This window comes from Grampus griseus (genome assembly GCF_964374135.1).
Source record: "Grampus griseus genome assembly, chromosome: 4".
Taxonomy (NCBI): domain Eukaryota; kingdom Metazoa; phylum Chordata; class Mammalia; order Artiodactyla; family Delphinidae; genus Grampus; species Grampus griseus.
In genome coordinates, this window is record NC_138997.1 from 76,267,689 (window position 1) to 76,338,964 (window position 71,276).

General features: G+C 35.3%; 2 protein-coding genes across 7 annotated transcripts; one reads left to right on the plus strand and one right to left on the minus strand.

Moving 5' to 3' along the window:
* Positions 1 to 2,404: 2,404 nt before the first annotated feature.
* GNPDA2 (glucosamine-6-phosphate deaminase 2) lies at positions 2,405 to 29,417 on the plus strand. Of its 4 annotated transcripts, XR_014296613.1 has the most exons (8): positions 2,405 to 2,525; positions 5,495 to 5,656; positions 9,771 to 9,872; positions 10,932 to 11,114; positions 16,927 to 17,111; positions 22,748 to 22,922; positions 24,553 to 25,351; positions 29,285 to 29,406. XR_014296613.1 is itself a non-coding variant. In XM_082652717.1 (7 exons), exons 2-7 carry the CDS (start codon positions 5,533 to 5,535, stop codon positions 29,344 to 29,346), a joined length of 831 nt encoding a protein of 276 aa, XP_082508843.1. In that variant the 5' UTR covers positions 2,405 to 2,525; positions 5,495 to 5,532; the 3' UTR covers positions 29,347 to 29,417. The 4 variants fall into 4 exon arrangements, 3 of the variants coding, with proteins under 3 accessions (XP_082508843.1, XP_082508842.1, XP_082508844.1); XM_082652717.1 differs by lacking the exon at positions 24,553 to 25,351 and having other exon boundaries at positions 29,285 to 29,417; XM_082652716.1 differs by lacking the exon at positions 29,285 to 29,406 and having other exon boundaries at positions 24,553 to 27,782.
* On the minus strand, positions 21,831 to 54,306 carry GUF1 (GTP binding elongation factor GUF1). Of its 3 annotated transcripts, XM_082652713.1 has the most exons (17): positions 53,972 to 54,306; positions 51,800 to 51,911; positions 51,503 to 51,651; positions 51,141 to 51,221; positions 50,158 to 50,235; positions 48,444 to 48,527; positions 45,015 to 45,079; positions 44,298 to 44,501; positions 42,684 to 42,823; positions 41,437 to 41,560; positions 40,954 to 41,086; positions 39,994 to 40,137; positions 38,923 to 39,056; positions 36,061 to 36,162; positions 35,072 to 35,191; positions 33,730 to 33,766; positions 32,734 to 32,895 (listed from the first exon to the last, which is right to left on the minus strand). In XM_082652713.1, the coding sequence occupies exons 1-17, from the start codon at positions 54,134 to 54,136 to the stop codon at positions 32,758 to 32,760; spliced, it is 2,010 nt and encodes a 669-aa protein (XP_082508839.1). In that variant the 5' UTR covers positions 54,137 to 54,306; the 3' UTR covers positions 32,734 to 32,757. The 3 variants fall into 3 exon arrangements, with proteins under 3 accessions (XP_082508840.1, XP_082508841.1, XP_082508839.1); XM_082652714.1 differs by lacking the exons at positions 32,734 to 32,895; positions 33,730 to 33,766 and adding an exon at positions 21,831 to 22,788; XM_082652715.1 differs by lacking the exon at positions 33,730 to 33,766 and having other exon boundaries at positions 32,730 to 32,895.
* Positions 54,307 to 71,276: the final 16,970 nt, after the last annotated feature.

Consider the following 71,276-nt stretch of genomic DNA (forward strand, 5'->3'; position numbering starts at 1 on the left):
AACTTCAGTCTATTCTTTACAGGCACACAGGGTAATTTTTGTTTCACATACAAATCTGATCATGGTATACCCTGCTAAAACCTTTTGTAGCATATAGAAATTGCATAGGCCATAAATTCCAATGTGCCATTTCTTATTTTTCTGTAATATCTCTATATAATATACAGCTTTAATGTAACTTTTACTTAAATCTCTCCCTCAAGCCCCATTCTCATGAGAGCAGGAAACAAAAGTTATCTTTCAGGTTCATTTAATTGTTTTAGTGTTTCCTTAGTCATTTCAAATGTAAATTCTGTCATTTCTATCCCTCTTCCCCACCTTTGACTTAGGATGGCATCTAAGGTGGGGAGGCTACTGGCATCTACATCGGTGGAGGCATCTGTTCTGGGGCCATTTTCTCTTCTCTGACATCCACTTAATGTATAGGTATCTCTTCCTCTGCATTTTGGTCTTCAGTATATATCCCCATTGGTGTCTGCTGAAACATCTTTTGTCCATCGGCCTCCATTTGCATGATACATGTTGACTGAAGCACTATTTCAGGCTCTGTATCAGCTAACTTCAGCTCCGTGCCAGCTATCAGGATGACAGGGTATGACTGCTGTTTGATGCTTCTCTTTGTGACCTGTAGTAGACCAGGGCTGTCATCAGGCATATTTTCCTGTCACCTATCTAACTACCTCTACTGTACTGCTCTTATGCCACTGTAAATCTATCACCTTCCCTGGGTGATAGCCTGTTAAAATTTTCCTACCAAACTCTTCATCTAAAACCTTGGTTCAGAGGATCTTTCTGTTAATCTTATCATTCCTTGGGGCTTTATCTGGAGGACAAGACACAGGTTCTTTCTATGCTCAGGTCATCCCCAAACATAAAGGAATGTCTCAATTAGAGTCTCATGACTGAGACTACTTTCCTTTATTAGGATTTTCTGGGTAATGTCTGTATCCCCACAAGACTCTTAGTTCACTGACAACAAAGGCTGTGTGTCTGTTTTCCTCATGTTGGTGTCTGACACATAATCACTAAATATTTATTGAATGGAAAAATGAGTGACTCAGCATACTTGTCCCTGTCCTTGTCAAAAACAAGTTTTTTCTGTTTAGTATTAAATACTTTGCTTTTGATGGCAGTAATTTCTTGCTTTAATCTTATACAAAGCATGGCATATGGGCTGCAAGAGGTGAGAAACACCAACTTGGGAGAAAAGGAAGACAGGACATGAAACAGTGCAATCAAAGCAGAATTAACCATTGTCAGCACTTACAGCAGGGACAGAACTTATTTTTCTAGTGTCAGAAACACATGAAGAAGTAAAACCATTGAGAAAGAATACATTTCACAAATATCACTCTATGCTCCAATAATATTCCCTGCAAGGCTCTTTTTATTATTTGTCAGTCTTTTTGACTACAGTAGATGCACACTAGATTTTTGTTAGATGATAAATTATAGTACTGGGGTGGTATTTGAAACTGTCTTTGTAAACTAACTCAAAGCTATAGTGCCAAAAAACTCTGTCCCCTAGTACCAGTTTGTGAGAAATTTTGCTGTTTGAAGTTTTATCTGAGAATGGAACATTCTACTCTTGCCTTAAAAATGTGAGCCAGGGGGGTTCATTTGATCCAGAGAAGCAGGGTGGATTTACAACCCAGGTGCAGAACTTCAGATAAGGAATTTGGGATTGTAGCATTACACATTTATCTTAACTTTGCAGTGTCCAAGGAAACTTGAGTCTGCCTGTCACCCCAGAACTCTAAACAGCGTTTCTAATGGGACCTGGTGAGGCCACAAGACCCTTCCTTTGAGTGACTGCTGCTTTCTTAACAATAACTTCCCCAGCCCTGCTTCCTTCCATCCACCTCATGAACAAAGATACTCAGTACAAAGCAGATTCTGCTTCCTCTACCCCTTTCCTAGAATCTCAGCACAAATTCGTATCTCATCAGAATTTCCTTCTAGAGTTTACGCTTATTGAGCCACTCCAAGATTTGCCTTTCTGCAGCATGTTAAATTTAACTTTGATGAGCTTATTGATAAAAAGCGCTTAGTTGTCATTGTGCTTGCAAAGTAGACATTCAATAGCTTGGGGTAGAGAGACAAGAATTCATATTGCTATTATAAGCAGCAACTAAAGTAATGCTTATGTATGAGCACTGTAGTCCTACATGCTAAATCTCATAAACCCAAAGAATCTACCGCCATTCAACCTATGAGAGATGAAAAACGAACAACGTCGAGGTGATGACCCAACAACTTGAGACTCACGTTAAGTAAAGACTTCCGGTCTCGCGCAACTCAAAGACCTCTTTGCAGCTCACCCTGGGCGAGCCGCAGGCGCGCGCATGCGCAGCACCAGCGCGCATGCGCAGCACCCGCAGGCCGCTCCGCCTTCTCCTCGGCGCCTAGATTTACATCCGGGTCCTTAGGCTTTACGCTCCTCGCGCCGGCTGGTGTTTCTCCGGGCTGACTGCCTGCTGGTTGTTTTCGCTGTTCCAGCCTCGGAAGAGCCGGTGGGTCGGCGGGTGAGTACACGGGAAGGGCCTGGAAGGGGAGTCGGGCGGGGGCCCGGCTGTTTGTTGCACCCACCGGTGGGCTCTATGCGGAGACGGGGACGCCGGGCGGATGGGGGTCCCGGGAGCCTCCAACTTGACTGGTCGTCCTCTTCGGGACGGGGCTTTCCTGGCCCCTGCTCTTTGGCAGTCTTCTCCTGACACTTGTTACAAATTCGTAATAGTCATCCTCATTTGCATTCGTTAGGGTTTAAGGAGAGACGGGCCCAGCGGCCTGGCAGGTGAGGTGAGTTTGCAGCCCTCGCCTTCCGGGCAGGGACCACAGCCTTCTCTGCTGCTTCTCGCCTCTCGTCGGGACCCTGACCTGGATCCCTGCTCTGAGAGCCCCCTTCCTGGTCGGGCTTCAGGAATCTTTTGAGGTCAGGTGTAGTGTGTTTTAGGGAAAAAGCGCAGAGCAGGGATTCTGTAAGCCTAGATTCCAGATTCTAGTACAGATTCTAAAATAGCTGTGTAACCCAAGTCGTCTAGAAGTTCCCATCCAGCTTTAAAGTTCAGGTTTGTGTTTGGCAGCTCTTTGTCCAAGGGACGCACACCCAAAATGAATCAGCACCAGAGGAAGATGAGGGCAGGGGTGGTGCTGTGTCATTTTTTGAGTGCTGTCGGGTCAAGATGTCAGAGAATGGTCGACTGCAGCAGCAATTCAGATGTGTGAGGATTGGCAAAAACTGGAAAAAGACACATTTAAAAATCTGAACACATGTGGCATTCTACTTTTCTCTGGGTGAGGTGATTCATTTGGGACTTTTAGAACTGAACTGTAGACTCGCGGAAGAGTTTAAGAAAGCAAACCGTGCCTGTGTTTGGTCTGAGAGGCTTACTTGAACCTCTGTGCAACGCAGTCGTCTTGTATGATGTTATTTTCCAAATGTATCCTGATTGTAAGAATCACCTGTGATATTTGTGCAGATTCCGTGGACCCATTGCATATCTTTTGAAACACCATGTCCAGGGAAAGGTCCGGGGAATCTTTTTAACAGGCATCCTAAGTGATTCTTCCTTATAAGGCACTTTTGGGAAGCAGGTATCTTTCAGTCAGATAGGCCCTCCACCACTTAATAGCTTTATAACTTAAGTAATAAACTTGTGAGTTGCACTTTTCTTTATCTGAAAAATGAGGATAAGTTCTTCCCCAGAGACTATTGAGTCTAAGCCCTTTGATAGTAGGATCCTTATCTTTGTCATTTTTGTGTCTACAGAGCTTAGTGCTTGGCATTTAATAGGCCCTCCCTCACAAGTGTGTTGAACTGAGAAAAGAAATAGCATGCCCCAAAACACAGAAGACACTTGGAAAGCTCTAATGCCATTCCTCCTCCTCACCTTACAGGGTTTTTTTTTTTTTTCTCTTTTTATCAGTAGTCATTTTGCTGAATATCCTTATTAGAGATAAGTATATCTCTTGATGGTTAAAACAGCCAGGAAGTGTTTCTGATTCTTTGGTGTAACTTTGAAATTGTTTCTGCCATTAGATTATTAATGAATTTAAATGGAGGCCAAGTCCATCTGTTGGACTGAATTCATGACTTAACTGTAAATTATTGTCTGTAAATGATATTTATCTCTTGTTATTGTGCCATAACTCTAGATCATGGTGATCGTAAGTTGTTGTTATGCCAGAATCTAAATCATCATGTTCTTAAGGACATATTTAGATTCAGTGTTTTCCTTGTAATAAGACCTCCTACTCCCACTAATGTAAAGATTTTGACTTCTGTATGTATGGTTTGTGGGTACAGAATTCAGGACTGCTGAAGCCATTTGTGAAAAGATTGGTGTGGGTAACAAATCCATTTAAGTATAATAAAACTAAGAATTAAAATCTGGGAATTATAGTTGTAGAACACATTGATTGTAAATGTTATAAATCTTGGCAGTATAAAATAATACATCTTACAGAAATCGGGGTGGGAGGAAGTGTAAGAATGCAATTTTCACATCTTTCATGGTAGTAGGTCAATCCATGTTGTCTAAAATGGAATCATATAGTTTTTAAATGATGCTGATCTCTTAATATTTGTATAATATTTTTTCTTAACCTTAGAATACTTCTAGGAACTGAAATTGCTTTTTGTGAATAATTTTTTCCCCCAGAGATCAGCAGTTTCTTTAGTTCACTTTATTTTCTTTTGCTTCTGTTTAATGCAGAAAGAATTCAATTCGTTATGCTTTTTGTTAAAAATAGCATGTCTAGTATGATCCCATTGTTAGAAATTATTTCTATACATCCTATTTATATGTGTGCATTAGATAGATACCTGGAATCATGTATACCAAATAGTAATGAGCATTATTTCGGAGTGGCAGGATTTGGGTCGATTTTTTTTTTTTAACTTCTTTTTATCTTTCTGTATTGATTGAAATTTTTTTAAGTGCAGGTATCACTTTTATACAGAAGGGAGGTTTGGTTATTACATCATTCATAGGGAGAGTTCTGGATTTTAGTAAGTAACCCAAAAGGTGCTGAGTAATCATTACTACCATGAATTTGCAATCAATAAATGAGTGCTGCTCTGTTTGCCTTTAGATTTGTTTTATGTTGCTTTATATAGTATACCTGTAGAGATAGTGCAGTGTGATGTCTTTATGGTAAATTTGCCTTGATATAAATTTCAGCTTTGTCACTTAGTAACTGTGTGAACTCAGTCAAATTGTGTCAGTCCCTCTACTCATCTATAACTGGATGTTGTATGTACTTCAGAAGGTTGTTGTAAGAATTAATATTTGTACTTAAATGACCTAGCCCACTGCCCAGAACTCAAAGTTCGTCCAAAAGAGAACAGCCATTATTACTATTTTAAAAGTACAGATTGTATTTGTATACATGCATGTCTTTCTTAAGTACTGTCCTTTTAAAAGTCATCAATGTATTTTACTTCTGTTTGACTGTAAATTACTTAAAGTGCTCTACAATGGAATTTTCTCAGGTTTGAACTTCTTGTCCTGGAAGCTGTGCATCACCATAATGAGGCTTGTAATTCTTGATAACTATGACTTGGCTAGTGAATGGGCAGCCAAATACATCTGTAATCGCATCATTCAATTCAGACCTGGACAGGACAGATATTTTACACTGGGTTTGCCAACAGGTAATGCACCATTTTTTCCCATATTAGGTACTCAAGGTTGTGGGATTGAAGGCTTTTTCTTAGTAAAATATGTTTCCTGTTTATTTCTTGTCATATCACTGATTTAACATATTAGGATATCAAGTCTAATGTATAGATACAGACATATCTGGTATCTAAGTTTCATTACTATTTGTTAAAATTCTGTCTCACCTACCACTCCAGAATTGAAAAGGAAATATAGCTTAGGTCATGGTCATGATATTTTTTGTACCTTTTTCTAGTAGTCTTTTGTTTGTATTTAGGGATGTTGCTTTCACTATTCATGTAGTTTCTTGGGAGATTAGCCTTCTCATTGATCATTAAGAGGTACCTACAATATGTACTACTGCCTCTTAATTTTACCTCATATGCCTTATATTATCTTATTAGCCCTTTGCTATTTCTGTGATTATTTTCTATTTTAGAAGTATTACAGGTGAAAAATTGAAGACAGGTATGTCTTCATGACAGAATGAACATAAGCATTAATTATACACTTTATTGGATTTAGTTCTCGGTTAAGGTTTTTCTTAAAAAATAACCAAGTAGTGTCACTGATACATGGTACTTTATTTGATATTGTTGACTTACATAGGAAAGAGTATTGGACCTGGAATCAGAGCTGCTACTTTCTTGGTGACTGAAGGGCACTTATTCTACACCATAATATTGTTTTCCTTACTTTTAAGGAAGATAAGGAAATTAATAGCTTACAGTGCTGTTTTGAAGCTCAAATAAGAGCAAGTCCCTTGTATACTGTAAACACTATGTAAATTTAAGGTTCTCTTAAGTGTGTTTTATTTAAACAGTATTTTTTCCTCTTGCTCCTCCCCCCATACATGTCAACTATAGAAAAGCTACAATCATAATTGTTTTTCACTTGCATAATTTCCATGAAAGATACTGTTAGCTCACCAAGTTGATTTTTTGTTTGTTGTTTTGCTTTTTGTTTTTCGGTCCATGGCAGTAGGTGTTGGTAAGAACGGCAAAGAGGAATTTTTTTTAATTGTGCACACCAGAAATGGGCCCCCTCAGCACCCACAGTTTTGATATGTGAGCCCCAGTGGTTGAACATGCCCTCTGTATCAGTTTGCCTTCTGTAAACCTGGGCCATGCTCAGACTAGCTGCCTTAATCACTTTGTCTTAATTATGAAGAAATAAGCAGTAATTTGAGTATGGGAGCAGAAAGGCTTCAGAGCCATAAACGCCAGCAGTGCTAAACATGTTTTTGTGTATTTTGATATACAATTCTTCTGCTTTATTTTGGATAGTATTACTGCCTAATAATACATCTGCCAAGGGTATATCTCTGGAAAACCTTTGTTAACATATTCTACTTCTCTCCTTCATTGACCAATGACAGTGTTAATCATGCCCCATCCTTACCTCCCCCCACCCCATGCTTTTGAAATTTGAACATACATTTCTGTAAACAACATGCTATGTTGTAATTACGCCCCACCAAGCACAATTCTGGGGAATATCTGTTCAGTATATATCTTTTTTTTTTAATTTTATTTATTTTTGGCTGTGTTGGGTCTTCGCTGCTGTGTGTGGGCTTTCTCTAGTCGTGGCGAGCGGGGGCTACTCTTGGTTGTGGTGTGCAGGCTTATCACTGCGGTGGCTTCTGTTGTTGCAGAGCATGGGTTCTAGGCGCGCAGGCTTCAGTAGTTGTGGCTCACAGGCTCTAGAGCGCAGGCTCAGTAGTTGTGGCGCACAGGCTTAGTTGTTCCGCGGCATGTGGGATCTTCCTGGACCAGGGCTTGAACCCGTGTCCCCTGCATCGGCAGGCAGATTCTTAACCACTGCACCACCAGGGAAGCCCTGTTCAGTAATACATTTATTGAAGTGATGTTGACAAACTTGATATTTAAGGGCCTGCATGCTGTGGGCCCAACCTGCCTCCCAGACTTATTCCCACTATTCCTCTACACTGAATCAGGGTAGGCAGGTTACACGGCTTGTAGTTCAAAGAAAAGACCTGAATTTGCTGGCTTTACTTTCATTCATGTTGCTAGCATACTGTGTAATAAGAACTTTATGAGAATCTCTTGAATATCTGGCTTCACTGCCGTGTGTGTGATATTTGGCACATTCCTTAATTTTTTTACCCCAATTCTTCCACCTTCACAATGGGAAAGATAATGCCAATTTCCCAAACTTGTGAGATTTACATTAGCTAATGTATGAAACACCAGCATAGCATCTAGCACATGGTAGGCATACAAGTGTCATCTCTGAACCTCCTCCCCCATCTTTTTTCTATTTTCAATTACAACTTAACCCATTCTTTGATTGTGGGAGTTTCACTTCTTCAAAGACTCAGTTGAAATGTCATCTTTCATCCTTTCTCCCACAAGCAAGACTATAGTGTTTTCTTCTTTGATTCACTATACTGCCCCAGACTTCTTATAGGTTATTTATATTTTTCCTTGTGTTATAGTTACTTTGTACTTGTCTATCCGTATTCTGTGAGTTCTTTTAGGGTAGAAACAGTCATAATCTTTGTTTTATCTGAATCATAGTAAGCACTTGCTAAATTAGTTATGTTAGTAAATGAGTATTGCAAAGCAAATATATTAAAATGAAGTTTCTTTTACCAGTTCACCGTGTACCATATCTTCCATTGATTTTTTTCTATTCAGCCACTTTGATTAAAAAGTAGAAAATGAATGTGATTTTTATCACTATTGTGACAACTTCTTTTTATATTCATATGTCCTTAAATTACGGAGGGAGTCCTATAACTATTCTCTTGACACTGAAAGATACACACAGAAAATTTGTTATGCTTCTAGAAAAGGAGAAAGAAGAGCATACTTATCCATCTTTTATCCAGGTTTCATGTTAGTGGGCTGTAGTTCTTTGAGAATTGTAAAGTTTGACCACATAAATTTTAAATTATTAATGACAATTTAAAACAATATGTGTGCTTAACTTTAAGAAAACCTATTAGTCTTCTGTTCTGTGAACCTGTCTGTGTGATATTTAGCCACTTCTATTATTCTGTCATCTTAAATGAGAGTCAGTTTTTTTTACTACTCTGGATTTTTTTTGTATTAGTTGTTTTTTTGTTTTTCTGGTGGTTTTTTTTTTTTTGCCAGAGACTGCTTAGTTCTGCCATACTTCTCCCTGCCTCTTGAGTAGAAATTTTGTGTTTGGGTGTTTTATTTTGTTTTGTGATGGTGGGCGGACTAGAAACCAATACTCTGACCAGGATTGTGTGGGCCAGGTTGCTTGTTGTAAGAATGTAGTCAATCTAGTCTTCGAATTTGTAGTTAAAATGAAAAAATACAGCAGATTTAAAAAACAAAGGGAGGCCATCCTCAAGTGGCTAAATTCATTTATCTTTATTGTGTCGTTTCATGGAGCACTATCAAGCAGATCTTAATTTCATAAAACATAAAAGAATCACATTTATAAAACAATAACATTAAGAACTCAGATGAAGTATCCAAAGCCAAGATCCCATTTCCTAGAAATCATTTTACTTTATACATTTTAGCTGATATATGCTGAAAATAACACAAAATGAGAAACAGGAGCTCCAGTTAAAAACTTAAAGGATAAGCCTCCTCACTCGATCCTTGCCACTTTCTATTTTGAAAGTAGAGGCAGTGTTTAAATTCAGCTCTGGTTTCACTTTTGATTTCATTGAATGGTCAATACTTGACCTATTTATGTATCATTTATGCTGCAAATCCCTCTCTAAATAGTTTTTTCTCTAAAGGTGGGACGTTTGTTTTTCTTCTAATTCACATGTGCTCTCTAGAAGTTTCTAATCCTGGAATATACACCATTAATTCCAAATATCCAGCGACACAAGAATAATTTTCCAAGCTATAATTTCTGTTGACAGATTCCCAGCTTTATTCAGCAAATTCCAGTTTACTAAAATTTTAGGTTACCTTGTAGAGAGACTAATTCAACATATATTTGTTAACTGAATGTGTATTTAAATTAATAATTGTTTGCCTAATAAATTAGAAATATAAAATACTATTAAGTAAGAAGAGAATAAGGTTAATATAAACTTTTTTTTAAATTAGATTTTCAAGTTATGTTAGAAAATGGAATGTTTATCTGTTTTAGGGAGTACACCTTTAGGATGTTATAAAAAACTAATAGAATATCATAAGAATGGAGACCTTTCTTTTAAATATGTGAAGACCTTTAACATGGATGAATATGTAGGTAAGCTATATTATTTGAATATATTATTTGGACATGTTATATTTTTAAAAAATTAATATATTGAGAATATTAACATTATTTAAATTTGTTTTGAATGTAATATGAATATATTTCTAGAGTATAATGTATTACCTTGTAGTGGGGTTGGGAGTTTATATAAAAAAAACTATTTTTGTAATGACAGCATGACGTAGTAGAAGGACCGTGAGACTAGAAATGAGAAGATTTGCATTCGTCTTCAGCTATGCCACTTACCAGTCCTGGCTCCATCGACTTTGAGCCAATTCATTCACATGTCTCATTCTCTCTTTTTCTCTTTTTCTTTTTTTCTTAAGGCAAAGTTAAAACCAGTGTTGTTGTGGGGATAAATGAATTAATATGTATGTAAAAGTAATTAGTAAAATATTTTTTAAATATAAGGCTATTTGTAGCCTTGAAGCTTTTATAATTTATTGATTGTGACCTTGCTTAACTAGAAAGATCAGTGATATATATAAACTCTGTGTTAAAATTTAAATTTTATAGGTACACATTTTTAACAGTAGCCTGAGTCATTGTCAAAGAACTGTCGTAATTTAGTATACCTTGCATGTAAATAGGAATAACAGAGGAAGAACGTAGATCAAGATTTCAGTTGTGTGGCCATTTAATTTATGTTGAATTTAACACATAAATCAGTTTTATTGGTTAAAATTTTGTATTTGAGAAGGGGAATATAGTGATTACATGCACATGAACTAGACTTCTGTGCTCCAGCCCCTTTGTGAGCTCTGTGACCCTGGGAAAGTTACTTTTCTGTGTTTCTGTTCATCTATAAAGTGAGATTGATAATAGTTATTTCCATAGACATTGTACACATTAATTAATACATACATGTACAGTGATTAAAATAATGCCTGGCACATAATAAGCATATATTCCGTATAAAAATGCTTTTAAATTGAATATGGTATAGAAATGTTACATATTTTAAGTAGCATTTATGGCTTAATCAGAAAAGTAAACTTTAGATTTATTTCTGGAAATAGTTACATTTTTATTTATTAACTTTGTATTTAGGACTTCCCAGAAATCATCCCGAAAGCTACCATTCTTATATGTGGAATAACTTTTTTAAGCATATTGATATAGATCCTAATAATGCTCATATCCTTGATGGGAATGCTACAGACTTACAAGCAGAATGTGATGCATTTGAAAAGAAAATAAAAGAAGCTGGAGGAATTGATCTTTTTGTTGGAGGTACGTAAAACATTTTGTCGTTAATCATTTATTAATATTTGAACTAGGTGCTTTAAAAAAAAAACTTACCTTCGTGTAATGTAAAGAACATCTGTGACTGTAATACCCATTTATTCAGCTATTGATTTCTATTTTACTTTATTTTCATCAAAAAATAATCTTAATGTTGCAAGTGGGGATTGTTTAAATTATGGCTTGAGAAATAGGTCCTAATCCCTGCCTAATTACCTCTTTAGAACTGATAGTTTACCACATCTTAGAAAACGAGTGATGTTTCTTTTCCTCAGTGATACTCTTATTCTTCTACTGTTTCTTTAAAACCCCAACCCAGCTTTCTTATCAAATTACGGCGTTAAATCTCTGAAAGTCTGCATGTGGAACAGGTGGATTTTAACATTTCTCTACTGATCATTCAAATTGCTTCATTTCACTAAGAAATCAGTTAAGAATGTAAAATTTTTATCATCAGCCTTTAGTTAATATGAATTAAGCTGTATAGTTGTCTTAATAAACTCTAAAGTAAATGTTTAATTAACTAAATTCCACTTGAAATTTATATATATACGTGCACACACAAACATACATATGTGTATGTATATTGTGTGTTCATGATCTACCATTGAAGAGGTGAAAGAATCTCTTCCTTTGTAATGACAATACGGTTTTCTGCTATCAGTATGGAGCATATGAATAGTATATCATCTAAACTGAAACCAAAATTGTTTTTCGCCAGATTCTTTAGTATTCAACTAAACATACTAAAGCTCTAAATTAACATTAGATATATAGAGATAGATATATCCATTAGATCCAGGTATATCTTACAATTAATTTATTGGAAGACTGCTCAAAACTATATGAATTAGATCTTCAATAGACCTGTACTAAGGTTAATTTATGGTTGAGGTGGCCAGGTATTGTAGAGGTGTTTGGTTGCCTTTGGAGAAAATTGGGTTTTATCGTCAGACAAAAATTAGCATCCTGTTTTGGCCACTTACAATCTGTAAGATCTTAGGAAATTTATTGATTTCAGTAAACTAGTTCAGTATACTAATTCAATATAATTAAGTTATTTGTAAAACAAGATTATATTAACCATTTCAGAATTGATGAGAATTAACCACATTATAACATGTATAAAATGCCTTGTGCATTGCTTGGTATGTAGTTGGTAATCCATTAAGTGTTACTCCACTCTGTCTCTGAGATGTAGTTTCTGAAGTAATTTTTCCTTAGTTCATTGAATGTCCTGCTCTTTTACTGATTTACCTCTAAGGGTATCCAGCAAGACTGAAGTTTTTCTCTTTGAGGAAATTGTTATCTCTACCTAGCAGAACTAATATCAATTACTTTCTTAAATAGACAGTCTAGGATGGTTTTTTTATCTGAGCAAGAATCCAAGTTAGACTAGTTTGCTTTTCAAAATAGACAGTATCTATTTTTTAAATAAAACTTGCTAATATTACTTCACTATTCCTGGAAAACATTTGCATTCCAGTTTTGTCCGTATTGCTCAATTCTGAGATAATTACCGTTTGCGCCTACCAATATCAAGGCCAAGGCAGTAGATATTTGAAAATGTTTAAGGAGTGCGCTACCCACGCATTCTTTAGATTTTCTAAACTCTACCAAAATCAAGTAGAATTACTGTAAAATAATATACCTAAACTGTTTATCTTAGTTATATCAAGAAATATTTTCACTCATTTACCATTATACAAAAAGATATGCAACTATTAAAACTTCAGTATTAAAAATGGCTGAATGGATAACATAAATAGTATTTTTTTACTTCTTTATTTGAGGACTTATTTTTTCCTGTTAATTTATTGACCTTACATAAGGATTCTTGTGACAAATCCCTTGGGGTCTCAATGCCAGGAAGTAGAATTTACTTGGGGGAAAAAAAACTGATAAGAGCTCTTTAACTCCATTTTGTCCTTTTGCCTACTTTCCGGAAAATATTTTAGCTTAATGTAATGTTTAAGGTTTAATCTCCCTTTTCAGAGATTTATAGTAAACTTTCTTCTTTCCCCATAGCTTTAAGCCACTTCTTGTTTCTTTATAGCTAAAGTTTTTCAGTGCATTTCCTCACAATAACTCACCTTAGTTCTACCTTTGAAACTAATGGAGCATAATCATAATTATTTATGTTTATCACTGACTCTTACTACTAAAAAGAACTTTATTTTGTTTTTTAACCAATTTTTGTCTTAAACTTCCTGTAGTTCTCCCCTTGCAAAAAAATTTAACAGGATTTCCTTTCCTCTTCCATTAACACCTTCATTGTAGTCGTGGGCTAATCCAGGGTCTGACAGTTTATATTTATTATCGAAGGGACATATAATTGTGTATAGGGAACGGAGGGTTGGCTTATTACATTTTCTTTGAACTTTCCCCTGTTTGGGATACCCTATTATTGGATCTGTCTCATGAAGGAATCTCATTTGATTCTTCACCTTTGTTGATCTAGGTTGTTATCATTGGATATTCAAGATGAGGCTTGGTATCTGGGTCTTACCACTTACCCTTCTTTTGTTCCAGGGTTTGGTTAATAAAAACACTAAGAACTGAGCCAAATGGGATCAAAATATCAGCTTTATTAAAGGTAAAGTTGGATTAGAGATTGCAGGTTGGGCTTGAGGCCAGAATGGGGTTTCCTACTCCTCCCCTCTGAATTTGGAAATAGTAAGACCAGAGAAGAGCTCCAGAGTATTAATCCACCATTGCTCACTCCTGGGAAATGGAGCAAGAGTTCCCTTCCCTCTATAGAAAGGAGAAAGGAGGAAATACATACTCAGAAGTTCTTCATCTGATGACAGAATTGTTGGGAGAAAGAATAAGGTGTATCATGCAATTCCTGATCCATACCCAGCAATAAAGTACACAAACATGGAAATCTATAAATGGACTCTAAAAGCATTATTAACTTTAAAATTATCTTAAGATAATTTGTGTTTAAAAGGTAAAAATAAGACACTGGGGAAATTTTTAACCCTTTACTTTGGTTACACGATTAGATTCTTTGATTTGCAAGTAAATGTAGTCTACTAATGAGACTAAAAGTGATTTTATTGGAATAATTCTGGGGTAACTCACAGAACTGACATCAGAGTTGGAAAAAACAAGTCTTTAAAAGAACAAGAACCAGGAGCCTCAGATGAACTGAAGCAGGGACTCACCTGATCCTCTCCTGCAGTGCTGTCATCAAATGCCTCAGCTCTAGATGCCTTCTTTCTTTCTGTGTTCCTGGTCAAGTTTCAGATTTATAGAGAGAAATTCTGATTGTTTCAGCTTGGCCTAAGTACTTGTCCTTAGATCACAACAGTTCTGTCTAAACAATATGAGATATAGGGTGTTATGATTGGTCTAGCCCCTGTTGTGAGGGGAGCAGAGCAGGGTAGAAGGGGGCAAAAACTGTACTGAACATTCTGAACAATACCAACCATCCATTCATTTATTCAACCATTATTTATTGAGGGCCTCCTGTGTGTCATGTGTTCTAAATAGTAAGGATACAGTTATGAAGAAGAGAAAGTCTACTCTCATGAAGTTTACTTTCTAGCCCATAGAACTATAGACACAGGAAAGACACACAATCCAGACTCAGAGGTTTTAGAGATGTTTCATAAAGGTGTTGATTATCTCGGGCTTCCCTGGGGCGCAGTGGTTAAGAATCCACCTGCCAATGCAGGGGACATGGGTTCGAGCCCTGGTCCAGGAAGATGCCACAGAGCAAGTAAGCCCGTGTGCCACAACTACTGAGCCTGTGCTCTGGAACCTGCATGCCACAACTACTGAGCCCGCGCACCACAACTACTGAAGCCCTCACACCTAGAGCCTGTGCTCAGCAACAAGAGAAGCCACCGCAGTGAGAAGCCTGCGCACCGCAATGAAGAGAGCCCCCGCTCGCCGCAACTAGAGAAAGCCCGTGCACAGCAATGAAGACCCAACACAGCCAAAAATAAAATAAATTAAAAAAAAAAAAGGTGTTGATATCTTAGTCTACACTTAAAGACTGAATAAGAATTAACCATGGTGTTTAGAGTTCATGATTATTTTTAAGAAAATTTTATAAGGCTTTGTAAAACATTCTGAACATTTTAAAAATATAATTTTATATCAGGAAAAGCTCAATTTTTGATAGTTACTGATAGTAAGGGAATGTATTGACGCTTCTCCATCATGAACCATTCCTGATAATTTCAGCTTTGCTGTACACTTGTGTGACCCAAATCAACGGTGAGACCACTAATACTGATCTTTGAGGACCTTCTGTTTTTTTCTGGAACTCTTTTATTTTCCTGGTTCCATCCTTTCCTCCATAGAGACCTATAAATAAAAATATTTAGGTAGATGTATACTTAAGAGGAAAAGCAGAACAGTTTTACAAATCTAGAGAGATATGCGTATCTGTGATTTAAAATAGACAAGCATATATATACTTAATAGTGGAAACAAACCATACATATTAACCACATATAGGTCTGGCTTTACGTACTAGATTAAAAATTAATCCTATATTGTTAAAAATTCCTAGATTATTGTGCTTTGGTAGTTCATATTTGCTTCCTAAGGTTTTCAGTTCTTCCTTCTTCATTCAAAACCAGGTTACTCTTTGTCATATTTTACTTTGTTGTAGCCTGGGAAAAAGTTGTTAGAATTGTGTGTTAAGAGCCAATAAGATACACCTATATATCATTAAATATGCAGAATATAAGTATAACCAGTATTTTGACCCAGAGAACTTGTGGGGTTTTTTTTTTTGATTGAAGTTGCCAGAAATCTGACTAGCAAGTAGGGTCCATGTATATAAAACTTGATTTACTTAAGCCATAGAAAGATTCTTGATTTTATGAAAAGATTTACCTCCAATTTCCTTCAAATAAGAAATGTCATATTCTTATCTATATTTTAGAGGCAGTCCTAGAATATTTCAGCTGGCAGTAGATCTCCTTAAAGCAGAGTTTTCAAATTGTGGTTGTCACATATTATTAGGGCATGAAATCAATATGGTCAGTCACATCCACCATTTCCCTTTGTACGTTTTGTTAATGAAACAAAATGTAATCAAAAATAGCTTGAATGGCTCCTCGTAAGGGTATTATTTCATGCAATTCTTGTTTTAATTGTTTATATGTGTACTAGATTGCAGTGTCAAATGTATTTCTTGCAGTAGGTTGCAGTCAAAGTTTGAAGAAAACTACTGCCTTAGATAATATCTTGTCCAATCTAAACATTTTTATAAGTGAGGAAACTATACTACAGGGAGGTCCAGTAGTTAACTGCCCCATCTAGACTAGAACCAAGCAAGTTAAAGTGTGAATATAAAGACCACTGGGTTAGGAATCAGAAGATTTAGATTTGAGTTTTGTCTTAGTATTTACTAAATTATTTACCTTGAACAAATCATATATTATCCTTTAGCATCAAAGTTTCCTTTTGAGCTTAAAAAAAGGGGGAGATGAGGTAAATAGATATGGTTAATCTGACTATGTCACAAGATTGTTAAATATATGTGTTGTTGAGAGGATGCATGTGAAATTGCTTTATAAAGTATTATTATAAAGTGATACTTAATTTTGCTGTTAGAATCATGCTAGCTCAATGCTAAGCATATGGAAAACATTGAAATACTTGTTGAATCAAATACAGGAACAAATCTTTTACTGCAGCATTAGAAATTCAGCTATCAAATAAAACAAGGTAAGCGTGTTTATGACTATTTCTTTGGTCTTTAAATCATGTTGAACTTTGAGAAACCTTATTTACTTATGTATATATGTGTGTGTCTATGTATTTCTTTTGAAAGGAATTGGTCCAGATGGTCATATTGCTTTCAATGAGCCAGGATCCAGTTTAGTATCAAGGACAAGAGTAAAGACTCTAGCAATGGACACCATTTTGGCAAATGCTAAATATTTTGATGGAGATTTATCAAAAGTGCCAACTATGGCTCTAACAGTTGGTGTGGGGACAGTGATGGATGCTAGAGAAGTAAGAATTAAATGTTCTTTGATGTTTTTCCTTTGATGTCTATAGACTTTGGAGAAATTGTGGTGTCAAATAAGTGCTATTTTGGGTTAATCCTATTTGCAGTATAAATTGTTGTCTGGCTTTCAGTAATTTCTTTTAGGCTCATTGCCATGTTTAGAATTCAAGTAAATTAAGTCTTTGGAGCTGGAAACTAAAAATTAGGCACCATCTCTTTTGGGGTACTGCTTTACTTGCCTCTTCTTGTTTCACAGTTTGAGGTCCTAAAATCACACTGATCATATAGTCTTGTGAAAGGGCTGTTGCAACAAAGATGCAGTCATAATTAACATTAAACTGCTTTTGGAGGCTTAGGATAATTTAGTGTAATGTGATTCTTGACTGTAGGAGGATAGCTCAGTTGGTTTCCAGTGGAAAAAGAACCCCTTTAGGGCTGGATCTGTTCTAAATTTGGTATGTTTAAGAAGGCAAGAGTTCTGAACAGTAGACTCAAATTTTTTAGTTTTTAATTGGGCTGTCATTTCCTGCCCTGAGAATAACAGACCAAATTATAGTCAGATCATGATTATAAGTGGTTAAATTATATGGAAACCCAAAACTCCATTCCCTTCTGGCAGCAGGATTGGACAGGTTCAGAGGAAAGAGTACAGACAAGGTATGGTGAATGAGTAACTGATCTTAATGTAAATATATCTAGACTTGAATGCACAAATAGAACTGTCATTCAAAATGGAGTTTTACATCTAACGATAATTGGTTTATGAAAAAAGACCTTTTAAAGACTGAAATTTCATAGTAAATAAATCGAAAAAAAATAGAGCAATCTTAGTTCTAAAATATGAAAGTTATGCGAAACGATTTCTTACATATAACAAAATTAAAGTTACAGTGCAACTCTTATGCTAATTCTTAGAATTAACAGTATTCAAACATTGATTTTGTTTCTTGTTTGACTTTTCCAACAAAATTATATGATGCTATTCACCTCACAGTATTCATTCCCAGCATGACTGTAAAGAAAATTATGGCAAAACTTTTATTATTTAGTAGTTTTCCCAAGGACTTTAGTGCTTTATTATAGTTGATTTACAATACTGTGTTAGTTTCCAGTGTGCAGCAGAGTGATTCAGTTATATATATATTTTTTCAGATTATTTTTCATTATAGGTTATTACAAGATATTGAATAGTTCCCTGTGCTATATAGTAAATCCTTGTTACTTATCTGTTTTACATATAGTAATTTGTATCTTTTAGTCCTGTACTCCTAACTTACCCCCTTTCCCGTTGGTAGCCATTAGTTTGTTTTCTCTGTCTGTGAGTTTTTTTCTGTTTTATATAGATTAACTTGTATTGTTTTTTAGACTCCACATATAAGTGATAGCATATAGTATTGTTTTTTTCTGTATCACTTACTTCACTTAGTGTGATATTCTTTAGGTCCGTCCATGTTGCTGCAAATGGCAGTATGTCAATCTTTTTTATGGCTGAGTAATATTCCATTGTGTGTGTGTGTACACCACATCTTCTTAAACCAGTACTCTGTTGATGGACACTTGGGTTGTTTCCATTGTCTTGGCTATTGTCTTGCTAGATTTTTCATAGCATTCTTTTGAAACAAGTATCACATGATTATACTTAATGACTTTATCTTCAATTTTAATGGGCTTCATGTGTACACATTTTCATCTGCCAGTGGTTTTAACTGTGATGTGAGCTGTTCTTCAGTGTCATTTTCAATAACTGCAAATATATTTAAAATTTAAATCCATGTGTGGGACAGATGTCACTGTTTAGTGGAAAGTAGGTTTGAATGGGAGACAAATCTTTAAGTGGTCAGTGCATCAATAAGTATCTTCACACTTTGGCAACTCAGATAATGAGGCCCTTCTGTACAGACCCTGGAAGTGACAACCCAGAAGTTATTACAGGTTTCTTAAGACTTGGGAATTGTCTACTAGGTAATGAACCACACAAGTCACTGCCCTCAGTTTTCACTCCTTCCTTGCTTTGAGGCCTTACATTGATGTTAATTAATTGTGAAATGTTCTACTTCTCTAGCCCTTGCTTAGCTAAAATGGCACCCGTTTTCAGCTTTCAGAGTTCCATTTTCTGACCATAATTCTTATAATCAAAATTACTTTCTTTTATTCTTTTACCACAGTTTTTGTTTATAGCACTTTTTGCAGTTTATAATTGTTTCTGTATGTTTCGTTGTTTAATACCCTTCCTCATTAGTTTATAATCTCCAAGTGTTTATGAGTCATGTATATCTAGCACAGTACACTGCCTGTCACATAATAGGTATTCAGTAACTGTTGAGAATAGTTTGAATGATAGTTTTGCCTATAATTCATTTTGGACAAAGTTGGTTCTATCCACAGCTTGGCTGTCTACCTGAACCACCAGATCTGATTTTTATTGACTTCCGGCTGTTTGATGAAAGCCACATTTACCCTCAAAGGATTAAAATTTGTTTTTACTGAGATATATTTAAAGATAATGCTTTATATTTTAAAGGTAATTCCAAAAGAAAAGACACAAATTGTTTTTATTTACTGTAGCATCTTTAGAATTGCTTATTATATATAATTATAATAATTTGAATGTTTATTCTTGCGATGACATAAGGAAAAACCAGTAAAACTTAAAAATCTTCTTTTGATTTTGTTGACTTACTGAATGTCACAGAAGTCACCAGTGACAAGTTCTTAGTTGTTAAGACCATCATCTTTGCTACAGGTCTTATCCTACTGGGCTTCTTTTCATCATTTATTCCTATGGACTATTTCTTCCATCATAAACCTCTACCATTACTCTTCTTTCTTTCTGACCATTCTTTCTCAGTATGCTTCCCTGGCTCTTCTTCCTCCATCTGCCTTTTGAATGTTGTTGTTACCTAGGGGGTCATCTCCTAGCACTGCGTATTCACTATGCATACTTCTGGGCAGTGACCTTTTTTGTGTGGTTTTTTTTTTTTTTTAATACATCAATAGCAGTCACACTTTGGAACCCTGTTCTTGGTAGATTTAGTACTATTCTAAAAAGGTCAACTACGCTCAATACAGTGATAACTACCAGTACATATCTTTAGCCAGTTCTTTTTCTGAAGCTGCAGATTTCATATTTCCAATTGACTCCTTATACTTAAACTGTTCAAAATTTAAATTCATCTTTCTACCAAAATTACCTCCCTCCCTTGGTGAACAGCAACATCCTCCATGAAAATTATCTGAACTTGAAACGTGTGTCATTCTCAGCTTCTTCACATCTAATCAGTCACCACATTCCACCATTTAACTTAGAGATAAATAAGGATCCAGCCCTCCATCAAACAGAGATAAATCCATCAGATAAATCCATCGGAGCTGCCTTACTTCTGGTCTATATCAGTTTTTTAAGGATTATTGCAAACGTATCCTAAATCATGGCTATCTCCATTCTTTCCCTTTCCTGTTCTCTATTACAGCCTGAATTTTTTTTTTCCCCAAAAACATAGTTATTACTCATGCATGTAATGAAGAGTCTCTGATTCCTTGCTGCTTCATCACAAGATGATATCTAGCCTCTTTGGCATAAAATGCTCTGTATTATCAAAATTCAGTTTTCAGCCATCTCATTTCCCTATGCTCAGCCTTACCAAATTTCTAGCTTTTTATTGACCACCCCATAACTGTCTGAAGTGCCCCCTTTTCTTTTCTGCTTATCCTTAAAATTTGGTTTCAGATAGGGCTACTCTTAAGCTTTTTCACAATACAAGAAATACTCTCCTTGAGAATAGTGGAGCAGATAGAGTAGAAATAATCACGTATTATCAACGTCAAATTATATTCCAAGAGGGATTTTCTTCAATTTCTGATTTTCCAGATATTTCTTCTTAATTCTCAAAGGTTATATATGTCTTATTGTAGTTGTTAAGGATATGGATGCTGGAATCAGACCTCTTGTTTATATAGTAGCCTTACCAAGACCTTGGGCAAGTTACAGAATATCTGTGCCTCATTCCTTATCTGTGAAATATGAGTAAGAATAGTATTTATCTCACGCTGTTGATGTGGGTAGTTAAATGAGATAATAATTCACGAAAAGTGCTTAAGTTCGGTGTTTAACTCTGAAACCACCAAATCACATTTTAAAACTCCTGAAATAAATTAAACTTCAGAAAATATCCATCATGCAGCAATCACTACATATTCTCATTTAATGTAGTGTGTGTTAAAATAGTTTTAAAAAGCCTTTTCAAGTGCTAGTATAAGGACTTCTGCCAGATTGCGTACTAATCACTTAAGGGACCCTGATTCTTGGGTCCTAATCCCAAAGATTCTGAATTAGAAGACAGGATGGAGCAAAGAACTTGAATATTTTGTTTTTTTTTTTCAAACTCCTCTGTAACACGTATCAGTCTTAAGAAAAAAATATTAATTTCCAGTGAGGAAAACTAATAGACCCATTAATCAGTGCTGTGCTTACCTTAAGCACTGCTAATTTTTAAAAAATGCTTTTAATTATAGGTGAAGGCATATTAATTCTTCACTGAGCCTAGATCTCTATACTTAAGAACAAGAAGTATCAATAAAAACAGTAAGAATTCATACATATCTTATTTCATTCATGGGCTTTGATATTAATCAAATATAGCTTCAAAATGAAAAGTAATGAATCTTGATAAAAGAAATACAGTAATATCTGGTTCATTAATCTTTAATTTCCTCCCTGTTTTAGAAGGTCTGGTTATAAAATGTGAAATACAGAATTTTTACATTGTTACAGATATTTTAGAATTACAACCACTTTAACATTCATTTTTTTAAAAATAATCAGAAAAAAACATGTTTAAAGATTTATTACATTACATAAACTGTTTAACTTGTAAAAACAGGATTGATTTACTGCTAAAAATGTTAAAGAAAAGATTCATTCAGACACCTGTATACACTCACTCACATTTGCATACATTCTTTGACTTATCTCATAGGCTATCAGGGATCTGGGACAAAGACCTTGGATTTTCTGTACCTAAGGATGGTCTCAGTTATGTGTGTTTAAAGGACAGTTCCTGCATTAAGTAGATTCTGAACCCTTCTTTAAATCTAGTTTTGTTCCAAAACAGCTTTAGATAGCACCCGTTCAGTGAAACAATCTTTAGGCTCATTTCTCTAGATTACTTTTAAAATATCTTATTTCAGAGTCTTTTGCTTTTCCAAAGTAATATCTATTGCTTATCTGGGCTAGAGCAATTTGATATATCATTTCTGGTTATATAAATTCTTTGTTGATCTGTAACTCTGCTTTTGCAAAACATCCCTTTTGTTTCTTTTTCTTCATTCTCCCAGGTCTCTTCTTGTACATCAGTATTTAATGTGTTAATTATCATAGGCATTATGGTATATTCAATAATACTCCATTACAAGACACTATTTTACTTTGTTCAGCCAGAAGTAGAGATACACTTTGTGCTTGCCTGTTACCTTAAAGAGCAGAAATAAATACCTTGAACTATGAAGAAATATGGAGCTGTTTATTTTTATTTTAACCCTCAGAAAAATATTGGTGCTAAATTCTTTGTTTAAAAAAAATAGAGCTTCTTAGTCATTTGGAACATGTTTTAAGAATTGACAGGTAATGTCCACGATTTTTCAGGTAATGATCCTCATAACAGGTGCACACAAGGCATTTGCTCTCTACAAAGCAATAGAAGAAGGAGTCAATCACATGTGGACTGTTTCAGCCTTCCAGCAACATCCCCGAACTATTTTTGTATGTGATGAAGATGCTACTTTAGAATTAAGAGTTAAAACTGTGAAATACTTTAAAGGTGAGCACTGAAATTTCAAAAGCAGACTGGGAGAATATTCCATTGTAGATGACAATTAAAACTTAGTATGACTGGGGAGTTACATTCTGCATTGTGGCCTATTGAAAACTGGCACTGTGCTAAGGATTAGAAATGTCTCACTTCAGATAATACTAGCTTTCAAAGTAATTTCCTAATATTTTTTCTTGAAGAAAACCTCCTCAATCTATATTTCCAGTAAACAAGATGTTTCTTGAAATCCAAAATTAAATATTTTACTTTCATATTGAATATACAAGATTAAATAGCCCCAAAGGAAATGTATATATGTCCTTTCTAATTTTTTCGTTGTTTACCTGTCCCACCCTAACCTCTCAGCTATGTTTAGAATGAAATCAGGGGATAAGATGGGTTGCCCACTATCTCATTTAATCTTCACAATAAATTTTGCTAAATGTCAAACAGTATGGAATAAACTCTGCAAGTAAGCAGAGTTTGCCCAGACTTCTGCATATTTAGCTTCCTTTTGCTTCTTCCTACAGTCTAGTTCAGTAATTTTTAAACTTTACCATACCATATATATATATATATATATATATATATAACCATATAAACTTGCTGTGATAGGTGTTTAAGAGATTTTCAAGGACAATTTTGAATACACTCAGTTTAGAAGCCATTCCCTGCTTGAGTCAACTCCACATATAAATACACACACATAAACAAGCTGTATAAATAGGTACTTTTTACAAAGCACCTGTATTTATATAGCTGATATGAAAATATTATGTAATTAGTCATATGTATAGTTCAGTAATTCACAAAGTATATAATAAGTGTACTACTGATACTATATGAATGAAAATACGTTTTAAATCTCTTTAATAAAAGGTGTTAAAGGTTTCCTTAGTGTTAAGCACTTAGATTACTTCCAGTCATTTATATTTTTATCAGTTAAATTACCAGTTTTTTACCAAGTCACAAATATACCAAATTAAACTGAAAATTGTTAGCTTGTTAGTAATTTGACAGATAAAAGCAGGGAATACCTCAGTTATGGGTTGTGAATAAGAGCTCTTAGATGGAGGTTTACCCATCTATTTCCATGTAGTCCAGGTTTCATCACAAATATTAGATTCCTTGAAAAAGTTAATAGAAGGAATCTTCATTATCCACATATTTTTTTGTGTGTGTGTGGTATGCGAGCCTCTCACTGTTGTGGCCTCTCCCGTTGCGGAGCACAGGCTCCGGACACGCAGGCCCAGTGGCCATGGCTCACGGGCCTAGCTGCTCTGCGGCATGTGGGATCTTCCCGGACCGGGGCACGAACCCGTGTTCCCTGCATCGGCAGGCAGACTCTCAACCACTGTGCCACCAGGGAAACCCTATCCACATATTTTAATAACAGTTTTGAGGAGATTCATTTAACATTGCCATTTTCTAGCACCAGTAATCCCCAGATAAACCCCTATACTTGTCTGATTTTTGTCAGTTTAGTTTTTATCAGAAAATTTTTACATTTTAGTGAAGTAAACATTTAATAATAGCCAATAGTTATATGACCAGGTGCTATTCTAAGCATATTATACTTGCTGATTTACTTAAATCTCACAATTATATGACATGGGTACTCTTATAATCCCATTTATAGGTGAATTAACAGGCTTAGTACGGATGTTAAAGTCACTTAGAAATTATTTTCCATTGGAGCTTTATATATTTCTGAAGAGATTCAGGACATCAGCCTCTGTCAGGATGCCTCCTTCAATATGGAGAAAAATGGATTTGCAGTATTGTTCTGGGCTATATATATAGACCTCATCTTACAGTAAGATATTTTGATATTAGGTAAAATGACTTCATAAATTTATACGTTATAAATGTAGTTTTATGTATCTGTCATATCCTTATTATTATATCACTGCAAGATATACTGAAGGAAATGAATCCCTTAGTTATAATCTGTAATTCTTCGAATACCATTCACATCACTATTTCTTCTGCCATCCCTTTAAAAGTGTCAAGAGGAATCTTAAAGGGTTCTAATTATTTAGCTCTTGAAGTCTAGGTTAACTACATCTAAAACAATAAAAATCATTAGCATATGGAAGTTTACTTCAGTATATATCTTTTGAAAGATATAAGTAAATCACAGGAAAACATTTTAATTTGTTTTATTCTAGTTTTTTGTTTTTTAAAAAATAAAACCTATGTTTTATGTCCTGAGATAATATATTTTCAAGACATCATCATCATGGTGAACATTCTTTTTGTTTTATCCTTTTTAGGCCTTACTCCAATAGCTCCAATAGCTTGATAGAGGCTGAATGAATTCAGATTGAACCAAACTATAAAATCTATTATATTTAACTTTTCTTCTTCAAGCAACATCAGAAAGTCTATGCATTTTTATCAATACTCATTAGAATTTACTTCTGTTTATGAGTTAAGTAAGCAGTTATTTATTTTTATCACATTCTTGTGTAGAACGTTGTCAGTTTTTACCTTTAGTCATAGCAAACTCTTGATTTATTATTCAGAAAGCAAGTACTAAAATTTCCAAAACTATTTTTAGTTTGGAACTAGCTTTATGTTATGTACAAGTTACAGCCAGTGTTTAGTTTTTAAAAAACTTTACAGGAGTTGTATTTTTCATGTTTATCCTGATGTTTTAAGTTGTGTGTTTTTAAGCTCTAATGTATTCTTTCCATGATCAAAGCTTTAAGTGAATGATAGATGAATTATATCAAGTAGAATGATCCTCAAAGAGCTGATACTCTGGAAGAGGTATATCTTCTAAACCACATGGCTGAGATTACCATTATCTTTGTTTGTCCCCTCTCTTGGGTCTCTCCAATCTCCATTTTGCTGCTTTTTACATACTGGTTGTTAAACTTTTCAGTTAAATATTATTTTAAATAAGATTGGTTCTATTTAGAGCTAATTATTTGGTAAATATTTTTCATTAGCAGATACCTTTTACAGTATTAAAAAATTACCCTTTAATGTTTATTTTTGGTAAATGTAAACTATATTTTCCAGTTAATGTCATCAGCCAAGAAACATGGGTTACAGTGCCTTCAAGTACATTGTCTCATGTGTTGTTATACCCGAAAGAAGTACAAGTATCCCTGCCTGAAAGTAGTTGGCATTCTTCATAAAACTGGCTCACTAAGTGATTCGAGAAAATAAAATGTAGCTCCATGACGGTAGGGACTTCAGTTTTGGTTCATTGCAATAGATGAGCATCTCAAAGGGTACCTACCTAGTACACTGGAGACACTTGGTAAATTCTAGGTAGTTGGGCAGGTAGATGGATGACACATGAAGTTGATACCATTTCAGTTTAAGTGCTAAATTATGTAAATCACTGTGAAGTCCAAGGGATGTTAAGGGAGAGATTTTTATAGTTACATAGTAGTTGATGAAAACTTGAATGGAGCTGATGGGACTGAGAGCTGTAGAAGATGGTAACACTTAGATTTGAAGAGAATGCCATAATAGCACAGGTGTAAGGATGAGCTAACACAGTTGCAGAAAAAGTTCCTCTTAATAGAGAACAAAGTATACCGATAAAATGGGGCAGGCTTATACTTTAAAAACAAAATTAAGAGTGAAAAGGCAAATGAGGGCTTGCATATCAGTGGCCTTTCAAAAGGGTATTGGGGGGGAGGGGTTATTAGCCCTGAGAAAAATATTCGTATGTATTAACACTTTTTGAGCAAAGAACAAATGCCAATAAACCAGTGTGCTTCAAATCCAGCCTCGGAGATAGTTTGCATAAAACAGTCTAATGAATGAAGTATTTGTTGGTTTGTCCACATACTCATGGATTTTTATCACAGGCTTTTTGTCTGCACTGGTAAGCACGGAAGGGAGGGTTATATAACTTTATGGAACTGTCACTATAGAAACATTCAAGTATCAAAGATTACATTATCTCAGACATACATACCAAACATCATTATAAGACTTTTATGCACTATGTTGAGTACATTGCTTTCTTTTTTAAATTTTTGAGCTGAGGTTACTCCATTTTATAAGTAAGGCCAGATGGATAAATGGCTGCCATATACCGGAGGTGGAGGCAGAACCGATCAAGTGCCTTTATGCTTAGTTTGGTACTTTTTATACATAATTCTTTCATTTCCTGGGTTAGCTGTGCTCCTTGTTTTGCTTTCTTCAAACTCTTCCCATTACTTATTTTAACCTTTTGACCCTTCTGTCCCTCCAGCTGCATGGAAGGCTTAACTTCAGTTCCTCCACAGTCCTACCTCCAAGATTTTAAATTTATCCTAATCGTTAAGCATCCTTTCCTTTCATGTCTAGCCGTTCTGCCAGTGCCCTTGATACTTTTCTGTCTTCAGGACCTTGAACTACAGAATCTTGGTCTCTGCTCCCTCCTTTTTTCCTGCCTCCTTTTTAACTATATTCTAGATTCATTTTAAATTTAAAAAAAGCTTCCAGAGACCATCTCACTGAATCTTCACAGATTTTTTAAAGTAAATGTTTCTTGAGCTCCCAACATGTATCATGACCTTTATAGACCCAGGACTTAGAGCAGTAAATTTAAGGTCCTGGACCTCAGATTCTAGTTGGAGACATGGTAGGAAAAACATTTTCTAAGAGTGAAAATTGCTCTAAAGAAAGTGAAACAGTAATTCATTATAAGGTGACATTTGGGCTGAGACCCAAAAAGCCAAAAGGAGATAATCATGCTTTGCTCAGGGAGAAGAGCACTCCAGGCTGAATGAGACAGCAAATATAAGGACCCTGTACTATAACCAAGCTTAGCCTTTCTGAGGTAATGGCAACAAAGCCAGGGTTGAGTGTAACACAAAAGGGGGAGAGTGGGGAGGACATGAGATCAGAAGGATAAATGAATCTAAATAATATACATATATATAATATAATATAATATATATAATATAATACAATCTAAATTATATTCTAAGTGACAAGAGCAATTGGAGAATTTTAAGTTGGGAAATGGTATAATCTAGCTTCTGTTTTTAGAAAAATTGGACAATGGGAAGTGATGAAAGTAGGGTGCTGAGTTGGTAATCAGATTAGAGATGAAAGTGGCTTCGACTAAGGGCAGTGCTGTGGAGATGAAGAAATGTAGCTAATTTGGGATATATCAATATTTTGAAAGTAGTGCCCACCAGTCTTGCTGCTGAATTTAAAAAGGAAAGAGAAAAAAATCAACAGTGAATTTCAGTTGTCTGGCTTTAGCAGCTCATCAGAGGGTAACACCATATACAGTATTTTTAAAGAAATGGTTTAGAAGGGGCAAATGGGTCTGGATGTTGTTAACAAGTTTGAGGTGCTGATTAGACACTGAAGTGAGCTGTTGAGTTAATTAGCATTCTCTCTTTCAATTTCACGAGTGAATATTTCTCTCTCCTTTTAAGACTGTTCCACTCCTGGTTTTTCTTCTACTACACGTATACTTAAGTGTTCTCTGCATGTCCCTTTGCTTATCTCTTAAAAGTGGGTCTTCACAGTTTGGATTTTAGAGTGCTTTTGCAGCCTTTCTGACAAAGTACACCTTCTTACTAACAAGTACCCTGTCTCCTCGATCCAGTAATCCCATTTCCTAAGAAAACCACATTATGAGTCCCTTTCCCCAGCCTCCATGTTCTTAACAACCTCGTAAATTTAACTGATTTCTTTAACCTGCACAATATAAAATCTTTAGTTCATTAATTGGGACAGTTTATTTCCCTAAATACGATACATGTGCATTAAGACATGAATAACTGGAATATATCTCCCAAGAAGCTTTAATAAAATTAAGGACAGTTTACAAGCATACCAATTATAAGATGAAATTTAAATTTACTTGGAAATTGATATTTAGGTTATCTTATTGTTTTAGTAAACCTGTGTGGCTTGTAATCAACCCCTATTGTAAATACACATGTCAAAATAGTAGAAAATAATTTGCCAGATGAATGGATAGGGTAATATATTAGAGAACTGATGTAACAACAGTTCTGAGCCCTTTGTTGGAGTCTGTTAGATTAACTGGCAGAGGGTCAAACTCAACAGACTTTTAGATGTAATTAGTATTCAAATTTGTTATTTTGTCATACTGAAGGAAGTTCTAAAGACAAGAACTGCCCCTACTTCTGGTTACTCACAAAGAACCTGTACCCATTCCAGATCCATGGTTTCATAAATAACTAAATTGATATATGCTAGGTAGTTAAAACTAAACATTCTGAAACATTTCTATTTGCATTTTTCCAATAAATTTAACTATTTTGTACTAGATGGGAGCCAGTATACTTGTATTTTAATATTAAATCTTTTGTTTTCTAAATAAGATATAGTTCAAAATAAGAAATACAACTAGAACTGTGCTTTTTTTCTTTAAGGTTTAATGCATGTGCACAATAAACTTGTGGATCCACTATACAGTATGAAAGAAGCAAATTGAAGGAGACTGGATCAAAATTCTGCTTGAATGAACAGAACACTTTTATACATAGATGAATTTTCAGCTATGCAATATGATAAAACTTGGGGAATCTTTGAATATTGTCATTTTTGAAGTCTAATATCTATATGTTAAACATTCCATATTTACAACGTGTCCATTTTATACTAGGGTTTAGACGTAATTGGCTCTCACAATTGAACAGCTAGTTGTTACAGAAGCCACAGTCACTCTATAACATAGCACAGAAATGCAATGTCTGCCTGTTTACAAATTTAAGTCATTTTAAAGGTGACAATTCTGTACATAAAGTACCATGTATATGACTCCAGTGGCATTATTAGATTTTAATTTTTTAATCACAGGAAGACACTCCAAGCCTTTCAGGTATCAAACCACTATCATTGCAAGCCTTTACTTCCGGAATGCTATCTTTATAATATTCTCTCTGCACAAGCTTTCTGCACGTGGTTGCCTTAGTCATCTTCCTGCAGTAGCATCTGGACATCAAAAGTCCTGCTATATATTGTTGGTACAGAAAATTTGAAGAGACTGCAGTGCCTAAAAGTACAGTTTACGTCCTTTTGGAAAGTATGTATAAGTGCATGTTTTTTGTGCACCACCTTCTGTAGCACTTTTTTAAACAGATGTGCTCTTATTTTTAGTTAACGACTTGGGTTCACGCACTTAATTTAAGTATTTTAGCAATTAGCTTTATACCTAGCAACACACTTAAGGAAATTATTTTTTTTGAAGAAAATTTTCTGATTATCATTAAACTTCATAAATGGTTAGCTTTATTCCTTACATATATATAATGTCTAAAAGGATCATATGATGAAGTATAATATAAAGTTACTGTAAACTATTTTAGATTGCCATAACAACTTGCATTATTAAATTGCAAATAAAAGTATATTGTTTTCTATCTTTAACTCAAATAAAGCTTATAATAAACAAATGTAAGTTATCTAAATTTTATTTCCAACAGTGAAATTGAACACATACATCTGAAAGATTCTAACAATTAACAGTAGCTATGAGCTTGCGTTTACTTTTTATTTGTTGTCATTATGCAATTAGATTTAAATTAAAAGACAATGTCTCTGCCTATAATTCTTAGTTCTGCTCCTTGGGGAGTAAAATATGCTTCCTTTTCTCTGCATATATTGCTTTCTGTAAGTCCACCTAGTAGAAGCATCACTTACATACCTGCTAATTGCCTATGTGATTGAAATGTATTTACAGCTAAGTTCCTTAAAACATTTAAATAGCAAATTTAGAAATAAATAGGACTGTTAAGATAAAATATGCTGCCTTAATTCTAGATAATGAACTTCTAATAGCCTTAAGTATTATACATGGTTTTTGAACAGGAAGTGAAATCAGTATTATCTCCCAGTCCCACACCTGGTACTAAAGTATTGGTTAGTGCAAACTACCTTAGAAGGTCATATAGTTTAGTGAAAAAGCTAAAGATTGGTGCACGGTTCAGCTGTTATTTCTGTGCTTTAAATGTGCTTGCTGAAACAGTCCAAAATCTCCTTTCCATCACTGCCCTGTAAGTTCGAAGTCCATATACTCAAGGTCCACAGCAAACTGCGTTCCTGCTACTTTAACTCCCTAACTCAGGAGCTAAGCTGCAGTTAAGCAAAAAACTAAGTCTATTGAAGATATTTCCACAAGAGGCAATAAAGCATGGTAGCTAAGAATTGGGGTTTGGAGAAAGAAACCACTGTTTGAATCCCAGCTGTCAAGAGCTGTGATGATGTTGGACAATACTGATACATAAGTGTGAGCTTCTTCCCCTGTGAAATGGGATGGTAATGGTGCCTGTACCTCCATTGCCATGTAGTTTGAATGAGGGAATTGTCTATAGAGCTTAGCACAGTGGCTGTCACATATTAAACTCAATAAACGGTGGCTATTCTAATACTAATAGTTTACATTATTTTAACGTACACAAAAATCTTAGTAATATAAGGCCCTCTGGGGGATACACAACTCTCAATCATGTTTAGGAAAGTGGCCAGGGGAGAGAACTTAAGAGTATGCTAAAAAATCTGGAAAATACTTTTTGTACTACTATTACAAGTAAACTTTCCTAAAAAGTCAGAGGTTAAAGGGGAAAAAAAAGTATCCAAACTGTAAGCATACTAATAAGACACAAATACTAAATAGTAGACACACCATACATACTATGTGCCAGGTACCAACTTGTAACTTTCCCCTGGCAATAATGGTAGAACATCTTGTCTTAGAAATGACATTAAAATGCTTTTCTAGTTTCAAAAATACTGCCATTTTCTAAAATATTGATACTTTGGTCATGAGATCTCATAAGCCACAGGTTATGTAACCCCCATACACAATTTTAGGTAAATCCCCACTATCTGAATTTATAATTATCTCATAATATAACAACCTTGTATAAAATTTATCACTGATAGTCTTATCCCTAGAAGACATTAACCTCATTCAATTCATTCAAAGTAAAGGACAAAAATCAATGGCTAAATTATTTTATCTTACTGTAATACAGTCTGCCCTCTGGTTTGTTTATTGACTTGAGTAGACACGCTTTGAAAGTAACACAACTGTTTACTGGCTATGTGACCTTAAGTTATTTACTCAGTCTCCTCAATTATGAAATCTAGGCAATCATTATTAAACTGTCATTAATAACAGCTGCTGCTAATATCAAACATCTATCACTTTGCACAAATGCATTTTAATTCTCAGAATAAGACAGCCCCTATCATTTTAATTTATATGCATATGTAAACTGTCTAGTTTCAAAGTAACATTTGTAAAAATTTTATGAAAAACTACAGCACATGTCTAGATGCTGTTATTTGAATATTGAATAACAGATTCATATATATCTAAATATATCCATCTAACAAGTTGATACTTGAGGTGATTATGAAAATATTGTATCTTGGGCTTGAAACTAGATAGAATCTTAAGTACGGGGCCTTTTAGTGTGAGTAAAGAATATGCTTGAAAAATTAAGATTCACTGAGCACTGACTAGGTGTCATGCAGTCTTCTGAATATTGTAAACATATTTAATCTTCACAGCCTATGGAGGTAAGTAATAGTATAATCCTGATTTTACTAAAGAGTAAACAGACAAAGAGAGGGTAATTTGGCCAACGTCACTTTGCCTAGTGAGTGGTGGAACAGAAATTTGAAACCAGGCAATATGGCTTCAGAATCTATGCTCTTATCCACCCATGACTCTCTTTCGAAGAAAAGCCAAGAGGTTATTTAAAACTGAAAACCTGGAAAGTAACAAGCAAATTTTATAATTTTCATTCTGTTGTGTTCAACATATTATAAATTACAAAGAAAAAATAAAAGATACACAATTTTTAATTTATGAAAATTCCTTATATTTTCCCACCAATTATTTATCAGATTGTGTTTTCAGAACTTTTATAAAAGCATCTTTTGGAACTTCAACATTGCCAACTTTCCTTAGTTTTTTCTTTCCTTCTGCTTGTCTCTTCAAAAGTTTCATTTTTCGGGTAATATCACCACCATACTGAAAAACATTTTTAAAAACTACAAGTCCAAATCACTCCACAGAAAAATAATCCTACAATTACCAAGAGACATCAATACAATTACAAAAACTTTACAATTATTATCCATGAAGTAGACACCTGCAAAGTGTCTTCCTAAGGGTAACTTCCAAAGTTACGCCCAAGCAGATCCTAATTTTACTGTCTTCTCAAAAGAATAAAGGCTTTATTTATTTATTTGTTTTTGGAAGAAGATGAAGATCCTCAAGGAAACCCAGTACAACATTATGCATGTCAAGGAAAAGTTATCCATCTCCTTACTGATTCAAGGGCTTGAAATTTTAGATTTAGCTGTAGTCTAATACAGAGACTCACATAGGCTTAAATGTGTCAGTCCCTATGCTAAGGATTTAGAAAAAGCATTTATCATTTAATTCTCATAATAACTTAATCTTTTTTTTTTAATAGACGAAACAGCAAACTTGGCAAAGTAATGCAGGAGAGATGGATTTCAATTTCAGTTTCAACTCCCATTGTAAGACATAGTTATTGTCTTCAAAATCTGTCCTTATAAATTAAAACAATAAAACATTATCCTGATCATAACTATTATAAAAATGTTCTTAGATAGTTGCACATAAGGAAAATTTTAAAAATAAGATGGGAAAATGTGATCAAAATGAGTATGCTAGTATTAAAATCAAGCTGAAATTTACCTATTTAAAAAGAAAACATGGAGATGAGATAAAAGGTATTATAAAAACCAACAGTGGAAACCAATGTATTTATACCCCCTCTGATTCTAAACTTATAAAATAGGTATATTACAAAATAGAACACATGTAGATACGTACGCATTTTGCCAAAACATTTTTCCTATAGGCTTTCACACTGTAAACGAGAAAGTTCTGTATAAGTACATAACTTATACTATTTAAAAGTACTTATTTTCAAAATCAATCTCCCCTTCAGTAAACATATTAAGATCAGGTCACGCCTATATAAAATTGCCGTAAGCAAATAATTAGATAGCTTAAATGCTCTTGTATTTATTTTCATGTATTTGGAATAAAATAGAAAATTAATTCAACATGAATATCAACACAAACTTTGTTAAGAATAAAAAAAGGTCAAGGCTTGTGGGCAGTCTTGAAGAGGTCAAATTTAAGCATGGTATGAGCTTGATTACAACAATTATAAAAGGTCATTTCCAGCTCAACCTAAAAATACTACTACTACTACCACTACCAAAAAAACTAAAAGAGTTATTATCTCATTACTAACTCTACCGAATGTGGGTCAAGAGTGACTAGGAATATAAAGAACGATATATTTTACAAAACCCATTTCAGGGAAAACAAAATAATTTTAATACAGTCATTTAAGGAGCAATACACTAATCTATTTCTATAATGTATCTGAGAAATTTGGAGGATCAAAATTTGAAAATAGCTCCACTTTTTTGTATTCCATAAGAAGGTATAAAAGTCTTCTTTAAGGTATTCTCTACCTCAGCACATTTATGTTTGAATGATTATTTGCTAACTGTTTTAAATTGCATTTTCCTGGATGTTCCCCTATTATAAATAAACTTCACTCTGCCTAATCTCTGGGCATTTATGAAACACAAAATAACTAAAGCAAAATGGTGTTAGGAAATGAAATTCACTGCAAACAGAGGCTTACAATTTATCCCAAGACTACTGCAAACCCCTGAAGCCTAACATCATACCAGCATTCCTCTCTCACCTTTACAATTTACAACCTGACTGGCTCTGGGGAAGTGATATTAAATGCTTCAAGTAAAAATCATAATTTAGTTTTGTCTCTTGCAAGAATTACCTCCAACACCTTTTTAATTCCAGTTCCTATTAGTTTATAATCTACTTAAAGAGATAAAACCATAAAAACTTTATAGAAATTCATTAATTATGAAATTCAGTGGGGTCACAATAAAATGAATGGAAATAAAACTCCTCACAGCATATATATTAATAACTAAATAATTATCACCCAAAAGTGTCGTATAAGTAATTCAAAGTAATAGTCATCACGTTAGTAGAATTAAGAGATTAATGTATCTATAAGTAGGAATAAAGTTTAGGACAATGTTAAGTTTTTTAATATTCTTTCATTTTCTATGTATATCACTGCTAAAACCAACCAGTGTTGGTTGAAAAATGAATTTCAACTCACGTTTCTCTTGCAATGATTTTGCTTCCAAGAGCAGCTTGAATTGCTATCTCAAACAGCTGCCTAGGAAGAGAATCCTTCAGACGTTCACATATGGCTTTACCAGCAGAGTATGCTTTGTCTCTGAGATAGAAAAAATGCAGTTATTCACATATCCTAAATAAGAATATTTAAAGTAGCTTTCTAGTTAATATGCATAGTCAATGTAAAGGCTATTAAGGAGATACAAATGGAACTTGTTTAACATAAGCATCACTTAATCTCTGAATCGTATATGACCTTTCTGATTGCAAAACTAACAATTACAGAAAATCTAGCAAAACATACATTAGAGAATAAAAACCATCCTTGACGGGCTTCCCTCACCCATAGAATACCACTGTAAAACATTCTAGAATGTTTGTTAAACATATATCCATCCTTGTAGTTATTTTTCTGCATACATATTTATATTTAATTGTTTTTTACAGTTTGGATCATAGTGTTTATGATATATTCTACTTTTTTACTTAATAGACATTTTATACATCACCAAATATTACTCTACAATATAATTTTAATGGCTTAATAGATTTATTATATGGGTGCCCCATAATTTATTTTAACCAATCCACTATTCCTTGAACATACAGGGGATTTCATTTTTCATTATTATAAAAGTTTTAATGAAAATAAGAAACTTTTTGTTCTCAATTCTAAATTTATCATAGTTTAAAAAACATTTTCTTTTACTTTGTCTCATGTGGTAAGGGAAACATTTCTTTCCATGACACTACTATTTTTGGCTATTGTAATTCTGTTCTCCTTTTAACAGTTTGGAAAGAGAAGCATGGAAAAAGAATGGAAGGAAAAACTAGTACATGGAAATTTAATTACCTTTAATTAAGTTTTCAAAATGTAGCTGTCAAATAAAAATGAGCAACCAATAATTAAATGAAAACGTCAAAAAGTGGGTACTTTCACATTCTGTGCTTAGTTTCTATTCAACTTACTTGTGTACAACAGTTACTAGCTCTTCTACAATATTTCCATTCAGTAGAATATCCATTTTTACAAGTTCTGCAGTCTGGTAGCCTGCATCTTCGTAGTCAAAACTAACAAGGAAAAATGTCCAAGTGATAGATAAACATTATATTTCCCAAGAGACTACATTTTTTTTCTTTTCAAAATATCTTTTTTCTACCTCCTGCCATATCCTTCCCAACAGATCTAACTTTCAAACAAAATGTTACATATAAATTTCAGATGAATTGATCTACATGACCACGGTAAGGAACAAACGTCCTCATCTTTTTACATTTATGAAATTAGGTACAAAAATCAAGGGGAACATGCTCTACTAAAGGAAGGGGAAAAAACTGTGAAGCCAGGCTAAGAAAATGGATCACTGAAAGAAAATGTCACCTACCCAATGTTCCCTCCTAGCAGCTGGCTGGCTGTAGACAACAGTACATTCTAGTGAGTCATTCTCAGACTCATGAGTTGGGTTTCTTTCTAGTTTTCTATTACCAGTTAAATAAATGCTATGACAGTGCTAAGCAGCCATTAACAAATGAGACTTCTGGACTTCATATATGGCTCTTCAGTGTGAACCTTCACAGGGCTTTTTTGAGAATGAAATGAGTTAATACACGTAAAGCACTTGAACAGCCTAGTACATAAAAAGTGTTAAGAACAGAGCCTAGCTGAGCACAATATGCATTTAGTGTCAACTATTTCTATTAACGATATGGTCAAAAGCTTAAAGTGCTAATCAAAACAGGTTTAACTTACCAAACTGATGTCTTATGAGAAAGAAAATTTCAATTATGCTTTCATGTCTTTGCAATTATGGACGAGAACATGTGTATTCCTCCTGCCTTAATTTAATTTTATTTTATTTAATTTTGCGGTACACAGGCCTCTCCCTGTTGTGGCCTCTCCCGGTGCAGAGCACAGGCTCCGGACGCGCAGGCTCAGCGGCCATGGCTCACGGGCCTAGCTTCTCCGCAGCATGTGGGATCTTCCCCGACCGGGGCATGAACCCGTGTCCCCTGCATCGGCAAGCGGACTCTCAACCACTGCGCCACCAGGGAAGCCCCTGCCTTAATTTTAAAACAAACCGGTGCCTAGAGTTGCAAATGTTTGGCTTCGAAAGGTTTTCAGCAGGAAGGTCACTAAGTGACACTAATACTCTCTAAAACCCGATTACTGTCTGAAGTGTTGCTAAAATCCTTTCTTTTTTCAACAAACATCATTAATCATATACTATATAAAGGTACCATGTTAAGTACTATGCAGAATAAGAGGAGATAAGACATAGACTTAGTCCCTAGACTTTCCACCTTGTTTACAGCTTTATAATTTTCTATGCTCCAAAATCTTAGAATTTCAATTTTTTAGAACATGAAAAATTATCCACATGTATTTTTGAACATAAGAATTACCTTAATTTTGGAAGCTGGAATTATTTTTACATAGTTCAAAATAAACCATGTTCTCTCACTTAATGTGAAATATATTTAATTTTCCATGCTAAAAGATTTTTAAGACCACTTAACTCAGAAAGTCGTACCCAAATGCAAACTAGAATTCACAGACTTTTGTTAAAAGTGTTATAAACACTTAGTAATCATTCTTTAAATTATAGTAATTGTTTAACAACTTACTGCCTCAATTCAGTTTATTTTAAATTACATTGCTACTTATTTGCTCAAGCTCTTGTCTGAAAGAAGACATAGGAAAAAAATTCGGTGACGTATTAGAAAAAATAAATTCTCAATACAAATAAAGAAGATTCCTTTGTATCAAGAGTTATGCTGACTCTCTTCACTGAAAAGCTCATTTCACAAAGTAAACTTCCAGGTCACTGTAGCATGTTCTTCAAAATGCTGGGATCTTTCTTTGAATGTTAATTTTAAGTATGAATGTACATTCATGCATGTACAGATGTGAACATTCACTTTTCCATCAACTTCCCCATTATATTTTACATTTCCTTTATATCCTAGTATATGCTATCTAGTAATGTAGGATTTTAGGACACTAAGGGCACCTAGAGTTATTTGCCTTAACAAAAAATACTCCCACAATGCTATACTCTTTCTTCAGTTTTACCAGGCTGTTCCTCCATGTACTTTTATGGGATAAGATAATAGTTTTCATGATGCAGACCACTTATTCCTGAGAAGACCAAGTTATTGAAGTGTTCACAAATACAGGGGCACACCTAGCATTTTTTACAGACTAAATATGTGCTTCTATTTTCCAAATGTACACAGATGCTCCTAGGATTACATAACATACAAATACATTTTAAAAGTGTCACTGAGGTCATAGTAGCTTTTTCAAATTATTATAATTTTTAATCGAAATACAGGAGTACAACTCCTCTCATGAACAGGGCACTAAAATTTTTGCCATTAAGAGAGGAGTAATAGGGGCTTCCCTGGTGACGCAGTGGTTGAGAGTCCGCCTGCTGATGCAGGGGACACGGGTTTGTGCCCCGGTCCGGGAGGATTCCACATGCCGCAGAGTGGCTGGGCCCGTGAGCCATGGCCACTGAGCCTGCGCGTCCGGAGCCCGTGCTCCGCACCGGGAGAGGCCACAACAGTGAGAGGCCCGCGTACCGCAAAAAAAAAAAAAAGAAAGGAGTAATAGTTTGATGAATCAAAGAAATTCATTCTTCCATTAAGCAAATTACAAGTACTCTGTAACACCTATAAGCTTGCTCCAAGCTTTTCTAACCTTACAGTGTGATTCTCAACCATCTTCAAGATCACTGAGATTAAATAAGTGGAGTATTAGTAAACACTTGCTGGTCAATATTTCATAAAAAATTGTCTAAGTATCAGAGTTTCCCATTAAATTTTTACCTAGCATATCCAGAAGACAGAGATTTCAAAGAATCATAAAAATCCACCACAATTTCATTCAAAGGGAAGAGATATTTAAGCATTATTCTATTTTGATCAATATACATCATATTCTTCTGAACTGCTCTTCGAGCCTGAAAAGGGAATAAAAAATGTATTGAATGATAACCTAATCAAATAATGGTTTATTTAATGGATATAGGAAGATGTCAATTATCAACTTTAAAGAATGGGCAAAACGAAGGAATATTTTTTTAATTATCTAGTAAAAACATCTGACCAATATTTATAATACAGGAAGAACCATTTTGTATCTCAATTACAATATATTTGCTACCAAAGCTTTTAATCCTTTGTCTTTATCAAACTACTTTGTCTTTTTTAATTATACAGTATTTCATTTAACAATAAATCAAATTAGCTACAGATAAAGTCAAAGTTCTAATTTCTTATTTTACAAATAAAAGAAATTTAGGCCCAGAGAAATTAAGCGACTAAAGTTAAACTTTTTTGTGACAAGACAATTAAAATTCAAGTCCACTAGTCATTTGAGAGTTCTTTTCAATATATGTCAGAATATTTCAAATACGTACTTTTTAAGGACTATGATTATATCAAATTTGTGGATTAAATCATTTATTACAATGTGGCAAGAACTAAAGCAAACTGAGGAATACCCTCCAAACAAAGGTCTCTAAAGTATTATAATTATCTTTCAAATGATACTCAATTTCAAATACTCAAAAAGGCGAAAGGAAATTATACTTTACTCAAGTTAAAAGGCCATCAAATTCCTTTCCTTTAGGCTAAAATATCAATTCAATAAACTAACACAGATGATCAAAAATTCTGGCTCTATTTTCTTATTTAAAAATCAAAATACTGTAATTATATATATGTATATCTACATGTATAAATAGGTAAAATATATAAAGATATAAATCTTTATGAAAATTTCTTTTGTTAAATTCAACGTGCACTGCCGAGAGAAACAATTCAAAACCTAAGCTGGGTACCGCTGTTTGAGAAGACTAAAGTTTACTTTTGTATCAAACAGTATTACATTTATACCTGGCAAAGCATCATTATTTTTCCAGTATATTCATCTGGTGTGATAATGGTGCCCAAAACAATCGGCTCCAAATATTCTGTTACTTTTGACTTATCAGGGAATTGTGCAGGATTGATGATTGTAATTTCCTTTTCTCTGTATTCCTAAAAATAAGAAAAATCGCCAATAGTTAAAAAGAAATCTTAATAATTACAATGTTTTAAAATTTGTTATTTATAATATATATTAGAATTTACTGTTACTGAATGTGTTGGAATAAACACAAAAGAATTCTTAAAGGTTAGAATATTATCTTAACACACTTTAGATTAAAAACTCTCCAACTGTAATCTTTAACATTAATAACCATCATTAATATATTCTGGTTATTGACGTTTACTAAAACACATTGTGTACACCACTTAGAAAAATATGATGGAAGGATACATTTTAATCTGCTCCTTATAAGGCAGTGTAAGTAGTTTCCCAAGTTAATTTTGTTGGAAAATATTTACAGATGCCAGTTAATATTTGTTTAAAATGAATAGATTGCCACTTAGACTGAATACAATATTGTCTCTACTGTTAACTTGAAATCTAAATTTCCTACCACCACGTAGGACAGAATGCTTTACTTTTCATAAGATGAATTACTTATGACCGAAATTATACTCCTAATCTTTGTGCTGAATTTTGAACAGTATTTTCAGAACTAACTCTACTTTTTACCCTTAGTAACAGACTAGTATTGATAATGTGGACGTTTTATCAGGTTAAGAAAAATACTGCATAAATTAGTTCTCAAGTAACTTCTCCATCATAAGGTAATTCAACTTTTATTACTATTAATCAAGAAATATTTAGTTTTAATAGCTATTCAGCTACTGGTGTACTAAAATATTTCTCTTGTATTCTGCACACACATACACACCCACATACATTTATTGAGTTTTCCTTTGTATGCTGACTCACAACAGTACCTTTATCAATTTTGCTGATGAAAGAACAGCTTTATATGGAACAGTAGGTGTTGTCAAAATAACAGAAGCATTATATTCTTGCTCAAGTCGCTGGTTGAAAACTTCCATATGCAAAAGTCCAAGAAATCCTAACCTGGGGGAGAAAAAGCCAAACTCCAAAATGTTTATGTCCCACGGGCTGTATTTTCTTTGATGAATATACTGCTACTTTGTGGGGGAGGAGTGGAATCAAAAGAGTCATTCAATCTATCACATCATAATTAAATGCTAGCATAAATTCATTAAATAAGATAAAATCTTCCATTGGTAAAATAGCTTTAAAACTTACCCACAGAATATGAATCCACAGTGAGAAATAGGCAGACATTGTTTAGTTCATTTTACACTAATATGAACTTATCTTCAGAAATGTTAAAGAGCAATACACCATTTAAACTTTACTTTTCAATAAAAATGGAACACTACAACATAACTGAATCTTACCTCCAGCCAGCACCTAGGGCAAGGCTACTATCCCGATGAACTGTCACACTGGAATCATTTAGAGTCAGTTTTTCTATAGCACTCTTCAGGTTATTATATTCAGATTGGTCTATAGGGTACATTCCTGGGGACACAATGATTTCTAATTATCACATGTGAAACGCTGCCTAGAAAAGCTAATATGCACTGCTGCCAAGTTCAAAATTAATCGCTTAGCTTTTAAATTACTTTCTGTATTTCACTGACCAAAATACTGGTTTGCTAACAAAACTATAAATATTAAGTTAAATCGGCTTCAAAGTATTTTGCGAGTTTCATAAACGTTGAATTTACCACTAGATTCACACTCAAAGTGATGTTTTTGCTTTTGCAAAAAATACAGAGAAAACAAAAAAGAACCATGGGAATTAAGCCTATCAGGAAAATACATTGTGTTTATTTTAAGAAACAAAAGTGCAAGACATCCACAACCACAAATGAAATTCCGTGAGCAGATAAAAAGCAGAGGTAGAAATGAAAACAAGAACTACTGATTCGTCAGATTCTCTTTCACCTCAAACCCAAGTCCTCACCTCTTAAGTTCTTCAAAATCCAGATGACTGACTTTGTCTTAACAGGGGCAGGGAGAGTTAAACAACATTTATAATTCCCAATGAGAAATACAAAAGCGAGAAAACAAGGAATGGATACCCGGTACAGAGTAACCAGATGACCTTCAATCAGGTCTTCCTTTTTCAAATGTATGTAATATAATGCAGAAATAAGAGGTTCTGAAGTTATGCACACATGAGGTGACACTCTTCTCTGCCATGCCTACACTAGTATAATACAGTATTAAAGAAAGGCCAGCTAAGGGGAAGGCAGTCAGTAAATGTCCACTGATAATCAGTAATAAAAACATCCTAATTAGGAAAGTATTTCAAACACAATGACCTACTCTCTAGTGAAACAAGAAGGAAGTTCATATTACTGTGCTCTTCCAATATATCAGAGGGCTTGTTTAAAAGGTTAATTTTTAAGAAGTCCTAAAAAAATTTAGGAAATTATCTCCCACATAAAGTTTCACCATACATATGCAATTAACTGCTATGTAAATAGCACGCCCACAAAAAAAAAAAAATTAAGAAAAACAGAGTAACTGTTATTTTAACAGGAATTAGCTGCTCTTTAAAATGAGTATTTCTAATAAATTTTATTTCAATTTAGAGTAAACTGGCCCTTATCCTTTGAATATGTGCGCTCCTCACCTGCAAATACCATTGGCTTCGCTGATTTAAACCCAGGCAAGGGTTCCACTGGTTGTTTATGTAAATATAATGTATCTCCTATTTGTGCTTCAGTGACATCTTTCATCCCAGCAATCAGATAGCCCACCTGTCCTGCATATCTAAATAAAATTATTATATGGAAGTATTTACTGTTTTCATGTTTCATGTGCACACTCACAATCAGCTCTACTCTTCTAGGAAATGATCACACTTTCCAAACAAAACCTCATCAAACTGAAACTAAGTGCTACATATCAATTCTCAACTCTAAGAATCGTCAGCAAAAGAACATCCCATGCCTTACAATCCATTACCAAGGACCTCTGCAATACAATAAGCCTAGGGACCTTCTTAATGACTCTGCCCACCTCTGCATATTAAACAACAGTGAAACTGATAAATGCAGAAACATAAAACGCTCCTTGTAATATTTGTTTTATTAGTGAATTATATTACAAATGTCCTTTAAAAAAGAAAAGAAAAATTTTAACCAAGCAAAAAAATGTGAACTCTCAACAAATCTGATTATCTGTTTGATGTGCCTCTTGCAGGAAGAGCAAATCCAAGATTTCAGAGTTGTAGCTTTTTTTTTTTTTTAAAGCAAACTTCCTAAATGATAATTTCCATTTAGGATGAGGTACAAAAATCTTTACTAAAGATGCAGTAATTGTCAATATATATGCGACACAATATAGACAGACTTTGCATAGCACAGGGAATTATAGCCATTATCTTGCAATAACTCTTAATGTATAATCTATAAAAATACTGAACCATAATGCTGTATGCCTGAAACTAATATAATACTGTAAATCAACTATACTTAAATAAGAATATAGACAGATTTTAGAAATATTTGAGAAAATTACAATAGACTTTATGACTTTCAATTACCTAAAAAAATGACAAAATAGTGCAGTTTTAGACATACAACATTAAACTATCAATTGTGGCCTATATAGTCACCTGGTTCATATCCTGAATTTGACAAATGATGAAACAAAGACCTTAGAAAACTATGTGCCCAAGGTAATCTATCTTAGTATCTGGGGTACTAATGGAATAGGCACTCAATAAATATTTGTTTTATAAGTGAACTCAGAACTCAGTTTTATAATGTACACTACCTTGCTAACCTCAAACACCATAAATTCTTGTTAATCAAAGTTTTACCATGAATTCCACACTAAAGAAAACAATTATCGAATTTTCTTCACTATTTTATGTTGAAAAATCTAATTACAAAAAAATTAAATGTCAAAAATTGATACCCAGTATGGACATGGATATGGATGAGAGAATTATCTCTTCCACTGTCTCATCAAGTACATCAATGTTGGACCCAGTCTGCAACCAGAATATAAAATTAGTTGTGGCTAGTCAAAAGGAATAAAAAAATACATCAAATCCCTACTGTCCCTCACACATGAGATTCTTTTTCAAAGAGGATTCACTATGTAGTTGCATTCAATAATCAGGTTTTGTTTTTTTTCTAAGTTATCAAATTGGGATCATTCTAAGCGCACCAAGTTAAGAAAGGCTGTGACAGAAACACATACAAGTGTCTTTTAATTACTAATGCAGATTACTTACAGTTTGTGAGTTGGCTGCTCATTAGGATTCAGAACTCCTACTTCGTTAACTTCATATGTCTTTTGAGTATGCGCAGATACAATTTTATCTCCTTTGGAAACCACTCCATCAAATAATGCTACATTGGCAATCACACCCCTATACTGGTCAAAGGTGGAGTCAAATACCAAAGCTCTCAAGGGATTTTTGCGATGCACTTTAGGACTATTAAAAATAAGTAAAGAACAAACACTAATAAATTAAATTTAAATAATAAATAAATTAAAATCTTAATATAACACCTTTTTAACTCAAATATTATGCTTAATTTATTCTAGTACAGTTGATTAACTGACAGCTAAAATAAAAGGACGTTTCTATAAGGTATAATGCCTATATTAGTTTTAATTCGACCTCAAGTTTTAAATACATTTTAAATGATTGTTTTTAAATTACTTATGAAACTGATTAAATATATTTGTTCAGGATTAAGAAAAAACAATAATTACCAATGTATTCAAGTCTATTGCAATAATTGTTAAGAGATCTCTATCATCCTTTTTTCTTTTATTTTTCTATACTGTATTTGCCTTCTATATGTTACTAAAAATAAATTAAAAATTTATTCTCACTGACTGCAAAGAGTACATTTGCCATAGCTACTAAGCTAAAATAGCAGATCAAACTGATGGACCTTGTACTGTTAAACAAATAGTATAAAAAGAGCAAAATACATACGGGGGTATTCTTTTGATGACTGCCTGAAGAACACTTTCAACATTCGTTCCAAGTTTAGCAGAAATCTAAAAATATGTATGTGAAACAAACACTGAAAAAGTTAAGACTTCACTTTTCTATCCTTGTGACTGAGCTTTATAATTAGAAGGGAAAAAGAACTCTAAAATTTATCAATTTGCTTGAAGAACTTGGTAAAAGGAAGCACAAAGCATATAACATTATCAACAACTGCCCTTCCATTACAGTTAGGTGATTCTCTGGTATTAAACTACAAAAGCATTCTGATTATGGTATTGAAAGAACAGTGGACTAAGAGTTCAAAAAAATCTGGGTTATAATCATCACTCCACATGTAATAAATGACTTCAAACAATACACATTTCTTTAAGCTTCAAATTCTTCATCTGATAAATGAACTGATTTTTCATATTTTACCTAAACCTCAAGGTTGCTGTGTGAATAAGCAGTATTTGTGGATATCATACAGGTAACTGTAGGGCATATTATTACTATTGTTCTCACACTGAAAATACAGGTCAAAAGACTCAAAACACATGTGCATTTGACTCACCTTTGTCATTACCAGTAATTGAACTTATCTCTGAAATCTTTATTTCAAACCCAATTCCATGAATACTTCCTCTTACCCTTTAAAGTCCCTCTAGATCAGAGTTTCTCAACTCGACACTAAGGACATTTTGGGCTGGATAATTCTTTGTTTGGGGGGCTGTTCTATGAACTGTAAGATGCTTAACAGTATCTATGGATTCTCATCTACCCACAAGATGCCAGTAGCATCCATCCCCCAGTGTGACAACAAAAAAGGACTTCAGACATTGCCAAATGTTTCCTAGGGGCAAAACTACCCCCTAATGAGAACCACTGCTTTAGACTCTAGTACATTCTTTGCAACAATCCTTTAAGATCACAACCTCTAATCCACTGAATAGGCTACTTTTTTTTTTCATTATCCATTCACCCCCCCTGCCTCTTTTCACAGCTGAGACTCCAAGGGTCAACTGTTTGTGATCACTCTGTTTAACTACTTTTTATTCTCTATCCTAAGCAGTTGGTAAAACCTCAACTGTGACTGCATCCAACTATGTGCCTTTTCTATGCCTATAATCAGAACAGCTTAACATTGCTGGAGAAAAGTCAAGTAACTGGTCTGGTTGGTTTCTGTAAGTTCATGACCACAGATCTCAATGTGCAGTTAACATTTCCTGGTAGTCCCAGGACACATCCCTTACTAAATTCACATTGTCGCTCATTAAGATAATTCACACCACCTTCCTTTTCAATCTACACATTTTCCCTATGGCCAATTCACTCTCAGATACGGTTGCCTCTTACTTCATTTAAGGAAACAGAAAACATCAAAAACTCCTTTACCCAAACATACAAATCCATCTGCACCTGTATACACAACCTCTTTGCCTTCTCTCTTGTTACAATCTATATTCTCACCTCTCTGAAAACTCAATCCTTGCATCCTCCTCTTCTGAATCCTACTAATACTTCTCAAATTCTTACTCAAAACCCCCTACAAATTGATAATAATGTAGTGTAGTCTGGCTTCTAGGACCTCTTTTTCTACCTACACTTCCTCCCTAGGAAACGGCATCCATTTCTGTGGCCTCAATACTACATACATGCTAGAGACTTTTAAATATCTTCGACTCAGCCCTCTCCACAAATGCCAGAATTGTAGATTTATGCAATATCTCTACTTGGATGTCTAACAGACATTTCAAACCCACTATGTCCAAAACAGAGCTTTTCATTTTCCCACTATGTCTGTTCCTCCCCGAGTCCTCTCCATATTAACAAATACCAGTATTCAACCAGTTGCTCAAATCCAAACCCTCCTTGATTCTTTATTTCACTTCCTTACACGTAACACACCAGCAAAATCTACAGTATCCACAAAATACACATCAAATTTGCCCACTTCTTCAACATCAGCAGCACATACTTAGCCACCACCATTTTGCACCTGGGCTACTACTACAAGCTGGTTTCCCCATATCTCCTCTTACCCTTTTTTAATCCATTCTCTATAAGGCAACCTGAATGATCAGCTTATTTTCCTCTCTTGCTTTAAAATTCTTTCATTATCTTAAAAATTTTAAACCCTTTAGCACAGCAAGAGTCCCAGAATGACTTGATTCCCACCTAACTTACAAAGCCGTTTCATCTAACTTGCCTTCTTTCTGTTCCTTAAACATGCCAAACCTTGCCAAACATGCCAAGCCTTTACACTTGCTCCTTCCTCTTCCAGAAATGCATTTCTCCCAACTCTTCATTTCTTCAAGTCTCAGTTCATCAGAGAAGAATTCCCTAAGTTACTCTGCATCACAGCTCCTCTCTGAGAAAAAGACTTTTTTCATTGTTAAGTATGGTAATTCCACCTGGAACAATACACTCCGTTAATGTATTTCCTTGATAACATATGTCTCATTCAATAATTACTATACTTACTTCTCTTTTTACTTATTCAGTGAGTGCCTCCCCAAGCAGAATATAAACACGAGACAGAGGTCTTGCCTGTACTGTTCACTGCTATTATCCCTAGCTGGCACACACCAAATTAAGTATATGAATGAATTTTGTAAATATTTATTAAAATCTGAACAGTTAATTATACTTCAATATAACATAATCCAAGTCATGATACCATAATTTCAGAACTGCCTTACAATGAGGTCCCTCTTCATAATAAAAACCATTAAATTCTACGTATATATCCAAGAAAAAAAATTATTGCTTTTTCTCGTTATTATCAAGTTTATATAATCATCCAATGTGTTAAAATTAAAAAAAAACCAAAAAAACTCACTTCATCAGCTGAAACTTGCTTTTTCAAAACTCAAACAAGATTGAAAGTGGAAGCTAAACATTATATTACTGCACTGACAGACTTACTACACAAGCATGTAGCACAGCACAGTTCAGTGATGGCTATTTAACACCCAAAGCACCATTTAAAAGGTAAATTTAAAAATTCAAATTTAAAATAGTATCAACTTTGATATAAATAAAATCTATTTCCAAGAATGATATGTACATATGCCTTGAAATTAGTCTGACCCTGCTCTTCAAAGAGAATATTTCCATAGAGGCAAAATGGCATACAAGAAATAATACTATAAAGAGTTGCAGGAGGCCTACATTTTAGTCCTGGCACATTAGCTAACTAGGTCTATAACCTTAAGAAAGTGATAAAATCTTTGACTCTTAGTCTTTTCAACTGTATCATAAGAGTAATTTCTATCTGTCCTAACCATATAATAGGGATTTTTGGCAAAGATCAAATGAAATATCAGTAAAAAGAACTTTGTAGAACTGTAAGATAATAATATACTTAGGCCAATTACCTGAGATTTTTGAAAGTAAAACCAAGTCTTCTAAAAAAAAAGAGTATTTTACCTTAATACATTCATCACTTGGAATATCAAACACCTTTTCAATTTGTTTTTCAACGCTTTCAGGATCAGCATTCTTCAGATCTATCTTAAAAAGAAAAATTCATTATGTCTTAATATAATTAAATTAAAATGTATTATTTATTAGTGGTATTTGGAGATAGATAAAAGCATACCTGCTTTTAAGCTAACTGACCCCTTTATGATTTTATTTTCAAAAGTATTAAAATAAGAATAATCTAGAAAAAGGCAATATAATTTTAACAAGCATGGCCACTGAAAATAGGCAGACAGCAGAGCAAGCATGAAACTGAGGCAGTTAGCTATTCAAGGCAGAAGAGTTCAGTAACACCATGTAAACCGATTTTATAAGTTAGATATAACTTATAAAAACAAACTGTCTTACCTATAAGCAACCTTGCTTCTTTTAAACCTAACTTCAATATCAAAAAATAAAACTGAATGCCATGCAGATTTTTAATTAAGACTCTTAATTTATTAATTTTAAAATATAAAAGCTTTATCAACACTGCTCAATTTAGCACTTAACTGTTAAGTGTCCTGTGTTACACTATTTCATCCTAGTTCATAAGGTCCTTTTCTTTTCCTTTATATGGTTTAGTCCAACACTATTGTGCCTGCCCTGCCCTTTACTACAGAAACAGCCCCCCATCACTCTATGTAAGTCAGGGAGACCATCTTCTCAACTACATGCCAGGGTATAGGAGCTTGAGCTGCAATTTTATCATATGCAATTCAAAGAAATAAATCCCACCAATATACAACTGACCCTTGAATAACAAGAGTTTCAACAGCACAGGTCCACTTGTGTGCAGATTTTTTTTCAATAAATATGTAAAAATACACTTGTAGAACATCATGTGCAAGACTTGTATTGAGTGGATAGCCTATCCCTAGCAAAGGCATAAGATGAGTGATATTTAACATAAAATTAATAATGTGTTGGTTTTCTTACTGTTTTATAACTTTGCTTTCAAAGAATTACATTACCATACAGTATGCCTCTCATAACTGGAGAAACTGCATATCAGCCTATAATTATATATAAGCATATTTTTTTAAAATGTAGCAATGTTTCCAATACTGTTATAAATGTGACTGTAATACTGTATGCCATAAAAACTTTATAAGGATTCATTCATTAGTGTATATGCTAGGTTTCCATGAAGCAATCACATACAGTATCATACCATAAAGCAATCATATTTCTGCTTCATTATCAATGTGTGAATCATTATACCTGCAAATGAATATGAAGTTCTTTTTCACATTATGTTTTAATTTTTTGATGTCTGGTGTCAGTAATACATATAACATCTACGGTGTTTTGTATCACCTAAGACAATATTGATGTAAGTACTGAGAGATGATTCACCTTATAAACAGATGACATAAACTTAGGGTATTGATAAATAGAGTACTGTAAATATATTTTCTCCTCCTTATGATTTTCTTAGCATTTTAATTTCTTTAGCTTACTTTATTGTAAGAATATAGTATACAATACATATAACTACATATAACATACAAAGTATGCATTAAGAGACTGTTTAAGCTACTGGTAAGGCTTTGGTCAACAGTAGGCCATTAGTAGTTAAGTTTGTGGGGAGTCAAAAGTTACACGCAGATTTTTGACTTTTCCTTTATATAGTTTACAAAGTAAAATAATAAATAGCACTGTTGTGCTAACAAATTACCTTGTTTATGACTGGAATTACCGATAGCTGTGCTTCAAAAGCAAGAAAGAAGTTTGCTACAGTTTGGGCTTGAATACCCTGAAAATAACAAGACACAAGACACTAAGATGATCATTCCACCATTTATGGCAAAAGTTGTAATTCAAGACCATTCCACACATCCTCATCAAAAGCAAAGGTACAAGGCAAACTATGGTATCTATACTTCCATGCATCTGGATCATTCCCTGTGAAAATTTCTTTCAGTTCATGAAATGTTTTTTAGAGGGCACTGTATTAGGCTTTGGAGACAAAGTAGTAAAACACAGATCCTTAAAGACCTCTAAGCCTCCCAAAGGACTCTTGTGACACATTTTGTAAAGCCCAGTATATGTATGTAAGGTAGAGACTGACTCTCCCTGACAGGCTCAGGGAAGATTTAACACAACAACAAAAAAATCTTTGGGTTTTGAATGAAGAGTCTGTGAGAAACTGAAACATATCAAAAGCTTACTTTAAATAGTATATCATAGCTCTTATATTCTCATCTCAATATGTTATTATGGTTATATTTATACCAGAGAACTTGGTAATGTTATTGACATGTTTCTTTAAACCTAACACTTCCCAAATTATTACCTTAAAAACACCCCAAATGACCTCAAAAATAAAGATTTATTTTCAAGTTCTGCTAAAAAATTGAAACCTCAGATTAAGAACTGCTTAAAATTGAGGTTTTTTTGGCAGGATGTATATATAACATGACATACTTCAAAAATCTCTTGAACAATTTCTCTTAACATTTTTGAAAGAATGAACTAGTCAACTTCACAGACAACTTTAGTGTAATAAAACTTCAAATTAACAGGACCAAAACATAACTTTAAGTAATAAAATAAATCTTATTTTCTTCAAACACAAAAATTCTATTTCCCAAAGCATTTTAAGGAAAACCCTGGAACAACCAAGTAGCATATCACATCATATAAAATTAAAGTACCTACCTCATTTGCATCCACCACAAGTAAAACACCCTGGCAAGCTGAGAGTGACCTGGATACTTCATAACTAAAATCAACATGGCCCTGAGAAACAAAAAATATTAATGCCTCTAAGTGTTGGAGTTTAAATGTTTCTTAGGGAGGGGCACTATGGTAAATATATTGACTCCACTGGATAAAAAGTTAATAGGTTTCTTTTTTAGCCTGTGCTTGTGAAACAACTGACACTAACATAAGAACACTGAGAAAACAAAAAGCAAAGTGAGGTGTTTAATGTTCAGTTCAAAACCTGAAAAAAGGATTTGTTTGCAGTATTAATACAAGGCTGACTTTAACAATAGAGAAAAAATTGATATTAAATTTACCGGTGTATCGATGAGATTTAAAAGGTACTGCTTTCCTTCATAATCATAGAAGAGAGACGCTGTCTGTGCTTTAACAGTGATTCCTCTTTCTCGTTCCACTTGCAATTTATCAAGAACTTGTTTATTATTTTTTGTTTTATCAATTGCCCCTATAAATACAAATGTTTATTGATATTTCTGAGCTTTTAAAAAGAGACAATACTGCATATACAATTAAAACCAAACTTTTAAAAAGCATGGTAAAATTATCAATTATTCATTGCCATTAATTAGGTATAGAATATAAAATGAAAATACCTGTTAGTTCCAGGAGCCTGTCTGCTAAAGTACTTTTGCCATGATCCACATGTGCAATGATACTGAAATTTCTAGTGTTTTCAACAGAGAATCTAGACATATCAATTTTTTCCTAGAAAGGGGAGAGACATATTACATTTATGAGTATAAATTGTGCACAATATGAAACAAGTATACTAAATTAAAGACTGTTCTTTTAGTCTTCTTAGAACAATTTCATTTATAGCATTTATATTGTTTATATTATTCCTCTGACAGTAAAGAGACATATGGCTAAAGTCGTATTACAAGCAATGGATTACAACAGGACCATCAAAAACATTGGTTTCACTGTCAAAGGTGACCATATAGCTAAATAAAAGTCTCATAATATTTCCATCACTCGAGGGCCAATGAGGAACTGAATGTACGTTCATGAATGGAGAACACAAGATACGTAGAACTCTACAGCCTTAGAGCAGCGGTCCCCAACCTTTTTCGCACCAGGGACCGGTTTCATGGAAGACAATTGTTCCATGGATGGGGGGCAGGGGGAGGTTCAGGCAGCCATGCGAGTGATGGGGAGTGATGCGGGGCGGCAGAGGAAGCTTCCCCCCCCACGCTGGACCTCACCTCCTGCTGTGCGGCCCGGTTCCTAACAGGCCTCAGACCAATGCTACCACTGCCGTGGAGCACCTGGTCTAACAAAATCTCTTGAAACAAAAAAGCTACAGAGAAGCTGAAAGAATAAAAGGAAAAGTTTTCGCCCCCATCACATATTTAATCAACAGTCTACTTAAAAATCTGTGCTCCTAGTAGAGCCTTCAGAAGTTTAATTTGGATGATTTTGTTATTTGACAACTTCTTTGGAGAGAGAGAAGGAAAAAATATGACCACATCAGGAAAAAAAGCCTCTTTTTTTTATCACTTTAATTCTTAAAATATTTTGAAAAGTTAACTTCTGATTTTTAGTTGCATACACCTTTACTGTTTTACTGAGACTCACTGCAAATTGCTAAAAACTGGTATTTAAGCAGATATGTCAGTTTTTTGTACTCAAAACATTTCATTTTTCCAATCAAATTTTTATCTCCTAACCAGCAAAAAAAAGTGAAATTACAATGAAATACACAACTCTCGTGAGCTTAAGTTTCCTTTTTTTTTGTAAGTGCTCCAATACAAGGCGCACAATAAGAGTGCAACTACACCTGAAAGGAATTCTGCAAAAAAACTAAACCTGATTTGTTTGCCCCGTGGATTCCCCCCGCCCCCAACATTCAATTCAAAAGATATACAGTCCTGCACCATTTTTAAGATCTGGGAATTGCAACATAAATCCATTTTACATTCCACAGGCATTTTAGAAAAGGGTAAAACCGAATAATTATAGTCTTTTTTATCCGCAGTTACTCACAACTTGCATTCAGTTACTTTACTGCCTAAACTGTTATCTCTTCACAGTTATCAGACAGTACAGTTTTTAAGAGTCGCTGGAGCCCCACCTCCTCCAACCACAGGAATAGTCAGAACTGCACAAGCCTGCTCCGGCTGAGGCTAAACGAAATAATAAAACAAACAGAAGATAAGGCATACCCAGCACTCCTTACAGTCTAGGTACTGGGCTAAAAGGTCTGTGCCTTACACCGCGCAAGCCTCACAAACAGCCATTCGGAGTTTTATGAGCATCTCATTCAACAACGTTAGAAACAGTCACAGGAAGGTCAGGTAACTTGCCCAAGTCCCATGGCTAAAAGGTTGCACGAAAATGGAACGAGCAGCTTCCCCAGTAGGCTTTTAAAATTAAATACATGCTGAGACCAGCACCTCGCATAAACAATAAAAGACTTCTGATATCACCAATGAGGAAAGTTAGGGCGTGACTTGCCCAAGGTCACACTGGTGAGCAATGGAGTCAGAAACCCGAGCGGAGCCCGCGCCCTTCTCAGAAGCGCAGCCTGCGTTCACAGGTAGTCCTAGGAAGGCCGACACATTCCCAAATTCCCAAATTACTTATAAGTAATTTAATATGGATGTTGGTGTATAATTTTTATCTTCATAAAATGGGCGAAGGCATTAGGATTAGAAGTGTTTAAACTGAAAAAGTATCCAAACCCAACAAGTACAACAGTAGCAAAATAAGCCCCCCCCCCCAAGTTTTAAAACTTGGCTGACGAGAAACTCAGAGGCGGTCACCTTGCGGTCCGCAGAGCTGTAGCTCCTGTCCGGAGTCTTGGACTCGGCTGCAGCTCCCCGGGTCGGCGCGGGGCGAGGCCCGGGCAGCCCCCGACGCGCCGCCCGGGTGGCCCAAGCCGCCAGCGCGCGTCTGCGCCAGCAGCCCTGACCCGCAAGCGTCCACATCCCCCCGCGCAACAGAATCGTCAGGAGAGGGTCCCGAGACGCGACGGCGCCATCACCCCCGGCTCCGTTTCCTCCAAGACGCCCCCGCTAGGAGCTGAAAGACAGGATTCAAACACGCTTTCGGAAGCAGGGAGGAAGACTTAAACTGCGAACCACGGCCCAACTAAAGGCCCCGGCAGGACGCCCAAGACGCTCGGCGACTCGCTGACGTCCGGACGTCGCATGACGTCTTGACGTCAGCGTGCCTCCGCGCGGAGCTCTAAGGAGGTCACGTGAGGGAAGCTCTCGCGGGCAGTGTTAGCAGTTCTCTTAGCGAAACCTTGGGGGTTAACCTACCAAGTGGTAAAGTACGAGAGTAACTTTTAAAATCTGGAAGCTGAGGTGTATTCTCCATGTTATCTGCGGTATCGCTAGTATTGAAGTGCATCCGAATGGAAACGGGCAGTAAAATTTATTGCAATAATGTATCCTAGGAAAGTTTGGGCCAGAAGTGAAGGAGGAAAAAAATTACATCCTGAAAGCCCTCAGTCTCTGTCACCTTCGGGTTACCACTTCAACAGTGTTTACCTTGTGGGGCAGGCAGAGCTCTAAGGTGGAGGATAATGATAAGAGATAATGAGACCTGTATACCACATCTAGTGTCTGTCTCCCACTATCTCCCGTGGGCTTTTATGCAATATCCAGGGTCTGGTACAGAAGAAAAGCAGCAGCTGTGTTGAGTTTACCATTGTACTGTTTCTAGTTTTTTCTTGGGACTACTGTAAAACAATACTTGATACATCACTAATTGCTACTGTCATCTTACAGAATGAACTTAATAGCCACCTTGAAATGTATTGAACACAATCGTTTCTAATAATTCATATAAGTTAGTGTTGCCCAAATTTCAGTAATTTTAATATTATCCTCGATTTTCACCATGTCCTCATACCACTATTATTAAGTGATATTTTTCTTTAAATCAACTTACCTTTTATACTTGAATGAGTTTATTTTAAAAGAAAAATTTGTATCATTTTCTATAAATGGAAAAAGCACTGTGACCTGTCCTAAATTTCAAAGTAAAAATAAGTATAATTAATACTAAATGTGATTCAATTCTAAATAAATGTTACCTGATAAAGGCTCAGAATCTCTCTTGATTAAAAATGGGGATGAATAAGCATTAAAGAATTTTAAAACATAGCACCAAACTGAGATAATTCTTCTTGACCTAATCAGCAGTATTGAAGTAAAATTGAAAGAAGAGTTTTCTCTGTATGATTCAGTGTCCTTAAGGCCATGTCTATGTTCAGCCTAAAATTATCTTGGTACCTCCATTAGTCTCACACTTTGGGAATACTGTAATATCTTATTTGGTTGACATTATCCTCCCAGACCCAAGATGAAATATGTATTTATTAGAAAAATACTGAGCCTGCCTGTCATGTAATGTACTAGATGTGCAGACTCAGACAAATTAAGCAAATTGTCTGAAATTGTATAATAGGTAAATGGAAAAAAATCTATATTTGAATTCAGATTAAAAACCAAAGCTCAAACCTCTACAATGCCTTTGACAACACAAGATCATTTAGTATTCAACCTGGGAAGAAAGGGGAAGTGGAGTCACTCTAAGTTTCAAAGTTGAGGTATCATTTTTTTTCTGGGCCTTGAAGGATAAAAAGGTTTTCTGAAAGAGATAACTGGAGCCTAATCAAGCAGAGGGATCATTGCTAGCATAATTGTACTTACTATATTCCCAATACTATTCTACACACTTTGTATATATCAACTCAATTCTTACAGAGCCCTCTAATGCAAGTACTCTTATGATTGTTTCTACTGTACACATATCTGAGAAAAATGTGGCCCAGGCTTTTTAAGTAACTGCCTAAAGTCACAGAGTTAGTGATGAAGTGGGCTGTGAGCCCAGGTGGACTGGCTCCAGAGTCTACACCCTTAACCACTCCATTAAACTCTGCTGAGCGAGGGTGAATGAGTAAAAAGGTATGACATTGAGTTAATGCTCAGAAGAGGAAAATGGCCAAGATTAGAACCTCGGCGTTTTACTTGAGGCAAGGGTTTCTGAAGAGCACATATAATTAAAAACATATAAATGGAGGCTCATTTCCCCATACAAGGGAATGTATAATAGGGAAGTTACATTCTTGCATAGTACAGTAATCTGCAACTATTGTATTTATGTTTTTAAACATATTTGAAGAGTCTATTGATTTGCTAGGGCTGCAAGAACAAAGTACAGTAGAGGGGGTGGCATAAACAGAATTTTTTTTCTCACCGTTCTGGAGTCTAGAAGTCCGAGACCAAGGTGTCAGCTGTGTTGGTTTTTTCTGAGGCCTTCCTCCTTGGCTTATAGATGACCATCTTCTCCCTGTGTCTCCATATGGTCTTCTCTCAATACCTGTCTGTGTCCTAATCTCCTCTTCTGATAAGGACACCAGTCATATTGGATTTGGGCCCACTCTAATGACCTGTCTTTAACTTAATTATCTCTTTAAAGACTTTATCTTTAAATATGTTCACATTTTGAGGTGTACTCGGGGTTAAGACTTCAACATGTGAACTTTAAATATCAATTCAGCCCATAAGAAAGGGAATCATAAATTTAAAAATTATATATATAAACAATAATTTTTATGACCTCTAAATTCTGTTTCAAAGTTACTGATATGTTGGAGCATTTTTAACAGTAATACCATTAATAAATATTTAATATCAGTTCAATAGTTATCACAGGTACACACACAAACTTAGAGCAACTTAACATGATGTTAACAAGGGATCTGGATCTCCAGAGTTGCTATTAACCAGCTAAAATGGTGCCCCAACATGTCTACAGTGGAAAATACAGCTTGGAATTCACGTTTCAGTTAGTTTTTTAAGTCTTCTGTGACTTATTTTTTTTGATTTTCATATTGTTTTTCAAATTGTGCAATAAATTAAGGCTTTATAAATATTTTATATCAGAAAATAGCAAGTATCTGGGGAAAGGAGGAGAAAAATTGGCTGGTGTTATATATGGAAAGAACAATTTCAGCCAAGTTTCTGAAGGACCTTGGATAGGGTCTTTGCTACTTACCGTTTCACTATCATTCCGTGCAGAAGTGATTGTAAGGAAATAACACAGGTTTTCCTTAGGAAGCCTACTATGACAATGGTGTGTAAATGAATTGAAGAGGAAAGTGGATGAAGTAATGAGAGAGAAACAGAGGCAGAGAGAGGAGAGTCTTCTATGTTATAATCTAGGTGAGACACAGTAAGGGCCTGAAGGAGTCGCTGGAGCGAATAAGGATGAAGGAGTGATTGGTAGACATTTTGAGATAGAATTAACTGAGTTCATTTGATGTAGAGAGAGAGGGAGGCATCCAAATTTTCTAACTCTGCTAGATTGGAGAATGTAATTGCTGTTTACCAAAATGTGAAGCATAAATATTAAATATCTCACAGGTAGTTGTAAATGGAGCTTGGGAAAAAGTTCAGGGCTAGAGTTTTGGAACCATATATAAAAAGGTAATAAAACAAAAACAGTGGTATTGAGTGAGTTTTTGAGGTCAGAGAGTAGAAAATAAAATAGTTGAGAAAAGCACTTGCCATATCTTAGGGTATCCTTTTGTGAAATGAGAAAAACAAGCTTTACAGTCACAGAATAGCTTGTATGGTGTGTGTTGACATTGTTCAGGAATTTCCTTATGTATCCAAGAATACAGTATTAAGCCATGAGGATGCAAACATGAAATAGATATGATTTATTTATACACATTTATAAAGAGCTAACTATCTGTCACATACTCTTCTAAGCATGTTATAAATATTACCTCAATTAATCCTCAAAACAATCCTATGATTAGTATAATTGTCCGTGTTTCACACTTGAAATGTATCAACTGGTCTCTGATTTCCACTCATCACAGGTATTATCTACTGGTTTCAAAAATTCACTAGGACTACAAGAGAAAAAGCAGCATTTCGTTCCATTTTGCACTTTTGAAACTTTCGTGGTGGTCTTGTCAGATGAAAACCAACCCGATTACTTTCTAACTTCATGGGATATAGGTCTTTATGGTTTAAAAAGATCCTTAAAAGCAAAGTCCACAAATTTCTCAATGGAAAATTGATTCAGGGATTTAGAAATAACTAAAATGACTTGTCTTTGGCATTCTTACTCTTACTGTTTGGGGTGTATAGAAACCTATTTGATGCCCCAGTTTAAAGTCTTTGACCTGTTGAGACGATGGGGTGCTCCTGCATCAAATTAAGTCACACACGAATGGCCCAGAGCTTTGGTTCTCAGTCGACTAACTTCCATAACCCCAAGGGAAAGCCCAATGTTCTTTGGACTGTCGTATGTTTGGGCACACACAGCTTCACTAGGAAGAAGGTGAAAGTTATGTCCTCTTCCAAAACTATGTCGGTGAGCAACTGTGTTTCATTTAAGAGGACTTCATTAAGAGTTTTGATGGATTTTGCTATAAAAAATTAAATTACTTATAAGTAATTTAATATGGATGTTGGTGTATAATTTTTATCTTCATAAAATGGGCGGAGGCATTAGGATTAGAAGTGTTTAAACTGAAAAAGTATCCAAACCCAACAAGTATAACAGTAGCAAAATAAGAGACAGCAATAAAAGACACATTAGCTCTTACAATGTTTCTACCAGAAGGTGTACTGTCATTCTAGTCAGAATCACATGGCTTTCACACAAAGTCAGCAGGGTCTTCTTCAAAGGAAAAACTAGGTGCTGATAGGAGAGAAAAATGAAGATGGATACTGGGGAACAATAAAGTTCATTACAGGGATGAAAGGATTCGTAAACAGCCCAGCGAAGTGCATTTCTAAGTGTACAACTGCCAAGGAAAATAGATATTTATTCCTGAAGGGAATTAATTTTTCTGTGACTTCATCTTAGATAATCACATTAGCATCTAGTTCTTACTTGTTTTATTTTTTGCTTCTCTGACATCTTTTATTCTTTCATTGTGAATCATTACTTGCTGATTAATTTGCCTCTTCTAATTGCTTTGATTCTTAATGTTAGTTTTATTAAACTCTTCACATAAATATTCATTTATTTGAAAGGGAGTTAGTTACCTTAAGGACAGTATCATTTCCAAAATTTTGTGCTTATTTCTCTTTGGCAGTTGTAGAACTTCTTTCTTGCTCCCAAGGAAAGAAATTGTCACATCTAGAGTAAAGAATAAGAAGAATAAACCCTTTTAAAGTTGCACTAAGAAGATGAAAAAAGTAAACAACTGTCAGAAAAAAAAAATGCCTAGGGGCTCTACTGAAAAGCATCTCTGCAGATTGCAGTAGATTTAAGTTTGCAATAAAATATGTGAGCAGAAATTGTTGGCACATTCAGGCTGTATATCAAACAGCTTTGCATCACAGGTAATAGTCTGCCATCAGAAGCTTCTGCTGTGGCTACATTAAGAGTGTAGCCTTTTATTTTTTATTTTTTAAGGTACACTTACCTGCAATATCTCAGTAGTTATAAGAGATGTTTTTATACATCATATAGTCCAAAAACTTCATTCTATTGATGAGAAAACTGAAATCCAAAGAAGCTAATTAAATTGGCTGAGGTCAAACAGTGGGGAGAAAGCAGCTTGTGTTACTGGATGCAAGCCTACAGGTTTGCAGAAATGATTGCTAGGGAAATCTCGGAAATGAAACTCAGTGGCTGTCTTAGTGGAGAAACTTGATTCTGTTCTTCCAGAAAAAGATGATGTAGGTCCTCTGGTATCATTTCGTTGGATGAATGTAATGTCTCCTATCTCCCTTCTTTGTCAAAATAAATGATTTATGGGCTTCCTTGGTGGTGCAGTGGTTGAGAGTCCGCCTGCCGATGCAGGGGACACAGGTTCGTGCCCCGGTCCGGGAAGATCCCACATGCCGCGGAGCGGCTGGGCCCGTGAGCCATGGCCACTGAGCCTGAGCGTCCGGAGCCTGTGCTCCGCAAGGGGAGAGGCCACAACCGTGAGAGGCCTGCGTACTGCAAAAAAAAAAAAAAAAAAAAAAAAAAGTTTTAGGGTCACAACAAAATGGAGAGTAAGGTACAGAGATTTCCCATATCCTCTGTGTGCTGCGTATTAATTAATTCTTCCTCCTCCCAACCCCTGGCAATCACTGACTGTTTTTTTACTGTCTCCTTAGTTTTGCCTTTTCCAAAATATCGTATAGTTGGAAACATACAGGATATAGCATTTTCTGTCTGGCTTCTTTCACTTAGTAATAAGCATGTAATATTTCTATATGTCCTTGCATAGTTTGATCACTTATTTCTTTTTAGCACTGAATAATATTCCATTGTGTGGATACACCACAGTTATTTGTCCTCTCACAGACTGAAGAACATCTTGGTTGCTTCCAAGTTTTGGCAGTTACAAATAAAGTTGCTGTAAACATCAGTGTGTAGGTTTTGGTGTAGACATAAGTTTTCAACTCCTTTGGGTAAATACCAAGGAGTGTGATGCATCTATTTTTTAATAGAAATGTTTGTCTTTAATATTTGCTGTTATCAATTAATTTATCAGTTTTGCTAATTACTATGAGTTATTACTGTTTCTAACTCCATGATCTATATATCACATTTTATATATATATATATATATATATATATATATACTAAAACAAGCTCATGTAAGTTATAAAGGCCATTCCATGATGTGAGAAATATATTTTAAATGGTCAGTCCTGAAAATCAATTCTGTCAAATGAATTTGGGAGTGTATTCATTATTAGTCCTCTTTGTTAAATGCTGTGAACAAGAATAGTGGATATTCAACTTATCATTGAATCAATTTATCCGTTAATTGGAAGCATAGAGAAGTAAACATATAAGTGAAACAGTTTTAATAAACTGCAAATTGGAAATGACTGAGAAAAGAGAAAAGTTAAAATTGATGGGGATTTCACTATGTTATGTGATATTTTAGAGTATGTTACTCTGATAAAATGTTAAGAAATCCTGTTACACAATTTTTATTCATAATGCATATACATTAATCTTGAGAAAATTCTAAAAAATGATACAAAAATGTTCAGTTACCTTATTTAGTTTTCATTAATTCAACAATTTTCATTGAGCATTGACTATATCCAGGTACTGTGCTATATACTATGATGAAATACAAATGTAAATAAGCTCTAAAGTATCGTCCCAGGATAGAATATAAGCCCTGGATATAATTATGGCAAGTGGTAAATTATGGCTGTAATGAGATATGTAAAAGAAAGATTTTCAACTTATAGCAGTAATTGCCTGTGATATATTTAGCCTAAATTCTGTGTTTCACCACAAATGCTTCTAACTAACTGAAGCTATTAGGCCATCAGGTACATTGAACTTTCACCAGCTATAGCACAAGTGATATACTTTTGGGCCTGGGGTTTTCTCTTTAACACTGGGCACAACTGAAAGACCCTTTCCTGACCAATGTACCATAGGGCTTATTTTTAACTAAACTTGTAGAGACTTACGTACCCCTGTGCTTTATCCAGAAAATAAACACCAATCCTCATCTAACATAACCACCATGAACTCCCACCACTTCCCTAGCTCATAATGCTTCCTGCAGTTTCCCCTCAGAAAAGTATTCATTGAATTTTTCACAGGTGTGTGTTCTCTTGCTTTGCCAGTCAGTAAATTCTGTGCTCACTTTGATGCTCACAATAGTGGTTCTGTTGTTTCCTTCTGAGTTTTGGAAATCAGAGCGAAAACATTGCTCTCTTAAAGCCTAAAATCTATCTGTAAGAGATGAGATCATGAATATTCAAAACCACTTCAAGAAAAAGGAATGGTGTACAGGTCAGAATGGTTGGTATAACTTAATAAATGGTTTCAGTATAGCTGAAGAAAAACATGTGTCCATCAGAATGAAGATAAACAAGAAACAAAAAAAGAAGACAGGGTTCAAGAAGCAAAGGTTGACAGTGCCCTTACAGGGTTCACAGCTGTGAGTTCCTTGAACCAAGAACTTTATCTGCTGGCCAGACGTGGAAGCATAGAGAGCTGAAATAAAGTCCCCAGGCTCTGATTCCACCTCACTAACTAATCTTCCAATTATCTTCTGCCTTGCATATAGATTTCTCTGCAACATTCTTGGTCAAATGTACCTTTTCAGGTTTGAAGTTTAAGATTTGAAGCCCAGTAATTCTCACCTCTCATGAATGATGTCTCCTCCCTGGTGTGAAAGATTTAGGATTAAGGGGACGACACTAAGACACATATGCACTTTTTATAAGCGACTACAAATATACATATTGCAACAAAAAGAACATGTACTAGTTGCAAAGTTTGTGTAAGAATTCTTACTGTCCAAAAATTGTACCAACTTCCACTGAGAGAACAGCGAGGTATCTGCTCAGTGAATATGCTGCCTCCCTTTCTGAGTTTTTTATGGATCGATTTATAAACAACCTGACAATCAATATTTCTTCCCACTACAGTCCCTTTTATCCCTTGGGCCACTCATGTGGCCGCTGTGGAACATTAACATTCCTAAAATCCCTACAATTTAATTGAGAGGGTCTATAACTGTAGTGTAAGCCCTGACATTTGGGTCTTTTCTTTTTTGTAATGCAAGCGCCTGACTTAAGCTTTGCATGCAGAGGCCTCCACGTCAAAGATGGCTGTCTCAAAGAAACATATTGCCAGGCACAGGATTAGTTCAAGAGCCAGGCCATGCCTGATCCCCTCCTTTGTTTCAGAGACCTTAGTTGGTTTTGATAGCTGACCACGTGGACCACTTGTTTTTTTTCTCCTCCCACACTTTAAAGTCCTGCTCTGATGTTTTAAATTCACCAGTAAAAAGTGGGCTCATGACTCCTTAGTCCCCCACCCTTGATCCTAATAAAGGTAGAACCCCAGGCCCACGTTCTCTCTCCCTCTCTCTCTCTCTCCCTCTCTCTCTCTCTCTCTCTCTCTCTCTCTCTCTCTCTCTCCTACCTCTCTGTGCGGCCCCAGTTGTGCTATGTAATTTCCAGAACTTGTAAGTAATAAACCTTGTTTCTTTCAAAGTTTCCTGTGATTATTGCTGAGGGCATCTGGCAACATAAGAATGCCAAGGGCCAGTCCAGCCACAGCATTGGTGTAAAATCTAGATCTCCAAGGGTCTCAGGAATCTTCCTAAGTCATTTCTATGGGTGGGCTGTCCTTGTGCACTTGTTCCTCAATGGTTAAAATCATTTTTCTTGGGAATTCCCTGGTGGTCCAGTGGTCAGGACTCTGTGCCCCACTGCAGGTGGCCAGGGTTCGATCCCTGGTCTGGGAACTAAGATCCCACATGCCGCACGGCATGGGCAAAAAAAACAAAAATAACATTTTTCTCACTACAGAGTCCTCAGCTTTATCATAGAAATTTTGCCCAGACTCCGGCAACAGGTGATTCCAAGTATTTTCAGATAGTGGAATACTGATCTTTTTTCTAAACCACCATAGGTATTCTGCTGGGAATTGTGAAGTAATTTTGTAGCCTAGTGCCATTTTAAACAAGAGACTCCAGATTTTTTTTAAAGAAAATAAAGTTGTATTCAAAATATTATTTTGTTACTCTGTACGCTACTTTCCCCAGCTCATATCAGTGAATGAAAATATAAATACTGCAAAGAAGAGAGTTTTCCGTGATAGAGCTCCTCTGTATCAAGGCAATGTTTGAGTAAACGTCCTATTAAGTTAAAACTCTAAGCTGTAAGTAGTTTGTGAGGTCCTCATGCCAAACGAAGGTTGCGATATTGTTTTATGAAATAGAATTTGTACATTGACAGTTACATTTAGATATAGGCCATGTCTGATAATTTTTAAAAATTCTGTAACTACCTTCACCCAGTGAATATAATAAAATATTCCGTTTAAACTTGGAATGTCTTGGAAAAAATCTCAGTAATGGTACAGTTGCAAAGGTATAATTATGGCAGAGCATTGGGAAAGAGTTTGCCCTTCACTGATGAAAGCAATATAGCCAGTATATGCTTGTGTCTTTACTGATTGGTGCCTAAGGGAGTTTAGTCAAAATAATAAGGGGTATCTTGGCAATAAAGTTCACTCTTAGCCTTTCTGTTATTAGAAATCTTATTTCTTTATTAAAAAATAAGAGATGCACGATGTTTTATGTCTATAGTAATAAGATGTAAGAGATGTTTTATGTCTATAGTAATCACAACCTGTCTACATGACAATGTAAGTACTCTTCCCACCTACCACCATCTTCTGGGTAAAATGGATTTTTCATACAAATTTGTATACTATCAAAGTAGAGTTTGCTAAAAATATTTATGTGTTGAGTGACTGTGAATAATGAACACAAGAGTAAATACAGTCACCTTCTATTGATCCAACTTCTTTTCCACCTAGAAGTTATGGGCCATGAACAAAAAACAGTGGAGTCATTTATGTCAAAATGGAGCTGGGAGACCACTAGGGAAGAGGAACTTACACATGTCCACATCTGGATGCAACATAAACTTTTTTTTTTTTTTTTTTTGCGGTACGCGGGCCTCTCACCGTTGTGGCCTCTCCCATTGCGGAGCAATGGCTCCGGACGCGCAGGCCCAGCGGCCACGCCCACGGGCGCAGCCGCTCCGCGGCATGTGGGATCCTCCCGGACCGGGGCACGAACCCGTGTCCCCTGCATCAGCAGGCGGACTCCCAACCACTGCGCCACCAGGGAAGCCCAACATAAACTTTTGATTAGGCCATCCTGAGACCACCTGGGACTTGTTTTCTTTACTCTCTAGAGACGGCAACTTAGCAACCAACCTGCTGCCAATAAGTGACTGAATGCCTGCGACACCAATCATAGTTCTGTAAAAATAACCTTCTGTGGAAAGTCTTGTAAGTTGCCTTTATAAACTCCCGCCATTTTCCATTTACCTCGGAGCACCTTTGAGTTGCTACTCCAATCTATGCCTCCTGAATTGCAATACTTAAAACCTCAAGTAAACTTTCTCTTATTTGCAGGTTTTTGTGTGTTTTTGTTGTTGTTGTTGCTAAGTGTAATCATCATAAGCATAACAGATAACATTTATTGAGCATTTGCAACTTGCCCCTGCCTGTGTTAATTGTTCCTGTTCAAAATCCTGTATAATCCCCATATTTTATACACAAATTTATTTATACATGTACATGTATACACACATATAAATTATATATATGTATCTATTGATTAATAATTTAGGTATATTATGAAACACAGGGAAAAATAAAATTAAGTTCATGAGATAAAGATAAAATACATAGTAGCTACGAGGTAGGAAAAAATTTTATTCTTGCTTTATGAACGAGGGAGCTGAGGATCCGTGTGGTTAGATAACCTGTGGAGGAACTTACGTAATTCCTAGGAAAATTTTCCTATAAAATTAGTTATATCAGTATGCTAAATTTATATTGTATGTAAAGTTAATTCATTATATTTAAAAATGATTATTATAATAATACGGCTACTAAGAATGTACAAATTACTACTCATATCAATTTTCATAATTTCAGGTGTAAATTATATTTTGCTAACAGTTAGTTGCTATCAAACTAAAAGCTTGTACGTGTTCAGTAATAATTCTGCCAGATTCCAATTTTTTCTTCTAAGACAAAAGTGGAAGCTAACAAGAAATAGCCAAATTAAAAGTCAGGGATAATTATGTTAGCATTAATGAAAGAAAACCCTGTAATTTTCTTTTCTTTTCTTTTCTTGTCATAGGACACATAGAACTCTTTAAAATGCATGCAACGAAACAGAATTTTATGTCCACTTTCATATGACTGTGTAATATTCAGGGCTGCAGTTTCAGGCTTATAAAATAGAAGCAGCATGGTCTTTAAAGGGCAGATGATCAGGAACAAATCTTATGTGGTATTAACAAAAGGAGCATGTAGAGAACACTGAGCAAAATGTATTTTAAAAAGTAATGGAACACAACATGTATTATTTTTTCTGCCTTAATAAGAGTAGTAATTTATAGTATAATGCACATTAAATTGCAATACAGACTGCCAAAATAATTACTTCATAAACATTGATAGCAAACAACCCATTTGTCTTTCGGCAGAGGTAGAAAATGATGACATATTTTTCTCCTGGTTCATTGGCAGCTCTATTCAGCTGAAAATAATTTGTTGGAGATTGTGAATAAATATCGTTTGGTATTTTCAAACCGGTACATCCCAAAACTAGTGTTTCAGACAGCCATTGATAGTGTTTTTGGGGAAACAGTCTGAGTTATGAAAGGAAATGGGGCTGAGTGAGAGAACTGATTTTCCAGATTAGGTTCTGTCACATATTAGGTGTGTGACTGTGCAGAAGTCAGCCTCTTGAAGCCTCTATTTTTATATCGAAAGGTTACAGTAATGGATGTCATAATCATATGAGATTCTTAGAGAGCCTTACACAATTGAAATACTGGTTTCTGAGTAGGCGAGATTAATAGTAGTGATTATTCACCCAACCATCTAACCCCTAATCCTTTAATTTAACATAAATATGTATGCGTAATTGTCAGGTACAGGGCAAATTATTTCAGATACAGCTGTTGATCAACTTACAATCTTTCGACACTTGACAGATCACCAGAGGGAGATTAAGAGATTACAGATGGGGATTCTTCTCCTTATTCCCACTGCAAATTGCAGTCAGCAACCACAAAAGAAACTTTTTCCTGATTTGGCAAGTCACTGTTCATTAATGGTATGATTTTTACAGTCTTTATTACGTACACTTGGATGACCACCTACTGGATCTGCTACTTTAAAAAGAGTATTTCACTTTATTGAATAGTTACAAACAAAAGTCTAAGTGGGAGAATGCAGGAGCACACACCACACCAGGGTGACAGCAGTTGAGATGGAGAGAGTTAGTGGGAGATATATTTTACAGATAGAATCAATACAATTCACTGAAGGATTAGATGATTTTTGATTTGAATGAGTGGTTTGTAATGCCATCTCCTGAAATGGAGAAGAGAGAGTTGGGTTGGGGAAGGTAGAAATTTAAAAAAAAAAATCAGTTTGGATTATGTCAAGTTTGAATTGTCTATAATATAAACAGTTTGGAGCTGAGAAAAAATGTGAGGGCTACGTATGTGACTTCAGGAACTCTCTCTATATAGATGGTCTATAAAGCCAGGGGAATGGATGAGATGACCCCAGAAGAGAGTTTAGAGAGAGGACAGAGAAAAGCGAGGAAAAGATGGCGGGAAGGAGAAAGGGAAAGGAAAAGAAAGTGGCTGTGAGTAGAACATGGTGGTCTTTACATCGGGTGAGAATTCTTATTCATATTATCCAGTCTATTTGATCATTCAGAACCCAGAAATAATTATTTAAGTAGATGAGCTAAATTAATCAATTGATCAGGCTGACTATAATATCAATTTCAACTCTGTCCTTCAACATACATTATAACAATTGGATAATTCATTAATGGAAATAAATATTTACATGTATGTTTTATACATATACAGTGTTACACGTATAAGAGTAGCTTCAAAGTATTCTGGCATGTATTAATGGTCCATTAAAGCACTTGTCAGGAGAATGAAGTCATTTGGTCTTCAATGTTTCATGCCTTACAGTTCACTTGAGGCTTAGATTAATTGCATTTTTATATGCCATTTTTGCTTCTCATTTTTCTGCAATTCATTTAATCAAGCTGGTTTTTCATGAAGAAAAACTAAGTTGAAAAGTACAAAACCACAAAGTAAGTTTAAAATTTAACTAAATGGACTAAGATTGAAAATATTATCTTTGGCAAACTTTTCAATGACTTTGTACATCAGAAAAAAGAATGCACTCTGAGTCCTTGCTGTTACAGGGAGAGACTTACGTTCTCACATAAAAAACTTTGAAAGGAGGAATAGAAAGCATGATGATCTAAATTTGGCTACCGTATAGCAACTTGGCCTTTTTCCATAATGTTGATACACTAGGATGGGGAAGTTGTCAGGATTCTAGAAATCATCTTCAATAATTATCCCTCTCTTCTCCCTCTTATGCAATAGAAATTAAACCCTATAAAATCTTCTTTCCACATATCTTTTGTACCTGTTTAGTCCTCTCCACCTGCACTGGACCCTCCCCAGTTCAGACAACTTCACATCATTTCCCTGGAATGAACTCTCTTCCTTACTTCAGCACCTGCTCTGGTCCTGACCCCTTCAATTCATCCCTCTGTAACTGAAAGTGGAGTCCTGCTTCTCGCTGCTCAAAAGCCAATAAAGAGACCTGGTTGATGGAAAGGAAAGTTTGCTTTATTTTGGATGCCGGCAACCGGCATGGTGGTGGGGAGGGGGGACTCCCGTCCAAAGGCCGATTCCCCCCCAACCCCCGACAATCAGAGGGAGGGGCTACCTGCAGAAACACCACACTCAGCTCTGACAGCCATCTTGAAATTGGTCATGCAGTGGTCAAACCAGCGTCATCTTGATTGCTTTAGGTACAGTTAGTCTTCAGTTTGAGGGTCTGTTTGTTCTCATTTCTTTGAGTCCAATTCTTGGAATTGTGGCAACTTATGTCATGGCTACCATCTGGTCATCATGTAGTTAACTTCTTCCACCGGGTGTGGGTTTCAGTATCTGTAAGACAGCTCACAGGATATGGCTCAGAATATTATCTACAGCCGCTGAGGAGGAACTAGAAGTCCTTGACTATGTTTAATGATTAAATTATTATTATTTGGTCTCTTTTGACTGTTTTCCTTTGCTTCTGCATTTTCTCACTTCTCTGATTAAATTTATTCTTTGGCTAAAGTTTTTCCACAGACAAAAAGCAGGCAGGACACAGGGGGTGGGGGGAGGACCATAGGGTCCTGCTCCATTTCACTTCCCTCAGCTGCCAAGACTTTTCTACCAGTTCTCCCACTTCCACTGCTACCCTAGTCCAAGCCACCTGTATATCATGCATGTGTTACTGCCACAACATCCTCCTGACAAGTCTCCTTCTGCAATTTCTGCACAAGATTGATCATATCATCCTATGCTTAAAAACCTGCAGTGGCATCTTATTTCAATCATAATAAAATCTAGACTCCTTACCATGGCCTTTATGATCTGGCCTCTGCCTACGTCTGTTACCTCATCTCCTTCAACTTTTCTTTGATTCAAAATCACAACCACGTGGCTTTTTCCCTAAGCTACAAACTGCCAATTCCTTGCCATCTCAGAGCATTTGCTTTATATCCTCTTCACATAGTCTTTCAAGTGGCTTCTTCTCATCAACCAGGTCTCAAATCAAATGACCTTCTTAAGAGGACTTCACTGAACACTCCAATTTTCTCCCTTTTGCACTCTCCATCTTAACAGTATATGATCACTTCTTGATAGATTTTGGTTAATTCATGAAATTGTCTTGGATAAATTGTGAATTCTGGACTCAGCCTATGAGGTTGCAAACACTGGCTTTTCCACCAACTAGCTTCCACCTGGGCAAGTTATTTAATCTCTACTTCTTTTTCTGTAAAATGGGATAATAATACTTCATAAGGTTGTTGTGAAAGTTAAATAACTTAAACCTTAAGTTCATGGAACAGTACCTGGCTAGTCATTGTTATTTATTGTAGATATAGTAGAATTGATGCTAAAACATAGCTCTTGAAATGCAGGTCTATTTAGTTCATCCACTTCTGTAATTACGACATCTAGAATACAGTCTGGTATTCAATAGATCCTCAAAAAATGCATGACTCATTATTACTTGACTGGTTACCTGGCAAAAGATACCTCTGATTAAAGAAATTCAAATTCCAAATCTTTTAAAATAATGTGGAAAAATTTACTTTACCATTCTGCCGTTGGCTCTGGTTGAAAGTTCCAAAATGCCGCATAATCTACCCTTGAACAGTAGATTTCAGTTACTGAGATCTGGATACATGGGGAGTCTCACATTCTATAAAGGAAAGTCAGCAAGAAGCAGATAGCAGGGGAACTTGACCTCCAGCCATGATGTTGATATTAAGGACAAAACCACCAGATCCAGATAGGTAGTGGGAGTATTAACCAGGGTACCTGGGTCAGAACTAGGGAGAAACCTCCTGGAAGTAAACTTCAGATGTAAAGGGAACAAATTCAGGCAGTTTCCTGGGATGGAAATTAATGTGATGCTAAATTATTTGTGGTACCAATTCCAACACGTTGCAGGGGGGTGGTTCCTATGCAGCACCAAGCAATTCTTGGGACACTAGGTGGGTGTCCTACAATTCAACTCAATCTGACAGTATCTACCTAGAGATGGCGTCAGATTCCATAGGTTAAGAGCTCAGTCCCAACAGAATGTCTCCCCCACCCCCATCAGATACCAGTAGCTAGACCAGGTTGTTACCTGTACTTCTGACCCATGGGCTATAAATCAGAGGTTACCACGATCTCCTCCTTCGATTCAATTTATTTGCAAGAGTGGCTCCCAGAACTCAGAGAAAACAATTTACTTACTAGACTATTAGTTTACTTTGAAAGGATATAACTCAGGAACAGCCAGATGGAAGAGATTCATAGGGCAAGGTATGGTGAAAGGGTGCAGAGTTTCCATGCCCTCTCCACAAGGGTGTCACTCTCCCAGCACCTCCACATGTTTACCAATCCAGAAGCTCTCCAAACACCATCCTTTTGGGGTTTTATGAAAGCTTCATTATATAGTCATGATTGATTAAATCATTGGCCATTGGCAACTGATTCAACATCTAGAACCTCTTCCCTCCTCAGAGGTTAGGATAGGAATGACAGTTCCAACCCTCTAATCACATTATTGGCTCCATTGGCAGCCAGCCCCCATCCGTAGGTGACGTCCCAAAATTACCTCATTAACATACCAAAACACCTTTGTCACTCTCAACACTTAGAAAATTCCAAGGGTTTTGGGAGCTATGAGTGAGGAACCATGAGCAAAGACCAAATATATATATGAGAAATGTATTTTGGTTAACTGGATGACCATATATATATTTTTCTTATAAATCACAATATCATATGTGCCTTTCAGTGGTCAAGATTGGGTCAAAAATGAGAGAGAACATGCCCTATAAATGAGGAGTGCTCCTAGATCACATTAGTATATCCATTTGGGGCTGTGATGGAGAAGTAAGAAGTAAGGAAAAATATCAGAGGTAGATGATGGGTAGTCTTCCTAAACATTGTTTATATAAACTGAATGGTTCAT

Coding starts and splice junctions, on each gene's coding strand:
- GNPDA2 (XM_082652716.1), top strand. CDS start 5,533: ATGAGGCTTGTAATTCTTGATAACTATGACTTGGCTAGTGAATGGGCA. Junction 5,657..9,770: donor TACACTGGGTTTGCCAACAG/GTAATGCACCAT, acceptor TATCTGTTTTAG/GGAGTACACCTTTAGGATGT. Junction 9,873..10,931: donor TAACATGGATGAATATGTAG/GTAAGCTATATT, acceptor CTTTGTATTTAG/GACTTCCCAGAAATCATCCC.
- GUF1 (XM_082652713.1), bottom strand. CDS start 54,136: ATGTGGACGCTTGCGGGTCAGGGCTGCTGGCGCAGACGCGCGCTGGCG. Junction 50,236..51,140: donor TTGTGGTGGATGCAAATGAG/GTAGGTACTTTA, acceptor TGTTATTTTCAG/GGTATTCAAGCCCAAACTGT. Junction 35,192..36,060: donor CTAGTAACTGTTGTACACAA/GTAAGTTGAATA, acceptor TTTCTATCTCAG/AGACAAAGCATACTCTGCTG.